The following is a 72,089-nucleotide window of genomic DNA, read 5'->3' as shown; positions in this document are numbered from 1 at the left end:
TGCTCTCCATACCAAAAAGCCATACATCATTTCCAGGAGATTCAGCTGTGGCAGTGGAAAAACATTTCAGCCTGAGACATAGCAGGGGATTTTTCAATAACACAGCAAAAAGCTGCTTCTCTCCCAGTACAGCCGAGAGCATCCCCAAGCACTCCCCATTCCTTTCCCTGTGTATGCTGCTGCTGAAGCTCACACAATAAAAGGCATTAGCTTTCCAAACTCAAGGCAGCCAAAGTGGGAAATCAGGTGAATTGCATTCTGACATATATAGTTGACCCTTGTGCGACTCATTTTTATCTTATTACTCTTGGGAGGCTGAGTTGAAAACGAACAAAAACATACATTGTGGTTTATGTGCCACTGCAGTGTCCTCTCTCAGCTGCTGGAGTGAGGGTAATTTTCTCCTCTAGAGGAAAGGAATGCCAGGAGATAGCAATGACTGGTACCTGTCACTGATAACCAGATGAGAGTAATGCACTATAAACATTCATAGTCCTGCTCTGTGAAGCAGGAACCCAGTACAGAGGACAGATTGGTTCATTAACCCTATTCTGTATTAGCTGTATCATTTCCCAGAGGCCTTGGTTTCCAATTACTAAGGCAACAATAGCATTATCAAAGCCATAAAAACTTCTTTTTTTCATATGATCTCAGAGAGAAAGGACAAAGGTGGGGATTTGAGAGGAGAAACTGAATTCCTTTAGGCTTCATACTCACTACGTATTGCTGTACCAATGATGATTGCTGTACATAAGAGTTCCTGATGCAGACCAAGCTCAGAGATGCTCCAAAATGCTTCTAGGGGCACTGATGCCCCTGGGATATCAAAATAGAGACCAGCACACCAGAGCTCCAGCTCTGTCATTTGGTAAAGGACTAAAGCTCAGGAGAGATCTTCTCACTGTCAGCAGCTCCTTGAAAGGAGGTTGGAGCCAGGTGAGAGTTGGTCTCTTCACCTTAGTAACAAATGATAGCATGAGAGGAAATGGCCTCAGGTTGCTCCAGGGGAGGTTGCATGTTAGAAGAAACTTCTTCACTGAAAGGGTTCTCAGTCACTGGAACAGGCTGCCCAGGGAGTTAGTTGGATCCTCAGCTGTGGAGGTGTTTCAGTGTTGCATTGTGGTGGTGCTGAGGGACATTGTTTAGCACCAGACTTGGTCGAGTTAGAGAATGGTTGGACTCCATGATCTTGAAAGTCTTTTCCAACTGAAATGACTCTATGATTCTATATTTCTATATAAACCAGTTGGAATTGCTCCACGCTTCATTTACATATGCTTAAATATTTTGTGTATTTGCTTTCTTGCCATCTCTTTCCTTTTTTTTCTTTTCTTTTTTTTTCCTTTACCTTCTTTCTCTTTCTCTTCTTCTGAGATCCTTCTAAAAGAGAAGGTTATATTTTTTACAGTATGTTTAAACCTCCTTTCTCAGTTGGAGTCGACGGAGGCAATAATTATAACCAAGGATCTATTCTAAGTTTTGGACAATCTGTTTTTAATGATTATATTCACATGTTAATAGCTGGATCTTTCAAGGTGGTGAGAAAATAATAATGATATTTTCTTTAATAACAGATATTAGAAAAAAAGAGTTGTCTGATATAATTGGGTAATATTAAGGTGGTTTAGAATCTGTGCTGACATTTTCCTGCAATTATGGCACACTCTGGTGTGGGGATAAAGGACACTGAAGAGATTTTCAGTGATTGTGGAGGATATTTTTACACCACTCTTTCAAAGTCAAGATATTGGAATGTCTAATTTGCTGTCCTGATTAGACCAGGATGGAGTTTGATTTCATAGTGATATCAATCTGAGAAAGCCCCCCCCCTTGGTGACACCAGGAATGAACCCATCAAAGACCAAAGGGAGAGCAGAATCAGAGCCTTTTTATTCTTATCTGGTGAAATTTGAGCAAGGGAGCTTCAAGGGCAGTGATGATTTTATCAGTGTTTAAAGGAAAGGGATCTCTCTCTGTGTTTCATTGACTATCCCTTTGCCCAAAGCATCATATGGCAACTTGATGGCTCTGGCTGCTGCCAGGTTCTCCCTTCACCATCTGTGATGATTGCAGTGCACCCAGTATGATTTTATCCTCACTTTTGCAAGTGGCCTCCCACATTAATTGTGAAATGTATTTATTAATAGCTAGGCATGAATGTTAAATAACTTTGGTGACCATCCCAGGGGTAGAACTTGGGTTTCTTTTCATTCCTGCAGCCAGACTTGGCTGTTTATAGTCATTTGTTACACATTTTTTTTTCTCCCGTGTTTCTCACCCACAAGAGAAGAGGATGTGATCATCTCCCATGTTTGGATGTAGGTGGAGCAAAAACTAACAACTATTCAGGGTATTATTTCTTGTGTCATGATTATCATGATCACCTTTTATCACAGCTATTAAATACCAAAAGATTTTCTTTAATCATAAGCCGTTGATTAGTATTTCTTGGATGTTTTCCAGCTTTTTGTTTTCCATAGCAGGAATACTTTAAATTCCATATACACAGCACAGGGTTTTCTTTGCCCTTCCTAGCAGCATGGCTCTAGAGAGTACACAGGAACTCAGTGCCAGTTTTAGGGGCAGCTGCCTAACCCTCAGGAGACCAAACATGTCTCATCACAACTTTGCAGGCAGATGTAAGCTTGTTGTGTCAGTGCTTGGAGCCAACCAAAAGCCATGTGGCTGGGGTTAGTGTGGCAGCAAGCCCATGGAGAGCTGCTGTGTAGTCAGTTGGGTGCTGCTCCACATGGCCATATGGTTCCTGGGCACCATGGAGGATGGGCAGAACCAACCAGCAGCAGATTGGAAAGGGTCCACATCTACCAACAGACTACTCTGCAGCCATTTTCCAGGGAGGATGGAAACACAAAAGGCTCCTGCTCTGCTGGGTGACACTCAGTGCCAGCAGGGAATGACAAATCCATACTGGAAACAAGAATGGACAGCACAGAAATGCCAGCTGTAAAAGCTTTGTCATTTAGAGGTGGTGCTTCCAGCAGTTCTTGAGCCTATGAAATTGTCAGGTAAGCAAAATGCTGGCTCAGAGTGCTGCAGCACTAGGAGTGTTTCCAGATTTGAAGCTTGACACTGTGTCAAGGCTTTTTATTTTCTGACTTTATTTTTCTTTTTTTCCTCACAAAATAAGTGAGAGACAATCTTCTGTGGAAAACCTCTTTCCTAAAGGTCATTGTGAAAAGTCCTTACTCTTGTGGGCAGGCTGTTGGAGTAAGTTTTGTGAGCCTAAGCAGCAGGGTACCACAACAGCCACAGGTGGAGCACAGTCTTGAGCATTATGTTGACAAGGGACCTCTGGAGATCATCCAGTCCAGCCACCCTGCTAAAGCAGAGTCACCCACAGCAGCTTGCTCAGATCTCAATGTCCAGCCAGGTTTGGAACCTCTACAGAGGAGACTCTACAACCTTCTGGACAGCCTGCTCCAGGCCTCCAGCACCCTCACAACAAAGAAGTTTCTCCTCCTGGTCAGGTGGAGCCTCCTGTTTTCCAGTTTGTGCTCCTTGTCTTGTCACAGGGCACCACTGAAAAGAGTCTCTCTCATCCTCTTGACCTGTTTAGTTATTGAGGAGCATTGAGAAGATCCCCTCTGGGTCTTCTTTTCTCCAGGCTCAACAGGCCCAGGTCTCTCAGCCTTTCCTTCTCACAGAGATGCTCCAGACCCCTCAGCATCTTCATAATCATAGACTCATAGAATGCTTTAGGTTAGAAGGGACCTTTAAAGCTTATCCAGTCCAACCCCCCTGCATTCAACAAGGACATCTGCAACTAGAGCAGGTTGCTCAGAGCCCCAGACAACCTGACCTGCAATGGTTCCAGGATGGAGCATCTCCCACCTCTCAGGACAACCTGTACCTGAGCAACAAGTAAGATTATGTTAAAAGACTGCCAGAATTGTCAAAAGGGGCAGCAATGCAGGAACAGAAGCCAGGCAGCACTTCTGCCCATTTGGACCCACACTGAGTAGGACCTGTCTTGGTCAGCAGCATTTTGAAAACCAAGCACCTTCAGCATGAATTTATCTGGGAGGTTTGGTTCTGTTCATGTTACAAATAACAAACACATGACTGTGGTTGCTGTTAGCTGTCATGAACACTAGTGGATCTCAGATGGAATCTGTAGAGATCCCTAGTGGGACACTAGGGAGAAGTTCCAGGTTACTTGTGGAGTAAGGTGAAGGTGCAAATGGAGGTCAGGTCTCTCTAGCTAGGGCTCTGTGCTGTATTTACCAGCTGAAAACAACATGAGAGGCAGCCCAGGAGGAAATCTGTATAAATCAGGATTAACATCCTTCAAAGTGCTGAAATTGCTTGCTTTCTTGTTTTTAATAGAACACTTTTCTGGCAGGAGTTAAAGTAGTTAATAACAGTGAAAGCCCAGAGCCCACCTCACTCCCTCCCAGGCAGCAGATGTAAGTGTGACCGATAAGCTAATTAAGCAAACAACAGCAAAACAGGAAAACCACAACAAAACCCCCAACATTCCTTAATAGGCTTCAGACCAAGTAATAATCTCTGGATTGTCTTACAACTGTGCATTATGGAGAATTCAAAGTGCTTCTGGTCTCTCAATACTTAAAGAAGGTTTGTAAGGAAGATGGGGACAATCATTTTTGCAGGGTTTGTGCAACAGGACAAGGGGTGATGGTGCTGAATTAAAAGAGGGAGATTCAGGCTAGACAGAAGGAAGAAGTTTTCTGTGGTGACGGTGGTGAGACCCTGGCCCAGGCTGCCCAGAGAGGTGGGAGATGCTCCATTCTTGGAACCATGCCAGGTCAGGTTGTTTGGGGCTCTGAGCAACCTGCTCTAATTGCAGATGTCCCTTCTGACTGCAGCAGGGTTGGACTGGATGAACTTTAATGGTCCCTTTCAACCCAAAATATGTGATGACGTGCAGGTTTTTAAAAGCTGTATGCAATGCTGATATCTTCTCACATCAAAGCTGGGTACATATTCCATGTTTCATTGTATCAATGGTGATGACCATCCTGCTTTCTCAGGTCTGACCTTTCCTAAAGGTGGCTCATCCAACCTTGACTGGAAAGGCTGAGAGACCTGGGGCTCTGTAGCCCAGAAAAGAGAAGGCTGAGAGGGGATCTTATAAATAGATAATAGATAAGCAGATAAATATCTAAAGGGTGGAGATCATGAGATGAAGACAGACAGTGGTACCCAGTGACAGGACAAGGGGCACAAACAAGAACACAAAAGGTTTCACTTGAACTTAAGGAAAAATTTTGAGGGTTCTGGAGCACTGGGCCAGGATGCCCAGAGAGATTGGAGAGTCTCCTTCCCTAGAGAGATTCTAAACCCATCATTTGTGGTGGCAGAAGTCACATTTCAGGTGCTTGGCTTCACGTTTCCATACCCAAAGTTATTTGCCTTTTGGCAGTTCGAATTGTTCTAATGAGTTTGGACTTGCTGGGTGAATCTGAAACAAAATCAATATGACTCAGTCATCCTCTGCCATTTTTCTTTTAAGGGCTGGATCAAACCCCAGTGTATATATTTTCATTTATTTAAGAGGATCAAGAACTTAAGCTTTGTTGTGTGCAGAAGGATGGCTGGGGCTGTAATCAAAAGAGTGTTTTACAGGATGTGAAACGTAACTACCAAAAAAAGGTCAAAACGTAGTGGAATCAAAGGATCTCAGCTGTCTGGCCAAGAGGAAGAAATAGCTCATTCTGAAATTTTCAGACTTACTGAACTCCAATAACTGAAGAAAAGTCTGGCATATCTCAGCTATCAATCTTGAGTTAGAGTCATTTTAAAGGTAGTGTTACAGAAGATGTGGAGCTCAGTTTAATTCCGAATTGATATTTACCAAGTGGCATTTTATCAGCAAAACAGGAAGGGGCTTCTGTGAGCCTGGAGACCACCCGAGTTCAAGTCCTATCTGCACAGCAAGAAGACATCCTGGGGACAGAAACAGAGGAATCACAAATAAAGATGATAAATATGTTTGCATATGAAGTGGTGTGTCCAGCTGCTATCTGGCATTCGAAATTATCTGCTACAGGGTTGCCTCACTTACTGCTGCCCTTCATTTACTTTCACCACAACGATGGATGGAGTTGTAGATAGAGAAATTTTTCTCCTTCCAGCTGATAGAACCTTGTGGGAGGTGGGCTGGAAGATCAAGTGGCCTTTGGAAGATGTGGTGCCACCAATGCTGCCAAGTGCCTTAGTGAGTATTTTTTGCCTGAGAAAATCAATACCATTAATATACACTATAATTAAAGAGACTATAGCCAAACTAACTTAAAAGTCAAGCCTGGACAACTGCTTTGTTGTTGCTGCTGAGAAGCATCTCAGCTTGCTGTGAGAAGGACATCACCATCTCTGCAGGGCTGAGGTCTACCAGGCTTGAGGGTTTTGTACTTTTTCATTGAACACTGAATTATTTGTCAGGGTTGGAAGGGACCTCAAGGATCATCCAGTTCCAACCCCCCTGCCATGGGCAGGGACATCTCACACCACAGCAGGTTGCTCAGAGCCACATCCAGCCTGGCTGCAAAAACCTCCAGGGATGAGGCTTCCACCACCTCCCTGGGCAACCTCTGCCAGTCTCTCACCACCCTCATGGGGAAGAATTTCTTCCTAACATCCAATCTGAATCTACCCATTTCTAGTTTTGCTCCATTCGCCCCAGTCCTATCACTCCCTGAGACCCTAAAAAGTCCCTCCCCAGCTTTCCTGTAGCCCCACATGAAGGTCTCCTAGGAGCCTTCTATTCTCTGGATTGAACATCCCCAACTCTCTCAGTCTGTCTCCATAGGAGAGGAGCTCCAGCCCTCTGGTCTTCCTCATGGCCCTTCTCTGGACACATTCCAGCACCTCCAGATCTTTCTTGTAATTCCTGTGGAATTAATTTTATTGCTGGGTTTTGATCTTTCTGCCTTACTCATCATTCACATTTTCTCCACTGCCAGTGCTGCTTACATCTGTAGCTCTCTAGTTAGTACACATAAATACCTGAAATTATCACCCACTTTTCAGGATATTTTGTTTGATCTTTAATGTTTTATTTCTTTTCTCTCTGTGCACACTCTGACAACTTTTTCTACTTAGCCCAGGAGAGTTTTCACAGCACTCTCTTGTTTTCTCTGCTTTCATCTTTGCTGCTAATCTGCTTTATCTTTATTCCTCTTCCATTAGCCTTGTTATTTATGTTTCACAGACTGCATATTTACTTCAGGGATAAGCCATCCCTGTTGTGTTTGTTTGTTTGTTTGTTGATTATTATTATTATTAATAAAAAGAAAAAATCCTGTCCAAGGTTGCAATACCATAAGTCAGAGAAACCAAACTCTTTCCATTCAATATGAAGCTCACATTTTAATGAGATGATCTTTTTCTTTTTTTTTTCTTTTTCTCTTGTCAGAGAATAAAGTTTAAGACAATATTCTTCAATACTTTATGCTTGCAGTAAATAATTTATACCCAAATATAACCTAAATTACACTGGCTGCTTACTTTCCAAGGGCAGAAGGAGAATAGCATCCATAAATATTCTAAAAAGAGAGATTTAATGAAACAAATACAAAAGGAAGCTATTACAAGCAGAACTTTGGAAACTAGAATGCAAAAGCTCTATGATAATTTTGCTCACTGCCAGACTTGAAGTGAATATCTGGGTCGTGTTTACAGCAGCATTTTCTCCTCTGTAGGCTGAAGAGTTTTTAGGAAAACAAAATGTTTGTGAAAACCTGGATTTAGATATAAACACCTGAGAGGGATGAATTTCCCTAACAGATTTCCTCAGAGGCTGCAAAGTGCAAGAGTTGGGCTTGGGTAGAACAATAGAGAAGCTTTTGTACCTGGTCACATCTATCTTAAATTTACCTGCACTTGGAATATTTTAGTTTTTCACAAATTTTAAAAAGGCTTTAAAATAAATAAATAAATAAGTGGCTCTCCCAAACTTGCTAACCTGTGCTGTTAAAGCAGAATTCACTCAGCCCAAAGCTTATGCTTAGTACCAGTGACAACCATTAGAAAGCAGTTAGGAGAAAAGTAATTGGCTGCGGCAGGGATCTACCCTGCTCATGGATTAGTAATTCCCCTTCCTATTTAGATATGCAACAGTTTGAAACAAACATTTTGACCCACTTTATTTTATTTATTATTTTTGCCTAGCACACTGCTTATGCAACCTCTGCAGCTGAGCTAAAATCCTTGTGTTTGATGTTCAGTGGATGAGGTAGCACAACGTTTCCTCTATGAGGTGAGTTTAGCTTGAGGAAAATACTCTTCCATGCTGTTGTAAAAATTCAATATTTAATTGCTTCCCAGAGACACCCTTAATCCCACCTTGTATTTACAATAGTAAACAGTGGATGTTAATAATTTTTTATAAGGCTGGAACATCTTCACCATGCAACTATGGGCACCTGTTACTTTTTTTCCCCTCTTCCAAGACAGTTCTTCTTCAAAGGCTATGCAGATTTGCTGTCTTTTCCCATCACCTTAAGGAGTGTGCTGGTTTCTGGTTGAAATTTGGGATTCAGTAGTTTGTCATAACCAGATGCAATTAGAAGCAAAACAAATCCTTCAGTCTGAACAAAGGCTAGCTGCCTGTGTGCTGATCCGGCAGTGAGGATGACAGCTTTAAGTGGCTAATTGCAGAGGATGGGTGTCATTTGCCTTGGATTTGTACTACAAACCGAAGAGTGACTGGAAATATCATCCAAAAGATAGAGAGAAGGGGCTTTGTGAACCAGGGGAGGGCCTGCCTGTGCCTGAATAGTTTCCTAAGAGATGTTGTGGTCCAAGATTGAAGGTTTTGCACATCATAGAATCAGACTGGTTTGGGTTGGGAAGGACTTTTAAAGGTCATCCAGTCCAACTCCCCTGCAGTCAGCACGGACATCTGCAGCTAAAGCAGTCACCATAAAAACTAATGTTAGCCTGGCCAAAACTCACATGTGGTTGTGTCTATATGTGAATTACTGGTTTGATGAAACAAGATCTAAACATAAATATTTGCTCCCCCAGCCTGTCCTCATAGCAGAGCTGCTCCAGACCTTGGATCTTCTTTGTGGCCCTCCTCTGGACTCTCTCCAACAGCTCTGTGTCCTTTTCATACTGGGGATACCAGAACTGGACCCAGTATTGGAGGTGGGGGTCTCACAATATTAGAAGCATACACTTAAACATCCTGCAATTCCATCACCAATTGAAATCAACCCCAGTCCAAAGCTCTGCAAGACCAATTTTAGGCTGAATAAAATTTACACTCCCATTTTCTTTCCTGAGGTTGGACTCATTAAACAGCAAGACCAACACAACTTCTACACAGAGTAGAGTTATGAGAAGTAAATCACTTCAGTTGTGCCCACTGCTCACCAGCATGGGCTGGTTTTTATTAGTTAAATCACACATTCAGTTAGAGCTTCAGTGAGGGTAGTAGCATGCTATGGGAAGTGATGAAGCCCCATAAAGCAGATGGTTAAGACTCTGGACACAAATAAGAGAAAGAAGATGTTGCACTTTATTTTTAAGTGGCAGTTCTAGTGCACTATAACTAAATGATAAGGTGCTGAGCAGGACGTAACGAATAATCTGGCAAAGGCACTGCAGTGCAAATAAACCCTTATGAGTTACACTTCATTTTAATTAGGCACTCAGTTCATATTCTTCTCCACTTTGAGCAAACCAAACACATAAAAGCATGGCACAGTGCTTTGGATACAGATCAAGTGGTGCTCACTCGGTACCCAGCTCTGTCCCCATGTGGCTTTCTGATAAGTGCATCACAGAATCACAGCAACGTTCAGGTTGGAAAAGAGCCTCAGGATCACCAAGTCCAACCCAGAACCCTACTCTACAAGGTTCACCCCCAAATCATATCCCCAAGCACCACATCCAAACCACCTTTAAACACATCCAGGGTTGGTGACTCCACCACCTCCCTGGGCAGCACATTCCAATGCGTGACTACTCTTGCTGGGAAAAAAAATTTCCTAATGTCCAGTCTAAACCTGCTCAGTCACAGCTTAAGGCCATTCCCTCTTGCTCTGCCACTAATTACCTGTAAGAAGAGACCAGCACCAGGAAGGCAGAGGTGGCAGTTGTGGATCAACACCACGGCTCATTCAACCCAGTTTGTTAGCTCTGCATTCCATGGGCTCAGCTTTTGGTCTGACCTGGTCTCAAATGAAACACTGAGAACATGAGATATGCCAAATGTACTCCGTGCACTGTTGCCAGACAAAGCATTTTCAGTCAGGCTCACACAGCTGCACTGTGGTCTTTATATCCAGCATTCAGGGATTTCAAATGCCTATTGTTAACACCCTGCTTGAAAGCAAAGAACCATGAAGAACATGACAGGCCTGGGAATCAACATTAAGTCTAATGGATGGCCCTTGGCAAAGTGGGTGGGAGGTGTTTGTAAGCAATGAGTTAATCAAACCATCAGAAGGAACAACAAGCTGCTCATTTGACTTCCACTGTGAGGCTGGGCTGCTAGAAAAAGATCACATTCTAGAGACATGCACACAGCTAATTGTCAGATGCAAGTGGTGGTGTGCATGCAGCTCAAATAGTCTGTACATACATGTCTGTAGAGTTATAGAGATCAATATTTAGGTGTCTGCCTCAGAGCTTTCCAGGCAGCAGCCTGTCATTGGCTTGTAGTTATCTATACCCCTCATTAGCACACTACACATTGTACTTTCACCTCACTGGTGGAGATCCACAGTTACACAAGAGATTTGGATTCCCCTCAACTTCAGAGATTCATAGAATTCAGAGATTCATAGAACGGTTTGGGTTGGAAGAGACTTTGAAGATTATCTAGTTCCAACCTCTCTACTATGGGCAGGGACACCTCCCACCAGCCCAAGGTTGCTTAATGCCTTGCCCAACCTGGCCTTGGGTGCCTCTGGGGAGAGAGAATCCCCAACCTCTCTGGGAAACCTGTTCCAGTGTCTCCCCACCCTCACTGTCAAGATTTTCTTCCTAATATCCAGTCTAAATCTACCTTCCTCAAGCTTAAGTCAGTTCCCCCTTGTCCTATCACTACAAGCCCTTACAAAACCTCCCTTCCCTTCCCTTCAGGTGCTTGAAGGCTTCTCTAAAGTCTCCCTGAAGCCTTCTCTTTTTCAGGCTGAAAAACCTCAAATCTAGCAACCTGACCCTGCAAAAGAGGTTCTCTAATTCTCTTCCTCTTTGTGGCTCTCCTGATTAATCTTCCCTGAACCTGATTAAATCTCCCTGAACCTGTGGGCTGAAAGCCTATTTAAGGCAAGTTCATTTGCTCTCTTGACCACTTGGGTGAGGGAAGCAGGAGCTGGTTGTGTCTGACCTGGGAAGGACTTGGAACACAGCAAAGAGGTTTGTACTTAATTTAGATTGGATATTAGGAAAAATGTTATTCCTGTAAGAGTGGTCTGGCTTTGGAACAGGCTGCCCAGGAAGGTGGTGGAGTCACCATCCCTGGTGGTGGTCAAAAAATGTGTGGACAGTACAGCTTGGGAGATGGTTTAATGACCATGGTGGTGCTGGGTTGATGGTTGGGCTTGATGATCTTGGAGGATGTTTCCAACCAAAACAAGTCTGTGATTACATACTGAATGCGTTGGAGACTGGGAGATGGAGCCTATGTCAGGTGTAGTCTTGCTGGAGAATGAAGACTTGAAGATGTTAAGGGTCCAGGTGTACTGTGGAAGAAATGGAAGTGAAGTTGTGTTTTGCCTATTTTCTGCTGTAGTTATGATGGAACACCTTGGGTAAAGACTGCACCAGAGAGCTCTGCCTTCTTCCTTTCCTCTTCCAAAAATCAAACTGGCCACAACAAAAATGTTGATGAATTCCAATATTTCCCCTTTTGGTCTGGGCTACACTTTTAAGCTTGTGACACTAAACCATTTCTTGTGCATTTGCAATGAAGGACAAAGATTTAATTTTTTTTTTCCCAGCTGTGTTTAAGCTTCCAACATTCTTGGAAGCTCTAGAGAAGGCTTGACTGAAAGGATGGGTACATATTTCATATTCTCCTTCCTATTTGAAGGGTCTGCATTATAGGCAGACAACATTGTGGCATCTAAGTACTGTTAATAAATTCCTTAATCTTCATATATTCCAATTCAATTAACCAGTTCATCTTCACTGAGGTGAATGCTGCATGTTTCTCTAATGAGCAGTGAGATGTTGATTTCCCTGTGGCAGTAAAATGGAGTTCACCATAGTATAATTCTTCACCCTAAGAATGGGGTCAAAATAGGACAAATTATAATTGCAAATAACCTTTTCCTCAGACTTGAGGTAAAAAGACATAAATTGCAGAGATCAGGAACTGATTGTGTCTACTGTGAGGAGACTCTGAAAGAATGGTCAGGCACTGAAATAGGTTGCCCAGGGAGGTGCTGGAGTCACCATCCCTGGAGATGTTCAGGAAATGTGTGGCCATGGCAGTTTGGAACATGGTTTAAAGCCCATGGTGATCTCAGGTTGCTGTTTGGACTTGATCTTAAATGTCTTCTCCAAGCAAAGCAAGTCTATGATTCTATAAGATCAAGATGTTTAATAAAAGCCTGTTATCAAAGATCCCTTTTTTACAGATTATATTTTTATTTCATTTTACTGTTCATTGCCTTTGCCAACATGAGGAAGAGAGGGAGACAAAAAAAAAAGTCTCTGTCAGCCTGTTTTACCCCCACATCACTTCCCTGAGCTGCATATGACCAACACAGCAGTGGCTATTTTTTTATGGAAATTGCAGGAATATGTCAATACTTACTGTAATCCCTAAAAGCCATCCAACAATGTTATTTACATCCTTGCAGACAAGGAACATTGACAAAGAAATGCTGCTCTGGTGACTCTTGCTTCCTGCTTGCTACAGGCTTTCAGCCCAGGCCATCTCCCTTCCAGGAGAGGGAGGAGTTCTGAGCTCCTGCAGCACACAAGAAAAACTCTTTTGTCTTGGGGACTTGGTGGAAGGACATCATAAATGTCCTCTGTTGTGAGATGGTCAAACTACTAACACCTGAAACACTGCTTTCAGTCAATTGCCTGCATTTGCAGATCTGCAGGACAGGAAATGTCCAGCAGCTTGGTGTTTTCTAGCAGCAATATATTTGTTGTTCCTCCTGTGAAGCTAGGAATGGGATGAAGAAGGGTAAATAGAAGGTATGCTTGGGTCAGTAGGATGCTAATGCAGTGCCCAGGGAAGCTGGAAGGGGTGTGGAGCATTCTGCTAGTCTGAGCAGTTTCAAATTGGTTGCAAATTACTTGCTATCTGGTCTGACAATTATCGAGTTAAAACTTAATGGTCTTAACCTGTTCTTCACTCACTCGACTAGAGGAGAGCTATTCAGATTCTTCCCAAAGTTAATTAGCAAAGTGTAATCATTGATGACTTAGCTTTTCCTTCATATCACTTGCCTACTGCTTACATCTTCATCGGGGAACTCCAGAGACTTTTAAAATTTGCTCATGTTTTTTTTTCTTGTGTTGGTGGAGAGCTGCTTAAAGTCTCATCTTCCACCTTTAAGCACTTTTCCCTTGGGGCCTGCCTTCAGGCTTTGCCTTGTTTCCATATGTATCACCTGTGGGATACTGAGGATGCTGGTGAGTAGAAGCACCATACTGTTTTGAGCTTTAACTTAAAATTCCTGCTGGTTACACCCAACTGGTAGGAAGGAGAAACACCTACAGCTAATATCACTGTGGTACAACACAGGTTATGAACTTCCAGGTATACTGGAAGTACTGGAAAATCATAGAATCAGTCAGGGTTGGAAGGGACCACAAGGATCATCCAGCTCCAACCCCCCTGCCATGGGCAGGGACACCTCACACTAGAGCAGCCTGGCCAGAGCCTCATCCAGCCTGACCTTAAACACCTCCAGGGATGGAGCCTCAACCACCTCCCTGGACAACCCATTCCAGGCTCTCACCACTCTCATGGGGAAGAACTTCTTCCTCACATCCAGCCTGAGTCTCCCCACTTCCAGCTTTATTCTATTTCCCCCAGTCCTGTAACTACCTGATAGCCTAAAAAGTCCCTCCCCAGCTTTCTTGTAGCCCCCTTCAGGTACTGGAAAGCCACAAGAAGGTCACCTTGGAGCCTTCTTGGTAAAGATCTCTAAAGTCCTCGAGTCCAACCATCAACCTAAGAGCTCCCTGGCCATTAAACCTTGTCCCAAAGTGTCATGTCCACATTTCTTGAACAGTAACCACCTCCCTGGGCAACACATTCCAAATAAATATGAGAGAGACTGCATGGCTCATATGGAATCCTTCACTGAACAAGCAGCAGATTAAAGAAACAGGGAAGAGGTGTGGGAATTGGATGTCCAAAGAGAAGTCAAGAATGATTGCTTCACAAAGTGTAGTGAAAAGAGCTAATAAGTCAGTCAAAGCAAAGGGCTTCCAGCAAATCAAAGACTCAAGAACTGGAACCAGAGAATTTAGCTCAGCTCTCAGAGGCAGGAGGGGGGAAAAAAAAAAAAAAAAGAGAGAGAGAAACTGCTCCCTTTGTGGTCAATCAATTGTCCAGACCTCAAACTACTTATCTAGCTTGTGCAAGATGCTTTAAATCACACTTTGTTGTCTCCCTAAAATCTTCTGCTTTCTTCACCTGTGCTCCTGGCAGTTTTCAAGCACATCTTTACACCAAGCCTTGTTTTTCAAACCAGGGTGGGCTCAGCAACACTCTTCAGCAGCCAGGAAGCTGCTGCTGTATTAATTGGTGTTGATTGGTGAAGTGGCTGCTAATATTGCTGGAGAAATAGGAATGGTTTGAGGTGTTTTGTTGTTGTTTGGTTTTTTTTTTTCCTAGCCCATCAACATAATTTGCTAAGAATTAAATCAGAGGAACCAATTCGTCATTGCCACAGCTTGATGGACTTTTGGAATGTGTGCTGCAAGAAGCTTTTGCAATTTAGTCCACGTAGCTGTTTTCAGCTGGTTAAACCACAGTAGAGCCTTCTTATCACAGTAGGAAGCTTCTCTCTTCCCTCAATAACAATTCTGTGGGGGTAATAATTATTCCAGATGCACTGTACCATGTCAATTAATCTCTTACTTTGGTAGCACTGCTCCAAAAGCAACACTGATGGTGTATGCTCAGAGATGAGCAAATTAATTAGCCAAATTGTGAAATCAAATGTATCTGACCTTTGTGTCACTGAATGAAGAAAGACACTAAGCTGATGCAGAGTGGCTTTAAGCTGGTGCAGAGTGGCTTTACTTGGAGCAAACCCAGAACTTCAAAGAGCTTCATGTTCTCAGTGTTCTGAAAAGTTCTTCCCAGAAAGAGAGGTTGCCCTTGGAATGGGCTGCCCAGGGAGGGGGTGGAGTCGACATCCCTGGAGGTGTTTAAGACTGGATGAGGCACTTAGTGCCATGGTCTAGTTGATTAGTTAGGGTTGGGTGATCAGTTGGACTTGATGGTCTTGGAGGTCTCTTCCACCCTGGTTGATTCTGTGACTTAAAATAGGCATGAATGCTGGGAATGCATTGCTGGCAATAAGAGGCTAATAGTTGATGTCTATTTAGATTTTTCATCTGAATCTGCTGCAAACAGGTAATGCCATAAAGGAGAAAGTTGCTCTGGAGAGCTGCATCAGGGATAAAAATCCAACCCTGTAGATCTCCTATGGTTATCAGCTTGCACTGCACAATCTCTCTGCCACATGCAGCAGTTCAGTGGAGCTGGCATCTCACTTGGTTTTGTGTAGACTTGGCCTCTTGGCTGCTGAACTTGGAAATACCCTTCAGCACTGATGACTTTATCTCATCCTCTCTGGGGGTGAGAGTTTCCAGAGGAGCAGTCATGATTTTGGATAAGAGCAGGATTCTGTTCCCTTCCTCCTTTTTCTGCTAACCCCCAAAATAGAGCCTGATATTTGCAGCTTCTTACATAGCAAAGAAAGAAAGTGTGAGTGCAGTACCAGGGGTGTACAGCAGCATCTGCTCTGCAGGGATGCAGATGTTACCAGGATGGTGTTATCAATATACACTGATGGGACAGGAATTTAGTGCTGTTTTGCAAGAGAATGATTACAGGTAGCTCACAATCTTGTGAGGGTTTTTTATGCTGTCATCTCTAATGGAATTCCTGCAAGTTGAGTAAGTGTTTTTCATCCAAGAGGAAAAAAAATAATTCAATCTTTACTGCTTTTATTTAGAAAAGGTCAGAGTGATGTGTGAGAAAGTTCATTAGGTTATTCCATCTAGAATCTGATGTTCAACAGCCACTGATTGTGTGCAATTTACTGCTGGGGGTTTTGTGAGAGATGCATTGGTGGCAGGAGGACTGCCTCACTGGGAAATCTGCCTCAGGAGAGGAACCTTTGTGGGGTTCAGAGCCAGCAATTCCCTTGGGAGACAATTGCCTTGTAAGGCTTTCAGTTTGCAAAATAGCTCTGAGTTATTGGAGTGTGGTGACAAAAATCATTCTTGCTGGCAGGGTTTTTATGGTAAAGAATTGTGTTGGTTATTCTTTTGCCACCCATTAATTTTTGGCTATGCTCTGGCAATGATCCTGAATCTCCCAAAGCTGTTTTATTAGGTATCTGACTCCACCAATCTCAGTGGAGAATAGCTATTTCCATAGGAATTCAGAGCCTAAAATCTTGGATAATTGAAACAGGTTTTAGTTTTCACCTAAAAAAAAAAAAAAAAAAGAGCCAGAATGTTCCATTCAACTATGGATGTGTTGGTTCTGTGTGGCAAAAGCATTCAAAAATCCCTGCACTGTCACTGAGGAGGAATCAAGAATCAAGAAGGTTGGAAGAGACCTCAAGGATCATCGAGTCCAACCTGTCACCCTACACCTCATGCCTATCTAAACCATGGCACCAAGTGCCATGTCCAATCCCCTCTTGAACACCTCCAGGGATGGTGACTCCACCACCTCCCTGGGCAGCACATTCCAATGGCCAACCACTCTCTCTGTGAAGAACTTTCTCCTCACCTCCAGCCTAAACCTCCCCTGGCACAGCTTGAGACTGTGTCCTCTTGTTCTGCTGCTGGTTGCCTGGGAGAAGAGACCAAACCCCTCCTGGCTACAACCTCCCTTCAGGTAGTTGTAGACAGCAATGAGGTCTGCCCTGAGCCTCCTCTTCTCCAGGCTAAACACCCCCAGCTCCCTCAGCCTCTCCTCATAGGGCTTGTGCTCAAGGCCTCTCCCCAGCCTCGTTGCCCTTCTCTGGACATGCTCCAGCAATTCAACATCTTTCCTAAACTGAGGGGCCCAGAACTGGACACAGTACTCCAGGTGTGGCCTAACCAGTGCTGTGTACAGGGGTACAATGACCTCCCTGCTCCTGATGGCCAGACTATGCCTGATGCAGGCCAGGATGCCATTGGCTCTCTTGGCCACCTGGGCACACTGCTGGCTCATGTTCAGCTGCTGTCAACCAGTACCCCCAGGTCCCTTTCCACCTGGCTGCTCTCCAGCCACTCTGACCCCAGCCTGTAGCTCTGCATGGGGTTTTTGTGGCCAAAGTGCAGCACCTGGCACTTGAACTTGTTGAATGCCATCCTGTTGGACTCTGCCCATCTGTCCAGCCTGGCAAGGTCCCTCTGCAGAGCCCTTCTACCTTCTAACAGATCAACACCTGCTCCCAGCTTGGTGTCATCTGCAAATTTACTGATGGACTCAATCCCCTCATCCAGATCATCAATAAAGATATTGAACAGGATGGGGCCCAGCACTGATCCCTGGGGGACACCACTAGTGACAGGCTGCCAGCTGGATGTGGCACCATTCACCACCACTCTCTGGGCTCGGCCCTCCAGCCAGTTCCTAACCCAGCACAGAGTGCTGCTGTCCAAGCCACAAGCTGCCAGTTTGGCCAAGAGTTTGCTGTGGGGGACAGTGTCAAAGGCCTTGCTGAAGTCCAGGTAGACTACATCCACAGCCTTTCCCATGTCCACCAGGCTGGTCACCTGAGCATAGAAGGAGATCAGGTTGGTGAGGCAGGACCTGCCCTTCCTAAATCCATGTTGGCTGGGCCTGATTCCTTGGCTATCCTTCAGGTATGCAGTGATTGCCCCCAAGACAATCTGCTCCATGATTTTCCCTGGCACTGAGGTCAGGCTGACAGGCCTGGAGTTCCCAGGTTCTTCTGTCCATCCCTTCTTGTGGATGGGTGTCACATTGGCCAGTTTCCAGTCTTCAGGGACCTCTCCAGTGAGCCAGGACTGGTGGAAAATGATGGAGAGAGGCTTGGCCAGCTCATCTGCCAGCTCTTTCAGCACCCTAGGATGAATCCCATCAGGTCCCATGGACTTGTGAATATCCAAGTGACTCAACAAGTCTCGAACTAATTCCACATGGATTTCAGGAGTACAACACTGCTCCTTGACCCCATCGACCAGCTCAGGAGGCCAGTTATCCTGAAGTCCTCCTGCCTTACTGTTGAAAATGGAGGCAAAGAAGGTATTTAGAATCTCAGCCTTCTCCTCATCCTTAGTCACAGTGTTACCCTCCACGTCCAATAAAGAGTGGAGGCTCCTCTTGCCCCTCTTTTTAGCATTAATATATTTATAAAAATGCTTTTTGTTGTCTTTCACAGAAGCAGCCAGTTTAATTTCTAACTGTGCTTTTGCCTCTCTAATTTTTCTTCTACATGATCTAACAACATCCTTAAACATATCACTAGTTGCCTCCCCCCCTTTCCAAAGGCGATAAACCCTCTTTTTTTCCCTTAAATCCTTCAGGAGCTGCTTGCTCATCCAGGCCGGTCGTCTTCCCCGCCGGCTCGTCTTACGGCATGTGGGAACTGCCAGTTCCTGTGCCTTTAGGAGCTCCTGTTTGAAGTAGGTCCAACCATCCTGGACCCCTTTGTTCTTAAGGGCTGTTACCCAGGGAACTTTCTGAATAAGTTGCCTGAACAACCTGAAGTTTGCCCTCTGAAAGTCCAAAGTGAGGGTTCTGTTACTGCTCCTCCCTCTTTCCCTGCATATTGAAAACTCCACTATCTCATGGTCACTGCACCCTAGACAGCCTCCAACCATCACATCTCCCACCAGCCCTTCTCTATTTGAGAACAGCAGATCAAGCAGAGCCTTGCCCCTGGTAGGTTCACCTAAGAGCTGCATCAGGAAGTTGTCATCCATGCACTCTAGGAACCTTCTGGACTGTCTCCTCTCTGCTGAATTAAGTTCCCAGCAGATGTCTGGTAGGTTAAAGTCCCCCACAAGGACAAGGTCTGATGATCTTGAGACAGCTTCCATCTGCTTATAGAATATCTCATCGGCCTCCTCATCCTGGTTGGGTGGTCTATAACAGACTCCAACCAGGATGTCAGTTTTGTGTGGCCTCCCTCTGATTTTAACCCATAAGCATTCAATCCTTTCATCTGCAACCTCGAGTTCTGAGGCATCAAAAGATTCCCTAATATACAGGGCCACCCCTCCTCCTCTTCTCCCTTGCCTGTCTCTCCTAAAGAGCTTATAACCCCCCAGTGCAGTACTCCAATTGTGAGAATCATCCCACCACGTTTCTGTAATGGCAACTAAATCATAGTCTTCCTGGGATGCTGATGCTTGCCAGAGAGGCATGTACTGTATATGAATTGCAATGTGCCTGTCTGAAGTACTCAGTGCTGATCCCTCTGATCAGGACCCATCACAAACTCAATTCCCCTTGTAGTGCTGGCAGTGAGTGCATTTGTCTGACAGTTAATTCTAGCTACCTTGGAAAATACAGGAATAAATGAAACTGGAACAACAATGTGCTCTTGTGGACAAGAGAGTCAATGGGATCCTGGGATGGATCAAGAAAGGTGTCCAGCAGGGCTAGGGAAGTTCTTCTACCTCTCTACTCTGCCCTGGTGAAACCACACCTGCAATCCTGTGTCCAGTTTTGGGCTCCCAGGTTCAAGAGAGACAGAGACCTGCTGGAGAGAGTCCAACAGAGAGACAGGAGGATGCTTAGGGGACTTGAGCATCTCCCCTATGAAGAGAGACTGAGAGCCCTCGGGCTGTTTAGTCTGGAGAAGAGAAGGGATCTGATCAATGTCTATCAATAGCTGAGGAGTGGGTGTCAAGGGGAGGGGGCCAGGCTCTTTTGGGTGGTTCACAGTGATAAGACAAGGAACAATGAGTTCCAACTTGAACATAGAAGATTTCACCTCAACATGAGGAGAAACTTCTTGACAGTGAGGGTGGCAGAGCCCTGGAACAGGCTGCCCAGGGGGTTTGTAGAGTTTCCTTCTCTAGAGACTTTCCAAACCCAGCTGGATGCATTCCTGTGCAGACTACCCTAAGTGATCCTGCTCTGGCAGGGGGGTTGGACCTGATGATCTCTGGAGGTCCCTTCCAATCTCTGATATATGTGAGACTGTGAAACCGATTTTCCTGTTGGAGGTGAGCTGTGAAACTTCATCAGGGTATCCATATGCAAGCAGGATTCCTAAATGTATTTTTTTTTTGAGTAGAGAATAGCTTTTTGGGTTCTCCAGCAGTTGATTAATTGTAAGGATGCAAATGCTATCAAAAATTGGACTTTTAGAAGCAAAGATCCTGGTACCTACAGCTGCTGGTTCCTGCAGTGCTCCAAATAGAAAGCTGGCATTGGGTGTAATTCTGTGCAGGGTTCAGATGAAATGCAGATACAAAGACCAATAGTGAGATCAGTGGGAGAACAGCACTTCATTCTCCATGTCCCATTAGGTTTGTAATATGGATTCCTTAAGCACTGAGGCTTTTTCCATTAAAGGGACAATATTCCTTTTTAAGGAACCTGTTGGTGATAATTTTCCTTCGGAGACTTAATTTGCACCACCATGCTTTCTCTAGGAAACAGCAAACCAACTTTCTTGTTGACCTTCTGTTTAATCCCCTTGAAGGGGATTCTGCCTTGGCTCCAGCTTTGGTTAGCCACAGGTTAGGGTCAGTTATTTGATAAGATGCTCATGGCACAACTCTCCCATACAATATTTATTTGATAAAGCCATTTTGCAGTTTTTCCCTACAGCTGTTCACTTCCACTTGCCTTCCAAACTATTTCCCCAATTCTTGGTTTCAAATGCTCCCATGAGATTCTCTTAAGGTGGCAGCTTTGGGATTCGCTTTTCAGATAAATCCTGTAGGAGGAAGTTAACACAGTTCACAGAATTGTCAGGGTTGGAAAGGACCTCAAAGATCATCCAGTTCCAATCCCTCCACCATGGGCAGGGACACCACACACTAGGTCAGGTTGCCCAGAGCCCCATCCAGCCTGGCCTTAAAAACCTCCAGGGATGGAGCCTCCAGCATAAAGTACCTCTGATCCAATTCTTTTGGCCATGCTAATGTAACTTCACTGAAGAATTCCTGATTTGCATCACTATCACTGAGAGGAAAAGCAAGCTGCAAAAGTTGATGTGACATGTAGGTAAGCAGGAGTATAAAGTGAGAATAAAGTGGTTGGAAACTTGTATGGAAGATTATGATGTGAAAAATAGGGAGGTGGGGTGGAATTCCTCAAAAGGAATTCAGCAGATTCTTTTCTTTCAGCTATACCAAAATCGTCATTTTGGAAGTGGCTAATATTTTATTTAGCATTATTTTGATAAACCTTAGTCTTGCAGAGCTTGAAGTATGTAATGCTGTGCATGCTAAATATATTATCCAGGCCAGTGTTATATAAATGAATTGGAATGAAGCAAAAGAAAAGATTTTTGGTTTATGTTAAGGAACTGTTTTGAAACTGCTACAGCAAATCAAGAAACCAGGCATTTATTGCTTGGAAAAACTTTAAAACTCTGCTTTAATCCAACTGCTGCCAAGTTGCATAGTTCACCCCAAACACAATTCTCCAAAAGCCTGTAGACCAATTGTAATTTTAATGCTTCCTATCCAGAACTAAACTATACTTCAAGTGTCACTCTCAGATAAGATAAATATACTATTGTTTACAGTTATGATAACCTTAAGATCCTGAAAATGCCTTTAAAAAGCTAATTACATGCTTTTATTTGCTGTTAGTAAAAACAGAAGAATAACAACCCAACTCATTTCATCCCTACTGTGATTTCCTCTGGGCTAATTAAAGTGTACTGATCTGTTAACTGCACAGCTATAGGCAATCACCATATTTAAAGGGACCAGCATCACGTTAGTGCTGTGCTGCTAACCAGGACTGAGGCTGCATTTATGGCTTGAGTTGTGTGCCAAGGAGAGAGTCTGCTGGGCTGAGCTGCTAATGCATTTGGGGCTCAAGTCATTAGGTGGGTGTAGTACCAAGGGTAACCTTGATCCAAATGCCTCCAAACCTTTTGCAAGGCCTCATATTCCTCATTCCATACCTTCTTCTTCCAGCACTGGTACTACAAAGTCTTTTTGAAACTGTCTCTCAGGTGTAAACCCTGTGAGGTCAGCCAGCACATGTGCTGTCCTGTCTCCACCAGCAAGCCCAGGCTTGCTTTCTCTTGGGTGTCTGTGGATGCAGAAAGAGAAATAGGTTGCCACATTCCAGATCAGGTTGTCTGGGGCTTTGAGCAACTTGATCTAGTTACAGATGTCTCTGCTGACTGCAGGGATGTTGGTCTAGATGACCTTTAAAGGTCCCTTCTAACCCCAACCATTCTGTGATGAGATATTTGTAAATGCATTGCCCAAAGCTATTGCTGCTCTCCACAGGAGCTTGCAAGACCAGCTAGTGGCACTCTTCATCTTGGAGATGTTTCACTCTTTGCTGTCAAACTCTTCCAAAACAGTCTTGCAGCTGTCTACAGCTATCAATATGCCTAGAGTTTAGGCAAAGGAACCTCCAAATACTTGTATTGAAAAACCTAAATAGGCTTCACACACAGAGTACTAGTATATGTAATAAGTGTTTTGAAGGAAAGAGAGGAGCCATCAAGGTCCAAAAATGGGTGATTAAGCAAACAAACCCAATCACCCTCTTATTCAACAATTCCTTTTCTTACACCTCAGTGCAAAAGAACAGATTTCCATAAGATTCCACTAGCTGTCTGGCTGCAGCATTGTGGTGCTGCTGAAAGAATGAGCACTGGGGAGAAGCTGGTTCTTTACAAGCAACTTCCATTGACTTCTTTGACACTGACATTACCTTTATAAGTGGCAGGAATGGACCATTCCTCACCTTTTAAATGCAAAAGTTGTTTGTCTTCCTTATTTCTCAGCTCTCTGGCACGCTGAAGACTCCTTATTGCCCAAATTCAGAGAGAGAGAGATGCTAGAATGGAAATACAAAGTCTTCAGCCCTTCCTTATCACATCCTTCCATCGTGCTCCAAAGCAATAAATAACACTGATTCATTCCGAGTGCATAAACCTCTCCATTAAAGCACTCAGTAGGCTAAAGAGACCATCAGTGCTCTCCTGTGGCTTTTGTTTTCTTGAAATGTTAATATTTAGCTTGTCTTATTTTTCTATCTCCCCTAAACAGCAGTGCTCTCTGCTACTGCTCCTGAGGTAGAAGCAGGGTATGTGTCTTACTTTTTTGGACATTCAGCCCACAGGGGATGCCTGAAGCCATCAGCAGAAACTGTTTTGTTTGGCTTTACAATCGGAATGCTAATTATGTTCTAACTTCTACTCTGGCTCTTTCTTATTCTTTGCAAAGTAAGATTTCTCCTTCAGTGTGGACTGTGTTTCCTGTGGTTTTTCCTCAAGATCTTTGTTCCCTCCAAAACCAGCACAGCACATGAATTTCTGAGAGAAAACTACCTTTTGGATTAACTGTTTTTTAGTCAACATCTTCAATACTTTTTATTGATCTTGTTAGGGCAAACAAGAACTGAAAACACTCTCTAAATCACAGTACACTAGAGGTTAAAAGCAACCTCCAGAGATCACTGGGTCCTACTCCCCTGCCAAAGCAGGGTCACCCAGGGTGGTCTGCACAGGAATGCATCCAGGTGGGTTTAGAAAGTCTCCAGAGAAGGGGACTCCACAACCCCCCCAGGCAGCCTGTTCCAGTAGTGTCACCCTCACTGTGAAGAAGCTTCTCCTCATGTTGAGGTGAAACCTCCTATGTTCAAGCTTCTCTGTTGTTTCTTGTCTTATTATTGAGCACCACTGAGAAGAGGTTGGCCCTCATCCTCTTGTTTCAAGCTAGGACCTGAAATTGCTGGGAAAAGGAAAGAGTACCATTAGCTGAGGGAAGCTTTGCTATTCTAATGAGGTTTAAGTAGTGTGTGTAAAGTGGTGATCCAACGTTTAAGTGCTTAACTTCTAATAGTTGGTTTTCATCCATCACCCAAAGCATCTGCAGTAGCTTTATTCAAGCATTTAGTGATAGTAATTCCCTCTGTCTTTACCAGAAAGCCCAATCAGTGCCCAGCATGTCAGACAAGGACTGGATGCAACATTACCACCAAGCAGAGCACCAGGGCTTTGTAGTAAAGCAAAATCTTTCCTGAAGGGCCCTATCCCTTTGGAAGTCCTAATTGTAGTGGATTCTGGTGATTATTTCTTTCACTCAATACAAGAATTAATACCCCCTGAAGCTGAGAGATGGTGGGGCTTTATTAAACATCAATAGAAGCAGCAGCATTGGTGTCCAAGAGGTGAACCATTTTGTCACCTGTGTTTTACCAGGTTGTACCTTGAATGCTGAAATTCTGTGAGTCATTTGCCTTGTCCTTGAACTTTCCATGTTTCTTTTTTTTTAAAAAAAAAAAAAAAGAGAGAGACATGCTACTAAGAGAGGAGCCGCACAGAGATAAACAAAAGCATTGGAGGCTATCACATGAAAGGAACCTCCTAGTACCAAAATTCTTTTTCCATTTGGTCTCTTTTGAGGAGAGAGTCTAAATGGAGCTTGCAATGTTGGGCTAGCTCTTTCCTGTCACCAGTTCCACCATATCTAAGCATCTGGAATAAAGGTGATATACAAGCTGCACAGAAAAACACAAAACCATTGGGGCCTATCACAGGAAGGGAACCTCCTAGCACCAAATTTCTTTTCCATTTGGTCTCTTTTGAGGAGAGACTTGAAATGGAGAATCCAATTCTGGGCTAGCTCTTTCCTGTCACCACTTACAACCATGTCTAAGCATGTGGAAAAAAGTTGCTTTACATCCGCACAGAGACAAAGAAAAGCATTGGGGGTCATCACAGATGAAGGGAAACTCCTAGCACCAAATTTCTTTTTCCATTTGCTCTCTTTTGAGGAGAGAGTCTAAATGGAGCTTGCCATTCTGGGCTAGCTGTTTCCTGGCAGCAGTTACAGCCATGCCTAAGCATGTGAAAAAAAAAGTGCTTTACAAGTCACACAGAGACAAACAAAATCATTGGGGGTAACACATGAAGGGAACCTCGTAGCACCACATTTCTTTTTCCATTTGCTCTCTTTTGCGGAGAGAGTCTAAATGGAGCTTGCAATTCTGGCCTAGCTCTTTCCTGTCACCAGTTACAGCCATGTCTAATTATGTGGAAAAATCTTGCTTTACAAGCCACACAGAGACAAAAAAAAGCATTGGGGGCTACCACAGGAAGGGAACCTCGTAGCACCAAATTTCTTTTCCCATTTGCTCTCTTTTGAGGAGAGAATCTAAGTGGAGCTTGCAATTCTGGCCTAGCTCTTTCCTGTCACCACTTACAGCCATGTCTAAGCATATGGAAAAAAGTTGTTTTACAAGCTGCACAGAGACAAAGAAAAGCATTGGGACCTATCACATGAAGGGCACCTCCTAGCACCAAATTTCTTTTTCCTTTTGGTCTCTTTTAAGGAGAGAGTCTAAATGGAGCTTGCAATTCTGGCCTAGCTCTATCCTGTCACCAGTTACAGCCATGTCTAAGCAGGTGGAAAAAAGCTGCTTTACAAGCCGCACAGAGAAAAACAAAAGCATTGGTGGTAACGCATGAAGGGAACCTCCTGGCACCAAATTTCTTTTTCCATTTGCTCTCTTTTGAGGAGAGAGTCTAAATGGAGCTTGCAATTCTGGGCTAGCTCTTTCCTGTCACCAGTTACAGCCATCTCTAAGCAGGTGGAAAAATATTGCCTTACAAGCCGCACAGAGACAAAGAAAAGCATTGGGGGCTAACACATAAAGGGAACCTCCTGGCACCAAATTTCTTTTTTCCATTTGCTCTCTTTTGAGGAGAGAGTCTAAATGCAGCTTGCAATTCTGGGCTAACTCTATCCTCTCACCAGTTACAGTCATGTCTAAGCATGTGGAAAAAAGGTGCTTTACAATCCAAACAGAGAAAAACAAAAGCATTGGGGGCTACCACAGGAAGGGAACCTCATGGCACCAAATTTCTTTTTCCATTTGCTCTCTTTTGAGGAGAGAGTCTAAATGGAGCTTGCAATTCTGGGCTAGCTCTTTCCTGTCACCAGTTGCAGCCATGTCTAATCATGCATGTGATGCAGATACGTAGGGCCCTGGAAGGCTTTGAGGACAACCCTTTTGCAGATGAGAGTAGAGCAGTATAACCTACTACAAGTAAAAAAATTAGAACTGGCTGAAAGAAAAACAATCCTGTGGATTACATTCCATGGAATATCACTGATCTGCTCATCTTTATCTACCATCCCTTTGGATTGCTGAGTGGGGAAAGCACATGAGCTGTAATGCAACACCAGTTCCATGATCTCCATACCTAAGCATCTCTCTCATGTATGTAAGATTCAGCTCTATTTAGAACTGCTTAAAGCTGAATTGTCTCGTTGTAGAGCAGTTTCATCCATTCCCAACACAAGCAAGGAACTGCCATGGAGAAATTCCAGAGGATTTACACCAAGGTAAACAAAAGCAGGTTTACTCCTGCTGAGATGCTAAACGTGCTCATCTAGTGTCAATTAATTTATTTATTAGAAAAGGGAGGAGAATGGGCTGAGGAGATCAAAAATTAGACATTCTTTGTTTTCAAATTACAGTTATCTTCTTGTTTTCTCTGCAGCAGCTCTTTGTGTTTGAGTCTTTGCTGTCTCACTCAGGTTAGAGGATTCCAATTACAGTCAGATCTTGTTCTTAAAATTCCCTGTCGTTGCTCATTGCTGCTGCATATAGTAACTGTTGTTTCTCAGTGTTTTAGCATTTGTTTTGTTGTGAAACCTTTAAAGTAGAACTTGTTATCTCACCTGAATAACAAACACAAGCTTTAAATCAGTGTTCATACTATATTAAGGGTTGTAAGAAGGAAAAACTTATCATAGCTCTGCAACCAGCCTACAAAACTTTATCACTCACACAGAATTAGTTCATTGTTCATATGTGTATTTAAACAGTCTTTAGGCATAACAGAAAAAGGGGTTTAGTTCCAGGTCTCTCTCCTTCCAGCAGAGCAGATTTTGATTCCCCCACTTTGTAATTTTCTGTGTAAAAATCCTATTCAGAGAATCTGAGCCTGGTGGTGAGCCTTGCACCCAAATGGAATTCTTTTCAGTTGGTTGTTTTTTCAAGTTTATCAGCAAGAACTGAAATGTGACCTTCCCCATCCAGTCTTTTCCTCCTGCACATCCAGAACCATGCAAGGGTTTCATCCATGTACCTTTAGAGCCATCAGGTGAGATTGTAGCCCTATGAAATCCCAATTTCCCATTGGCTTCATCTGAACCCCAAAGAGAGTAGCACTCAACTAATGAATGATTTAAATGAAATCAAATATTCAGGGAGTACAATACTTGAGTAAACTCAGGGGAGGAGAAAAAAAAAAAAAAAAGAGCTACTTCAGATTGTGCATGCAACACCCACAATCCCTATGGTGAAGAGGAGAAAGAATAAATAAGTCCCCCAAGAGGGACTTGGGGATGCTGGTGGATGAGAAGCTCAACATGAGCTGTCAGTGTGCACTTGCAGCACAGAAAGCCAACCAGAGCCTGGGCTGCAGCAAGAGAAGTGTGGCCAGCAGGTCAAGGGAGGTGATTCTCCCTCTCTGCTCAGCTCTGGAGAGACCCCATCTGGAGTACTGTGTCCAGTTCTGGAGCCTCTATTACAAGAGGGATCTGGAGATGCTGGAAGGCGTCCAGAGAAGGGCCACCAGGAGGAGCAGAGGGCTGGAGCACCTCTCCTATGAGGACAGACTGAAAGAGTTGGGGCTGTTCAGTCTGGAGAAGAGAAGGCTCTGAGGTGACCTTCTTGTGGCCTTCCAGTACCTGAAGGGTGCTACGAGAAAGCTGGGGAGGGACTTTTTAGGCTATCAGGGAGTGATAGGACTGGAGGGAATGGAATAATGCTGGAAGTGGGGAGATTCAGGCTGGATGTGAGGAAGAAGTTCTTCCCCATGAGAGTGGTGAGAGCCTGGAATGGGTTGTCCAGGGAGGTGGTTGAGGCCCCATCCCTGGAGGTGTTTAAGGTCAGGCTGGATGAGGCTCTGGCCAGGCTGCTCTAGTTTGAGGTGTCCCTGCCCATGGCAGGGGGGTTGGAACTGGATGATCCTTGTGGTCTCTTCCAGCCCTGACAATTCTATTATTCTAACTTAGCCTAAAAAAAAAAAAAAAGTGTCAAAGCTGTCAGCTACTCAAAGTGAATCTCCATTAAGTTTCCTTATGGGCTTCATTTTCAGTTAGAAAAGATTGGTTCAGTTCAATCAAAATAGTTCGCTGGAGGATGACCACTTCTGTGGAGAAAGAATATTCTGATGAATGGGGGGAAAAAAGTCCCTTTAATGTGTTTTTGCATTGAATTAAACATCCCCTTTGGTTCAAGATGACTTGGTTACCAATTCCTGCTCAGATAAACCCAGGAAATGATAGTTTGAAGAGATTTTTTACTTTCAACAATCTTCTTACTTGGGGTGGGAAAGTACCTGCCTAATTTTTAGCTTTCTTGAAACTCTAGGGTTGGATAAAAATGTTTCACGCAGAATTCTGAAAAAAATATATATATATTTTATGATCTATGTAATTAAGATCTTTATTAAAATGCATTTGTAAAACCAAATAGGACTGAAGTGACCTTCAGAGAAGGTGGAATTCAGGTCCCCTCTCCTCTGATGAAAATGCCATCGAAAGCAGTGCTTTACATCTTGGTATTCTCCTGAATCTGAGTTGTTCATACGCTTCCCAGCAATTTATCTCTTCATTTATAAAAATAAAATCATTTTCATGCACACAATACTTGGTTTCCATAGCAGACTTTGTCTTTTTCCAAGTAGATTTTCAGTCTCTGTCAACTACCCAAAGCCAAGCAATAATACAGCCCAAAAACCCACTAGAAAAAAACAAAACAAAACAAAAAAACATATTCCCCTAGGTCCATCAGCAACCAGCTTGCTAAGAATATTTTAGCTATAAGCAAATCAGGAAAAAAAATCTCTGAAGAATATTTGTAGGGAGGTTTTTCTTCCAGTATTTTGGAATTTTTTTATCTGCTGTGAGTGTTTGGGTTCTGGATGGGTCTTTGGATGGGAGTGAGAAGTGGGGTTCTTTTTGAAGATAAAGGAAGACTTCTGAGGAGGGACTGAGGGTACTGAGGTTGTTCAGCATGGAGAAAAGGAGGCTGAGGGGAGACCTTCTTGCTCTCTGCAACCCCCTGGAAGGAGGTTGGAGTGAGGTGGGGCTTGGTCTCTTCTCCCAAGTAACTGGCAATAGGATGAGAGAACATGACCACCAGTTGCACCAGGGGAGGTTTAAGTTGGATATTAGGAAAATTGGAATTTTTTTTTTTTTTTTTTTTTTTTTTTTTTTTTTTTTTTTTTTTTACAGAAAGAGTGGTCAGGAATTGGAACAGGCTGCCCAGGGAGGTGGTAGAGTCCCCATCCCTGGAGGTGTTCTAAAAACATGCAGACATGGCACTTTGGGACATGGTTTAGTGGCCATGGTGGGGTTGGGTTGGCAGCTGGACTTGCCCTTAATTGTTTCTGTTTGAAAAAAACCTTTTTGATTCCATGAAGTGAAGAGTCTGTTAGCCCAGCCATGTGAAGTTCTGTGAATTAATGTCACTGCACTAGTTTTTACTGGCCTATAGAACAGGTCACAAATCCTTCCAAGTGCTGATATATCAATGGGTGGATTCAGGTCTTGGTGCTTCATTGCTCATATTCTGGAACCTGTAAATCCAAGCCTCGAGGCAAAGATTTATGCTGTTCAGTTAGTGACTCATAATCATCCTGATAAAAACCTGTGATGGAGAAGGGAACTGAATCTGAACTAAATTGTGAGAGTCAAGGCCAGCAGCATCATCTGATACCTTCCATTGCTTCCTTGTGAAGCTGCTTCAGCTAATGTAGGACATGAAGGGGCTTCAGATGCTAAGAACTGGGAAACAGATGCAACCCTGGCAGATTATTTACCACTTCAAGCCACGTTCTGAGGAACCAAAGTACAGTAAAACACACAGAAGGGACTCCTCCCCATACAAACCAGCAACTGTCACTGTGCAGATGGTCCTTAGTTACCCCACAGCCCTGCTGGGAGGGCAGAAACTGGTTTGTTCATGTAGTCATCACCAGTTATGGGTCTCCTACATGATTTAGGGGAGAAAAAAAACTATAAAGCCTAGGTAGGATGGAGCATGGCCCTAGCATCATGGCACAGCATCCTGCTCTCAAAGGTTCAGGATTGCAGGAACTTTGCCTCCTGCAAAGTGGAATAGTTAAAAATTGCTTGTTGCCTGTACAGGAGTCTTAAATACAGGAGTGTTTGATTTTTTTTTTTTTTTTTAACAGATCTGTTTCTCCAAGAATATGCTAAATTAAGCCTCTCTTAGAAGGCATTTGAAGGTATCAGGAATTATGTCTTTATTGAAGCTAAGGATGAGTTACTTCTCCCTGCTGAATCCCAGAGACAAGCTGCTATAGGGTTTCTAGGACTTCATAATTATTATTATTTCCATTCCATATGGAACTTAATTGTAAATCTGCCAGTGAATTTACTTGAGCAGTGAATTTTCCTGCCTGGATGGGTTTGGAATTTATTATTTCAATTTTATTCCCTCCACTTTTTGAAGGAAATATTTGGTATTCTTTAGCAAAAGAACTCCTCCTGGATTGAAAGCCCTTTCTTCACCAATAAATTCCCCTCTCCCAATCAAATTATTGTTAGGCATAAACCCCCCAAATGCTACATTATTAAAGTACACTTTGAGACAAGGCATCTTGTTTTATGAGACACAGTTCAGTGGTACTGTGGTGTTAGAGTCTTGTGTATGAGACACTTGGTTATTTGGTTGAAAGATTGGTATGGGAAAGAAGTGATTACTAGTGAAGATTTTTTTTTTCACTGTTATTAATTTTCCTGGATGTTATTTTCAGTGTTTTCAATTTTTTTTTTTTGTTTGTTCTCATTGCAGTGCCTATTGTTAATTAGGATCTGATTTTGAAGGGATTACTCAGGCTGAGTAGTGACTGCATTAAGTAGCCTTGATGTTCTCAGCAAGCTATGTTTTGGGAACTGTCTGACCAATTCTGTTCCAGGAATTGCCCTTCCTGGCAAGGAGGGGAAGGCTTGAGGGTGTGTGGAGTCTACAAGCTCCCCATTTATCCAAAGCCTGCTTAGTCCTCTAAGGTGCAGGTTGGTGGGATTTCTCATTAGGCAAATGGAGAGGATGAATAAAGCATGCTAGATTTATGACTACCATATTCCCCCATCACACCATCAACAGCAATCACACTGCCTTAAGTGCCTTCCCTGGAAGCAAGGACAGAACAGGGCTAAACATGGTGAAAGAAATCACCAGAACTGAGCCATTTAGCATAGCATTTTGTGGGCTTTATGTGATGAAATGAACAGCAGGGTAGAAATCTAAGGTAGGATCACAGGATGTTAGGGGTTGGAAGGGACCTCTGGAGATCACTGAGTCCAACCCCTCTGCCAGAGCAGGACCAGAGAATCTAGTGCAGGTCACAGTGGAACACATTCAGGCAGGGTTTGAAAGTCTCCAGAGGAGACTCCACAACCTCTCTGGGCAGCCTGCTCCAGTGCTCCTTGTCCTTTACAGAAAAGAAGTTCTTCCTCATGTGGAGGTGGAACCTCCTGTGCTGCAGTTTACATCCATTGTCCCTTGTCCTATCCCAGGGCACAAGTGAGCAGAGCCTGTCCCTTCCTTCCTGACACCCAGCCCTCAGATATTTATAAACATCCTCTCAGTCTTCTCCTCTCCAGACTAAACAGCCCCAGGTCTTTCAGCCTCTCTTCATCAGACACTTGCTCCAGTCCCTTAATCATCCTTGTAGATGGATGTAGGCTAAATAAAATCAAAGCAGTAGATGATTTATAATTTGTGGCCTGTAATATCCATCCTATACCACACTAAGACAAAGCTGTAGCTTAGAATGGAGCTGAGTTCTCAGCACAGAGTAACTGCTGCCATTATAAATGTCCTCCAAAGAACATTAGAAGGGTCTACCTCTATTCATTTAGCCATATGTTAACGAAGAGCATATCATGTTGGAGTTTGCATTCCAAGAAAACAAGTGTGGTCAATAGAGCTGTCAACAATTAAAGACAAACCCAAAGTAATGCCATAATTGTCAATATTTAAGGCCAAGATCAAATAATGACAAACTGGGGGGTTAAAAAGTCCAAGTATAAAGCTGAGGTTTAAAAAAAGTACACTGAAAGCTGTTATCTTGTTTGAACCAGAAATGGCTGATTGATTAATTTGAGCTCCATCTGAAGTTTTCCAGCCTGGAGAGTGTTTTATCTATTCATGAAACTCTGCAAAAGGCTCCAGTCCAATATCAATCCTAAGGAGATTAAATGCTTAGGCATTATACTGTCCTCTAAATTAAGGAAGTTGTATAAGCTTAATTTCCAGAGGATTCTAAATGTGATTAAACTGGATATGCTGTGATTAAATATCTTGCTGCTACCTATTTCTGGGTGGATTAACTCTGTTAAAATGAACTCTTCTGTAATATTTATTTCAGATAACTCCCCATGAGATTTCTTTTTTTTTTTTAATTATTATTATTATTATGTGGTTTAAAATCTCACCCATATTTTGGCAGTTTTGCACAGAACATAAAAAAAAGAAAAAAAAGCTTGATAGATATTACAAAAGACTACTGAAAGCTCAGGGGTGCTCAGATTTGTATGCAGGCACCAGCCCTCCCTAGCAGTGATATTAAATTGTAGGGGAATGTGCTTGGTCTGAAGCTTCTCACATTCTACCTTTGGAGATTTCTGCTGCAGGGTTCTCCACTGTCTTCCATGCCTAATTCAATACTTGCCTGAAAAACAAAACAAAACCAACCAACCAACCAACAAAACCAAAAAACCACCACCACCAAAAAACCCAAACCAAACAAAAAAACAAACCAAAACAAAAAAAAAACCCCAACCAAACAAAACCAAACAACAACAAAACCCCAAAACAAACAAAAAAAAAACCCCAAACAAAACTCCACAACCTTTTGAGCACCTTCATAAAGCTTCTCACCAGTCACACCTCTCACAACTGCTTTCTTTTCTTTCTGTGCCTGACACTGCTATGCCCAAACAATCAAAACAGTCCTTTTGTAAGGGTTGAAGAGGCAATTTTTCCTTGCACTGGGATTTGCAAAGAGGTCTGAAAGGTTTGTTGTGGTTGGTTGGTTTGTTTGTTTTCCTGTAGCCTTGCATATTTCTCTACACTTTTACAAAAGTATTGCACCTTACTTTCCCTTGTGAAGCAGTAGACTGGGAAATACTAATTTCATGTAATTCTTTGTCATGACATTGTGAGGGATCACCAAGGACTTGGTTTCCAATATTCCTTAAATGAATGCATAGGATGAAGTTTTTCACTGGCCACAATGATCATTTCAGGGCTATCACACGCTTCCAGAATCTCCCCTTTTAAGAAGATTTTTAGGTGATAGCTGTTTTCTAAAAGAGGGACAAGATGTCCAGTCCTTGTGGAACTTCCCACTCCATCATGCTGTGATTCACTTTGCTTGTGGCTGATCTTTGCATCCATAAAATTGTTTTGGTTGGAAAGGGCCTCTGAGATCAAATCCAACCATCAGCCCAACACCACCATGGCCAGTCAGCCATGTCCCCAAGTGCCATGCCCACACATTTCTTGCACACCTTCAGGGTAACTCCTCCACCTCCCTTGGGCAGCCTGTTCCAATCCCTGACCACTCTTGCAGCAAAGAAATTTTCCCCAATGCTCAATTTCACTTTCACAAGGCGAGAAACATTTTTCAGTTTCCCCTGGCAGACCTTCCTTTTTCTCTTGCATTAGATATGGGATTTGGTTAATGTGAGTGGAGGTGAAAGTGCACTGACCTACTGCTGGCAGCAGTTATGAGAAGTTATGCTTAGGAGGATAGAGGGAGACCTGGAATAAGCTACTTAGAAACTTAGCAAGATACACTTAAATCTGCATCAAGGTAGAGCAGCATCCTTACCTAGAGTTGCACATGACCTGGATCAAACTCATCTCAAACCACCCTACAAATTCAAGACTCCTTTTGTCCTTCTACATGGATCAATAAGGATATGGTTGCAGGGATTCTTATCTGCCTGCTCTGTCCCACCCCTTCTGGGCATGGAGACTTGCAGGAATCACTTACCAATCATTTTTAAGCTGCAAAGGTATAAATGCATGTGATTTTATATACTCATTATCCATTTATCCCGAGGTGAACCACTCTGGGTTCATTAGTATAAGTCGGCTAAACTATCGCTCAGGATGCTGTTGATACTTTAATGTACTTTGTTGAGTTGATCCATTACTCTTCTCCTCAGTGCTGTACACACATGAATTGTTCCCTCTGTAACAGCTGCCTCACTTTCTTCCCTTCTCTGACCTGCTGTCTCTGTGTATGTATTTGTCTGGCTTGCTCTGTCTGCTTTCTGCTGGTCTAATGGATAAATCATACAGAGAGGAAAGGTTTATAAGCCACTAGTTTTGTTCTTCCACTTAAAGCCAGTTCAATTCAAATAAACATCAAAGCTACCTGATTGCATCTGCTTGACAGATAGGAGGATGCCTGAAATCCAGAGCCTGTGTGTACAAACACTTGAGACCTCAAAAGCAGTAGCCTGGTTAACACCCTTTAGAAAAGTTCCCTTGACACAGGGCTTGTTCAACAGAACTCTACAAAACATAGAAAACAAAAGAATTCCAAAGAGTAAGATGCTTTTGTGCTACATAATATCCTTCATCCCCCCAACTCCTCTCTCAGCAGGGGAAGATGGCTCACAGAAATGCCATCCCACTGGAGTGAAAGTAAATCATGTTCTTTTCTGTCAGTTTCTTACCCCAAATGCCACTGATCAGGTCACCACCAGAAAACTGCCCCAAACATCTGTTCACAGTGAGTGAAAGGTCTGTCAACAGCCAAGTTAGTGCTATTCATGATCTGATTTTGGATGAAACACTAGACCTAGCCTGAAGCAGAAGGACCTAGTTTAATGTCACCACTTCAGCTCAGTCCAGGATTACAAGTTTCTCAGTACAGTACAGAACAAGCCCTCCAGAAAAGAAGCAGCAGGAGCAATCTGTCAGCTATTTACTGAGCCTTTCCTTAACTCACTCTCCTCCCCAGCACCTGTCCACAGAGGCATGGACTTGGGGCTCTGTTATGCACAGTGGAGAGAGCAGCCCTCATAGGCTTCCCTGTGTGCTTGTCCTAGAAAAAGAAAGTATTTTCTCAAGCTCACTGCTTTCCTTTGCATACTGACCAGCTACTGATCTCTAAGAGAAATACAAATGTCAAGCTGGGAAAATTAAACTGTGCTTGTTCCTGTGTCTGTATAGAAAAAGACACTTTTCTTACTGCCAAGGGTCATGGCTGGGCTGGCAGATAAATGAGTGCTAGAGGTCCTTTCTGAACCCCTCTGCCTTCCCAAAGGGAAGAGAAAGGAAAGAAGGCAGAGAGACTGATGGGGTGAGGAAGAAACTAAACCAGCTGGGATGGAAAGAACAATCCCATGAAATGGAGAGAAAGAGTTACAAACCAAGAGCCAGCCCAACCCCTGATAGCAATAATGGCACCATTGGCACCACTGATGCTGGGGACAGGCACTGGGCAAGTCCGAGACTGGACTCAGCAGCAGATGGGAACCAAATTCAAGAACAGACAGGACAGAAGGCAGAAAGGACAGAGTCTTTCTAGGACACTGGCCAGGGAAGAATAGGCTTGACCTCTGTTTTGTCCTGAAGATGCCCTCCAGGGGCTGCAATCCCTTGTTGGGCAGTTGAGGCTCACCTGTCCTGGCTGCTCCTCCCCACAGCTGCCACCTCTGCCTTCCTGTCCCCCAAGGTGTGGCACAAGCTGTGGCAGTGCCCTTGGTTTGCCCAGGAGCAAGTCTCAGGCAGAGGCTTTGTGCATCCCAGCCCTTGGCAGGAACTCTGCCATCAGCTTCTCCCTGCTAGAAGCAGCCTCTGGCTGTGCAAAGCTGCCCTGAGCTTCAGCAAGGACCTCACCAAGCGGAGCCTGAGCTGGGAAATCACAGCATGGAACAGAATTAGGTCTGGCCTAACTCAAACCTTGACACTTAAGTGACATTGCAAACTCCTCTGTATGATAACAGGATAACCTGAGCACCTTATCACTCAGCCTTAGTGCTGAAGGTTCAGAAAGCACATAGTCAGAGATGTGCATTTCATGGTAATTCACTTGAAGTTAGAAGCTGAAAATGTTGGAGCTTTTGTGGAATATGAAGAGTCCTAAATAACCAAGGGAGAGTTCAGGCTGCTCTGAGTAAACATGATCTTTCAGCCCTGTCCTGAGACAGCTGTCAAATGGCAAAAGGATCTATTGCCAATATGGCTACTGTTGAGTTAGCTACAATATTCCTCTCTCCCTATAATTTTCCTTTTCACCTGCCAAACCTCTCCATTTCTATGCTTATATCCTGTTATTACACGAAATCAGGATGACAAATTGCACATCTGCAGCCCTCTTTGTTCCCATTCTCCAGACCAGTGAACGTTCCTGGTGTACATCAGTTTTATGTGAATGTAGGATGTTTTGGGGGTTGTGAAAAATGTTGCTCTGCATGATTCATTTTACTGCAGCTAATGCCAAAGAGGGAGAAAAAATAATAAATAATAAACCACCTTCCTTCACCACCTCTATTGAAAATCAGAGCCTGCTTCTTGGGCTTGGCACAGATATTTCTTTTGTCTGTGGTTGTTTTGCTTAAGCCACTCTTCAGGTGGAATAATCAGGTCTCTACAAGCAGAAAGCTATCAAGTCTGGTGTTATGTCTATTATGGTTCCCAAGCATCAGTCACACATGTCACTGTATGAGGTTGGTGCCTTGTTTACTTGTTTTCAGGTTTCTGTACCAATCAGCCAGTGTGGGAAGCAAGGGCAGCAAGGATGCTTGGTGGGCTCCAGACTGCAAACTGAGCATGGCCCCTTTGGCTCCTCTCCCTCAGTGACAAGGCAGATGCTGACACCATCAGAGTGTGCTCCCATCCAGGAGTAAGTGTAAAAAGGCAGAGATGAAATCTTGGTTCCACTCACATCAGGCATAAAACTCTTACTGACTCCGCTGGGGCCAGGATTTTTATTCCTGATATGAATTTGCTCTGTCAGACAATTTAAAGATGCTTTTATGAGGAAAAGGAATCTCACCATCTAAAATACCATGTTTGCAGTTCTGGAAATCTCTGACATATGTTTTAAGAGTGTGTCATATTTCCTACTGGGAAACTTTATGATGCCACGTAGCACTGGGGGAAGGCAGCTCCAAGAAGGCTGCGATAAAGCAGCAGAGATTTTCCACCATGGTGCTGGAGGTCATTTTAAAGTTACAACTTTTTTTTTCTTAATCGACTTCCCTAAGCCTCCCTGTGTTGTTTAAGGAGAAAATAAGACTTGTTGGGTATTTTTCTTTGGGCCTCTCTCATTCAGATCTAACAGTATTTCGTGTACTGCACACACAAATCCAGGCTGGGCAGGCAGTGGCTGGAAAGCAGCCCAGAGAGGGACTTGGGGGTGCTGGTGGGTGAGAAGCTCAACAGGAGCTGTCAGTGTGCACTTGCAGCCCAGAAAGCCAACCAGAGCCTGGACTGCATCAAGAGAAGTGTGGCCAGCAGGTCAAGGGAGGTGATTCTCCCCTTCTGCTCAGCTCTGGAGAGACCCCATCTGGAGTACTGTGTCCAGTTCTGGAGCCTCTATTACAAGAGGGATCTGGAGATGCTTGAAGGTGTCCAGAGAAGGGCCACCAGGATGAGCAGAGGGCTGGAGCACCTCTCCTATGAGGACAGACTGAAAGAGTTGGGGCTGTTCAGTCTGGAGAAGAGAAGGCTCTGAGGTGACCTTCTTGTGGCCTTCCAGTATCTGAAGGGGGCTACAAAAAAGCTGGGGAGGGACTTTTTAGGCTATCAGGGAGTGATAGGACTGGGGGGAATGGAATAAAGATGGAAGTGGGGAGATTGAGGAAGAAGTTCTTCCCCATGAGAGTGGTGAGAGCCTGGAATGGGTTCCCCAGGGAGGTGGTGGAAGCCTCATCCCTGGAGGTGTTTAAGGCCAGGCTGGATGAGGCTCTGGCCAGCCTGATGTAGTGTGAGGTATCCCTGCCCATGGCAGGGGGGTTGGAACTGGATGATCCTTGTGGTCCCTTCCAACCCTGACTGATTCTATGAGTCTATGATTCTACTGCTGAGAGAAGCCATGATGGTCTCTTACTTTTTTTTTTTTTTTTGGTGAGTTTCTTATTTACTTCACTTTATTATTTTTATAGAAGCACAGAATTGTTTCAGTTGGAAAAGACCTTCAAGATCACAGAGTCCAATTATTAACTAACTCTACTGAGTTTGATGCTAAACTGTGTCCCTCAGCACCACATCTCTCTCACACCTCCAGGGCTGGGGATTCAACCACCTCCCTGGGGAGCCTGTTCCAGTGTTTGAGATGACTTCCAGTCAAGAAGTTTCTTCCAACAGCCAACCTAAACCTCTCCTGGAGCAATTTTAGGCCATTTTCTCTCATCCTATCACTTGTAACTTCTCAGAAGAGGACAACTTCTTCCTTGCTCCAACCTCCTCCCCAAGAGTTTTAGAAAGTGACAAGGTTTCACTGAATCACAGAATTATTGAGGCTGGAATAGAGCTCTGAGATCATCAAGTCCAGCCTACAACCTAACACCACCACATTAACCAGACCTTGTCACTAAGTGCCACGTCCAATCCTTCCTTAAACACCTCCAGGGACAACGACTCCACCACCTCCTCCTTCAGCCTCCTTTTGTCCCAGATGAACAACCCTAATTCCCTCAACTGACCCTCACCACACCTGTTCTCCAGACCTTTCCCCAGCTTTTTTCCCTTCTCTGGACATGCTCCAGCACTTCAATATCTTTCTTGTAGCAAGGGGCCCAAAACTAATCCCAGGACTTGAGTTGTGTCCTCTACCAAACAAACTAAAGGCCTGATCCAAAAGCCTTTCAAAGCAGTAGGTGGATGTCCCTCTGCTTTCACTGGAGCTTGAATCATTAATATGTAGAATACCTAGAATCATGGTTTTTTAGATGCTTTTTGCTTTTCAGGAGCCACAAATCCTCCCCTGCTACTGAATCTCCAGGTCTGTAATTGAAAGCAGCCCACTTTACCTTGCCTTTGCTCCTCTGCTTGAAGTTCCCCTGTCCTACAGCAAGTGTGGAGTTATCAGCCAAAGCCCATGCAGCACTTGGAGGTAACAGGGAGTATATCTCCTGTCACTGCTCTATGTGAGTTTAGCACAAAATATAACCCTATTAAAATTACAATGCATTTATCACCCAGCTCAGTTCAAAGAGCTCACGAGCTGCAAAGAATTTAATTAAAACATGATGATTTAATAGGCAGGCTCCAGCTATTGTTTACTCAGGGGGTTGAGATTCTGTTTAAAATTAGGTCCCAAATTTAATTGAGGCTTCCACCAACCTTGTCATAGAGATGAGACTCCGATAGGAAGCAAGGAGTTGCAGGCAGTAAGAGCAGGTCTCTGGCTTTTACACAGCTGTGGATTAGTTGGGGAAGTCGAAGATGATGTCTGTGTTTCTTTTCTTAGAGGGTCAGGAAGGATTTTGAGGTGCTGGAGTGTGTCCAGAGAAGGGCAACCAATCTGGTGAAGAGTCTGGAGCACAGGGCTGGTGAGCAGAGGAACTGAGGATGTTGAGCCTGAAGAAAAGGAGGCTGAAGGGAATCCTTCTGGCTCTCTATGACTCCCTGAAAGGAGGTTGGCACCAGGTGAGGTTTGGTCTCTTCTCCCAAAGAACAAGTGACATGAGAGGAGGAAACAACCTCAGGTTGCACCAGGGGAGGTTTAGTTTGAACAGCAGGAAGAGTTTCTTCCCAGGAAGCATTGTCAATCCCTGGCACAGGCTGCCTAGGGCAGTGTTGGAGTCCCCATCTCTGGAAGGATTGTATAGCCATGTAGAGGTGGTGCTGAGGGACATGGTGTAGAGGTGACCTGGCAGTGCTGGGTTAACAGCTGGACTTGATACTCTTAAAGGTCTCTTCCAACCAAAACAGTTCTGTTATCATGGGTGGGGAAAATAAAATTACATCCAACTCCAGGAGGTTTCAGTGATGCTCTTAAAGTGAAGGGAGAGAGACAAAGCAACTTTGCCTGCAGAGTCCCTGAGGAGAGAAAGCCTCACATGGGCAGCAGCCCTAGAAAAGGTCTCCATTCTTCTTCCCTCACCTTGTTGAGGCTCTGGAGTCCACAGGCAGAATTTGCCATCTAAAATTGCCTTGGTTTGTGTTAATCATCTTTTCTGTTTTCAAATAATGAGCTGCTCCCGGAGGCAAAAGGCTTTTCAGAACTAAAGCTGGTTTTAATTTCTTTCCTGGGCTTATGATACCCAGCTTACAAAAGGATACCACAAAAGGTCCTTAAAGTGCATTTTATCAGAACAGATTCTCATTAAAAAAAATATAACTAGTGAAGAAAAGGTGGTGCAGCAGAGCAGGCCCTGAGAGAAGAGCAAGAGTGTCTGCCACTTTGTACATTCCTAGCACAGGGGAACAGCAGCTCAAGGGAGGTTCTCCTTCCCTTCTGCTCTGCCCTAGGGAGGCTACAGCTGGAGCACTCTGACCAGTTCTGGGCTCCCCAGTTCAGGAGAGACAGGGAACTACTGGAGAAAGTGAATTCAAGTCCACAAAGCTGCTGAGGGGCCTGGAGCATCTCTGTGAGGAGGAAAGAGAGCCTTGGGGTTGTTCAGCCTGGAGAAGAGCAGATCCAGAGGGGATCTGATCAATGCTCAACAAGAGCTAAAGGGTAGGGGGCAAGAGGCTGGGGCCACACTCCTCTCAGTGGTGCCCAGTGACAGGACAAGGAGCAATGAGCACAAACTGGAACCCAGGAGGTTCCATCTGAACAGGAGAAGAAACTTCTTTGGTGTGAGGGTGCTGGAGGCCTGGAGCAGGATGCCCAGAGAGGTTGTGGTGTCTCCATGTGTGGAGAGCTTCTAGCCCCAGCTGGCCATTGTGATCCTGGGCAAGCTGCTGTGGGTGACCCTGCTTTAACAGAGGGGTGAGACAAGATGATGTCCAGAGGTTGCTTCTAACCCCTGGGATTCTGAGATTCCATGACAAGAAAAGGTCTCTCCCTGGTGTCAAGCACTTCCTTGTACCACATAGCCAGAAAGACATCTTCATGCTAGCTCACCAGCATGGCTAAGCTTGGCATGGCCTTAGCCACATTCCAATAATCACATTCCAATAATTTCATCTATCAATTATTCCAAGCAACTGGGAAACCATGCCTGCAGGACCATCCCTCAACAAAGGGGTTGGAGGGACAGTCCATTCACCTCTTTGCAAGGCAGGTGTATCTTTGTACAGCTGGATCTTGCTGTGAATCAGGAAGATCTTGTGTATGACTGCTATAAACAGGAAATTAAGGATAAATAAATAAATCAATTAGATCTATCGAAATCCTTCCATGGACTGCATGATTTAATGTACATATAAGGAAGGGCTCAGGGGCAGCTTCTCAGCTGCTGTCACAGTTTTAATGAGAAGTGATTCTAGCATTTGAGAAAACCTCAGAAGCTGCCCCAGCCAAATGCCACCTTGCTGTATGTTATCTCATGCTGTAAATCAAAGCTTTGGGAGGATTTTACCTACATCACTGGATGAAAGGCACTACTTAATGATTCCTTATTAGGAAATTAATTCTTATTCCTTCCGTGAAATGTTTGTAGGGAAATTTTCTCTGTGTTGCAAAATGATCCATGGGGAGGGGGGAAAAAAAAACAAAATCAACCAACAATAACCCAAAAGATTAATTCAGTTTTTCTGCACAAAGCCTCACTGGTAATGGACTGCAGTCCTGATTCAGTGGATCCAGCAGTCTGCTTGGGTAGTCAGTACCTGTGTTGTCTCATCAGAGAGCCCAGCTTTAACATCCATCCCTTGATTCTTAGCAGAAAATTGAAGCTGAAATGCCTGCTGTGTTTTGCATATCAGTAACCCAGATTGGTGGCATTCACAGCTCTGGAGCCACTCATGGCAAGCTGGCTTTTGCAAATTGAGTATTCTGCTCTTGCCCTCAGTCCAGGGAAGGGTTCTGGTCCAGCACACATGGGCTGTGTCGACTCTGCATGCACTTACAGGAGCTGATCAGGCACAGTGTAAATCCATGGGTTTGGAAATCAAGTATTTACCTGGTTAGCTGGCCTGCATGGGACAGGGATAGCGTGGCTGGTGGTGTCCTCAGTGATGGCTGAAGTGCCCAGGCTGCCTACAGATGTGTTATGGAGAGCTGTTGGTTGAGGGAACATGTCTAGAGAAGGGCAACAAAGCTGGTGAAAGGGTCTGAAGAACAGGGCTGGTGAGGAGCAGATGAGGGAACTGGGGGTGTTCAGTATGGAGAAAAAAAGGCTGAGGGGAGATCTTCTCTCCCTCTGCAGCTCCCTGAGAGGAGGCTGTAGGGATGTGGGTGTTGGTCTGTTCTCACAATCTCAAGTTGTGCCTGGGGAGGGTAGTTTGGACATTAGGAAAAACTTCTGTACTGAGAGGGTGGTCAGGAGTTGGAATAGGCTGCCTAGGGAGGTGGTGGAGTCACCATCCCTGGAGGTGTTCTAAACATATGTAGGCATGGCACTTTGGGCCAAGCTTCAATGGCCATGTTGGTGCTGAGGTGATGGTTGGATTTGATGATCTCAAAGATCTTTTCTGACCACAACAATTCTCTGATTCCATACAATGCCTCAGCAGCCCACACCTCCAGTCCCTGCCACTCTGTCCTTTTAGGCTCTTTTTGATGTAAAAGACTGTTTTAACCTCTGTGATGAAAAAGCACCAATTTTATGTTTATGTTACCCAGAGCTGACCAACCTCTAAGGACACAGCATGATGTAACCTACATGAGGTGGACATGGGGCTCCATCTCCTTCAGGAATAACCTGGAGCAGTGGGATCTGCACCAGGTACTTTCCACACACACAGGCTCAGGTCAGTGATTTGTTTGTTGCCAGTGGTTTTTGCCACTGTCTGTAGGGTTTGATTGTGATTTTAGTGTGCTTTGGCCAGGTGCCTCTTCCCTCACCTAAGTGGGGACCCTGCTCTGCTGAGAACTGCAGAGTCTTGCTGCTGAGCAGAGCCATCAATTATTTACCTCACCTTCATATAGCAACTTATTGACTCCAGCACTGTAAAGCACCCTATTAATGTTTGAAGCATTAACTTTATTTTAATACAAGTAAAGTATTTGGGAAACATTAAAATGCTTGATGCTGTGACTAATGAGAAGGAAAAGTGTGTGCTGCACCTTGTTTTAATTGGCTGCTTACCCTGTCCTGTGGAAATCAGGCATTGATTTGTTTCATGCGTAATTAGCTATGCATACAACCCCTGGTGGATATACCTTCAGGTTTTCCACCTGATCAAGCCTTTGAGAGCCATAAATGTGGAGATGATTTCTACCTGGGAATACCAAATAATTCTGGGTAATTTCAGGTAACTTGGTGACCACAGAAAGAATCAAGGCCTCTGGTACCTGCAGGTTTCTGCATTAGTGCAGTGCTTTAAATTTGGGATGATGTAAATTGATTCAAGTGGTGCAAAACTCAGTCAACCTGAAATGAGTGATGGCTTGGAGTTGCTCTTTTATCTTGGTTAGTGCAGAAATATTCAGCAAGATGATTTTTATTATCTCATAGCTCATTATATTTTTTTTTATGGAATATTGTAGTGTTGTATGAGGACTTCTGGAACATTTGCAGTGTTTCAGCTTTGTCCTGATTAGTCATTTGGATAAAGACACTTTTGTCCTAAACTATTTATTAAATCACAAATAAGACTCACAGAGGTGGGATAAAGTGGCTGGAAGTAAGCTGAATATTGTTTTATCCTCCACCTGACCTGTAGAGCCACGAGGATGCTTAGGGGACTTGAGCATCTCCCCTATGAAGAGAGACTGAGGTCCCTGGGGCTGTTTAGTCTGGAGAAGAGAAGACTGAGAGGGGATCTGATCAATGTCTATCAGTGTCAAGGGGAGGGGGCCAGGATCTTTTGGGTGGTTCACAGTGATAAGCCAAGGAACAATGGGTTCAAACTTGAACAGAGAAGATTGCAGCTCAACATGAGGAGAAACTTCTTTCCAGTGAGGGTGACAGAGCACTGGCTGCCCAGAAGGGTTGTGGAGTCTCCTTCTCTGGAGGCTTTCAAAACCCACCTGGATGCATTCCTGTGCAGACTACCCTGGATGATGCTGCTCTGGCAGTGGGGTTGGACTTGATGATCTCTTGAGGTCCCTTCCAACCTTTGATATACTGTGAGACTGTGAGACTGTGTAGAGGAATAATCTTCTGATTATTGAATTTCATAGGATCACAATGAAACACAGAATCACAGAAGGCCAGGTTGAAGGGACCCTAAGGATCATCTGATCCAACCTCTCTAGGTAATAGTATAGCTGAAAAGAGCTGGCCCAGCGCTCTGGCAAGCTGAGTCTTAGAACTGACCTACACAGGGGAATCCACTGCTTCCTGTGGGAGATGATTCCAGTGTCTAATTGTTCTCACGGGGAAGCATTTTCTTCTGGAGTCCCATTGGAATCCCCCCAGGAGTAACTTGTGACCATTACCCATTTCCGTGTGGTTTCCATTAAGGTTGGACAAAACTTCTTAGATCATAGAGCTGCACCATTTAATTGGTGAAAAGCAGCAGAACAGAGCCTCTAAAAATGCAGTCCAATGCTTCCTTCTGAGGACAGGACAAGTGATGTGCTGCTTCTTGACTTGCAGCAAACCTGGGGTTTAGCTCAATCTGATTATTGCTCTTCTTCCTGTGTTTTAGTGTCATAGATCTGAAACCTGTTGATTACTAAACATCTAAGCTACAATGCCTGATCCTGAGCAGCTGCAATCTGGAAGCCAGGAGCAGTTTGATGCTGAGAGAGTGTTTCAGGCAAAGTCTTTTCTTTGAGAGACAAGTCATGTAATATGCTATAATGTTGTACCAGGGTAGGGGAAAAAAAAAAAAAAAAAGAGTTGGATGATGACTATAGGAAACAAAAAAAAAAAAAAGAGCTATAAAAGCCCAAGCAGCAGATTCTTCCTTATGTATATTTGATCAGCCAGCTGTTGTTGCTGACTATCCTTACAATGGTCATATTTCCTTCTACAGTAAAGAACTCCAGGCTTTAATTTGAGAAGTGGCAGATTAGAATGAGTAAGCTTCTAGCCAAAGGATACATGTTGAGGAAGGGAATTAAAGCAGAGGAAACCTGCAGGCAGCATGGGAAAGGGTTGGTGGTGAGCTACTGAAGAAGCATCAACAGATCATGATAGTGGGGATGGCAGGCAGCTTCCAGAGCCAGCCAGTGCCAGCCCATGCACAGGAGCACTTGGACTGTAGCTCCTGTGGCTTTTGCATTTTTCAGTGTGAGTACTTTCAGAAACACTGTGAGCCACTAAAAACTCACTTCACAGTTACTGACAGCCCTAACTTGGAGAGCCTTCCTCAAGCCTCCCCTGGCAAAAGGGGGTTTGAACACCCAACATTGCTAACAGGGACAAAAGCAGCAGCAATAAAGCAGACTGAGATCTGGTCTGACTTACCAGCTATTAACATCAGAGCATGAACACCATCACATCAGACTGCTTTGTGCTAGGTCCTGACTAGCTGAGGTGACAGTCAAAGAAGGAATAGGACCCTGACCTGTTGCAGAAATTCCACAATGCTGGGTTACACTAATTGAAACAAATTAGTGGTTCCCAGCCTGCAACATCTTAGCAATTTTCTTGAAACCATCCATTTAAAAACTGCTTTCCAAATTACCATGCAGGCTTCATAAAACAATTATAACAGCACAAACAAACCCCATCACACTGATGCACTAATTACTCTCCAGGCTCCTGATCTTTTGGGTTGCCTTCACGTTGAGAAATTGAGGCTTGGAAGTGAGTTGCTGCCTCCACGTGCTCCAGGAAAAGGCCATTTGCAAATGCACACTTTAGAGAGGCACAGAATCATCCAGATGGAAGAGACCTCTGGAAATCAGCCAGTCCAACCCCTCTAGTCAGGCAGGGCACCCACAGCAGCATGCCCAGGATCACAATGTCCAGGGGAGCTTGGAGGATCTCCAGAGAAGGAGACTGCACAATCTCCCTGGGCAGCCTGTTCCAGGCCTCCAGCACCCTCACACCAAAGAATTTTTCTCCTCATGTACAGGTGGAACCTCCTGAGTTCCAGTTTGTGCCCATTGCCCCTTGTCCTTTTGCTGGGCACCACTGAGAAGAGCCTGGCCCCATCCTCTTGCCCCCCACCCTTTATCTCTTGCTGAGCACTGATCAGATCCCCTCTGGGGCTGCTCTTCTCCAGGCTCAACAGCCCCAGGGCTCTCAGACTTTCCTTCTTACAGAGATGCTCCAAGTCCCTCAGCATCTTCATAACCCCCATTGGATTTTCTCCAGTTCTCTCTCCTGAACTAGAGAGCCCAGAACTGTACCCAGTGCTCCAGATGTGGCCTCCCTAGGGCAGAGCAGAGGGACAGGACTACCTCCCTCAGCTTACTGCTCTTAATGCACCCAGGGGTTCAATTTGCCTTTTTTTTGGCCAGGAGGGCACATTGCTGGCTTTGTTGTGTGCCAGTTTCAAATGCAGAGCTTACTTCTCTGTACCAATTCTCTCCTCAATGTAGCTGACTTGTAGAAGTTTCCCAGATACTTCCAAACATTGTCCTTTTTCTTTTTCCCTCTAGGAAGACACACTTCTTCTCAGGAGTCATTATGAAATATGTTGTTAGTCTATATAGCACTGCTGCCAGTTGGACTCCCACTGAGGTTTCATCACAAGTTTGATGGTTTGATGGTTTGAAAGAAGAAGGAATGCATCCCTGTGACAAAGACCAAAATAAAAAGCTGTGTGGAGTGTTTGGCTTGGAACAGGAGAACAGATCTTTCAGTGCTAGTCACCTAGTTAGTCCAAAGGTAAAGCTGAAAGAATCCTGCCAAAAAAAAACCCAACAATGACCAAAAAAAAGAATCTTGACTGTTCATTTCTTACTTTGCAGCAGGCAAAAGGGTGAAGTCTTGATACCTGTTTGATGAGGAGAGACTGAGGGAGCTGAGAGGAGGAGACTAAGGAGGTGACCTCATTCATGTTGATGAAGATGTGCAGGGTGAGTGCCAAGAGGATGGAGTCAGGTTCTTCATGGTGATGCCCAATGACAGCACAAGGGGCAATGGTGAAAGCTGAGGCATAGGAAGTTCATGGAAACAGGAGGAAACATTTTTTGCCTGTGAGGGTGACAGAACACTGGAACAGGCTACTCAGGGGAGTTGTGGAATCTCCCTCTATGGAGGTATTCAAGACCTGCCTGAATGAGTTCCTGTGTGATCTGCTCTAGGTGCTCCTGCTCTGGCAGGGGGGTTGGACTGGATGAAATTTCTAGGTCCCTTCGAGCCCCTAACATTCTGTTATGTTGTGAAAATACACTGATATAAAAATATTCTCAATTAATAATCACAGGATGATAGGGGTTGGAAGACACCTCTGGGGATCTAGTCCAACCCCACTGCCAGATATTTCTGCTGATTTTGTTCACATCCCATTCTCAGGAGTTCTGCTCCCTGTTATCCTCCTGGGTTTCTTGCTTCCCTGTCTGTATGTTCCACATGCAAATTCCCCTGGAAATGCATTAATTGTGCATGAGCCCTTCCTGAGCTCCTGGGTTGTCCCTCTGTTCTCATGTTGTGTGAAAGGCAGAGAGGCTCTTCTGGGTTTCAGTATCATTCATAAATCATTTTTTACTCACTTGTAAACTTGTTGCAGAAGAAAGGCTAACAAGTCTATTACACTGTATTAGCCCATCACCAGCAGCTCCTTCTAACAAGTTTAGATGCTGTAGATATCATGGAAAATGTGCCAAGGGGAAAACTGTTACTTCTTGAGAGATGGAAAGAAATAAGCCATGCTGAGCTCTGCTGAGCTTTTGCTTCCCTGGGTTTGTGCTGTTTGATTTTTCTTTCCCTTCACCACCCCCCAAATCTGCTTTCTGAACCTGTTACAAGACTCAAGCTTCTTCTCTCCTAATTATCAAAGTAATATTCCTGAGTGTAGTAGGAGCTGTGTGTGGCCAGAACTTTTCCTCATCTTACCCAGGCAATTCCTCTAAAAGCTTTCCTACTCTTATTTTCTTCAGAAATGTGGAAAAATTGAGACATAAAGAAAAGCAGATATTAGGTATTTTTATCACTTAAGCCATTTTGGTGTAAACTGACTTTTTAGAGATGAAATCCCAGCAATCTAGATAGAGATGGATAAGGGGAGGGGGGGAAGGCTGTTTCCTACCCCAAAGCTATTCTTTATGTCTTGAGATGTCAACAGCCTTATCATGCCTCTTGGGGATGAAGTGGTGCCCTGAAATAAGAGGGGGAAAAGAGTGTCTCCAAAGAGTCACAGCCTTATGGCTGAGATGCTAAATCAAGATCAGCAGAACTGTAGCACATGCAGGTAGAGGGACCTCAAGAAGCCATTTCTTTCATTTGACCCGGAGACAGGATTAACCACATCACAACTACCCTTAGAAATTTCCAATTATAGGGATTCCACAGATTTAGAAGAGAAATAAATAGATTGAGTGATGGATTTTCCTGCTAAAATGTCTTTTTTCTTTTTCCTGGTGTTCATCCTGCAGCTTTCTCCCAGACATTTTTGTACCAGAGTGAGGAACCAGTTGCCTTTGGTGAAACCTGCCTCAACAAACCTGTGCTTCCCTCTTTACACCACAGAAAATTCAGGTTTGTTATTAGAAATAGCATTTAAGTTTGGCAAAAGGAGTAAAATCCTGAACTGAGGACTTGGTGGTGTTCCTAGTTAGGGAATTCAATGGAAACCCTTCAAGGCAGTTCTTCTCATGATGTTGCAGAGTTTGAGTAGATCTGGAAACCACTTGGTGGAACAGGTGTGGATAAGCACAGGATGAGTTTGTTCTTGGATAGAACAAGAGGGAAGGGCCTCAAGCTGAGACTGGGTAGGTTTAGAATGGGCATTAGCAAAAATATTTTTGCAAGAAAGAGTGAAGAGGCATTGGAATGTGCTGCCCAGGGAGATGGTGGAGTCATCTACCCTGGATGTGTCTAAAGGTCATTTGGATGTGGTGCTTGGGGCTATGGTTTAGGGGTGAAACTTGTAGGGTAGTGTTCTGGGTTGGACTTGGTGATCCTCTGAGGGTCTTTTCCAACCTGAATGCTTCTTTGATTCTGTGGCTCACCACTTCAATTACTGAAATCTCAAGAAAGAGGTAAAGAAAATAAACAAATTCACTATGAAGACCCTGCCTAGGGAGAAGCAAGCTGCTACTGCAGTGGTACCCATTTTGGGAAGTGTTTGGTTTTATTTCCAGCTACAAGATCTGGAGAGAGTGCAACATTTAAGATGCTCTTCTCCACTACTGCCACCATAGAGTATGGCACATTGACCAGCAACCCTCTCCTCTTTCCAGGAAATTCTGGGTTTTCCAGGTGGATTCAGGCAGAGTCTGATACAGAATCATGGAATCAGTCAGGGTTGGAAGGGACCACAAGGATCATCCAGTTCCAACCCCCCTGCCATGGGCAGGGACACCTCACACTAGAGCAGGCTGGCCAGAGCCTCATCCAGCCTGGTCTTAAACACCTTAAACACACATGACATGTGTGACTTGATGTGCTGCTTGCTTTTTCTTAAACATAGGCTCATTCAATCAAATAAAAAAAAAATAGAGGTTTTGGTGCTTGTGACCCTCTGAAGCATATTCCTGTGGGGGCTCTGTACCCTTCTTCTTTGTGAACATGCATGACATGAATTTCTTAATTAGGTCTGGATTTGTATAAGCTTAGATATACATAAACAAAAAAATATTAAGGGGATACACACACACATGTATATAATTGTATATATATAAAATTATATCTCTATATATAATTATATAGATATAATTATATCTCTTTATATAATTATATCTATATAATTATATCTATACACACACACAGACTATACATTACATATATATCATAAATTTATATATATATCTCATATATAGCTATCCATATCCAAAGGTTTCACCATTTCTAACAGTGAAGAGAGCCATTTCTGCTCATTCCAATGTCATCTTTAGGACCTGTTTTCTACATCCAACCATCTGGTGCCGTGCTGGATGGCTGAGCTCTTTTGCCTTGTTCACAGTTTGCCATATATGTGCTGCAGATTTTATGTTTCACATAAAAGGATATGTCTGGGTGGAGGTGGAGGAGAGCTGCTTGCTGGTGCTCTCCTGGGGGGATACATCTGCTGGGAGAGGCAGGGAAGGAAGCCTGGAAGAGGCAGAGGGAAAAATCCCTAGGGAAGTCACTGGGTATGTTGGCAGGAGGGAGCAGGTTCGTGCAGATGTGATGGAAAGAAGATGACTTTTCTACAGTTCAAGCATGTGGGGCTTCATTGGATAGTAGAGGTTGGAAGGGACCTCTGGAGATCAAGTCCAACCCCCCTGTCAAAGCAGGATTACCTAGGGCAGGTCACACAGGATCATATCCAGATGGGTCTTAAAAGTCTCCAGAGAAAGAGAGTCCACAGCAGCTCTGGGCAGCCTGCTCCAGGGCTCCAGCACACTCACAGCAGTTTTTCCTCATGTTGAGGTGGATCTTCCTGTGTGCCAGTTTGTGTACATTGTCCCTTGACTTGTCACAGGGCACCACTGAAAATAGACTGGCCCCTTCTTCTTGACACCCACCCTTCAGACACTTGTGAACAGCATTCTTCAGTCTGCTCCTCTCCAGGCTGAACAGCCCCGGGTCTCTCAGCCTTTCCTCATCAGAGAGATGTCCTAGACCCTTAATCATTCTCATAGCCCTCTGGTGGACTTTCTCTAGTATTTCCCTCTCCATCCTGAACCTGAGAGAGTCCAGAACTGGACACACATAGGCTTCAACCTAGAAGCCATGAAATCTATTAGATGGCAAAGCAAGGCTGGAAGGCATTGAGCTGTCTAGCATGGGGCAGGCTGGCAGGGAGAGGATTCATCCCTCCCCATGGTCTGGATTTTCTCCAGTTAAAGAATTCCTTGCTGTTCTTTGGAGAATAACCACTTTGCTGTGTCTGGCCCCACAGTTCTCCTGTGCATTTATGAAGAGTCACTCAGGAGCTGTGTCCTCTCTCAGCCATCTGATTAATGCCATTGTTTGCTATGGCTTCTGCTGCCCTGAGGTCCCCTCTCTGTGTCCTCCACAAATCACCACGAGTGAGCTCAGAGCCTGCAGTCTGCTCACCTCGGTGCTGACCAGCTCTTGTGTAAGGAATTTCTGGGATCACATGCAAAGCAAATCCTAATCTACCATCTACCAAATTACTGAGGGGTGATGAATAAGTGTTTGCCAGAGCCCTCTGCAGCTGGGAGAGAAGATACTGCCTGCTGTGTCCTGGGAGCTGCTTGCTCCTCACTTCTCTCCCTCTTCAAGATGGCTAATACCTGACAGAACATAAAAGGGACAACCTTTTGGCTTTGAATAATGGACCAGCAGGAAATGTTCTCAGGCAGTACTTGGAGTGCAGGATTGTATGGCATCTTGTCCTGGTCTGAGCTAAAGCAGAATTCATGCTGCTCAGTGCTGTGACTTCCCAGTTCAGGCTCTGCTCAACGAGGCATTTTCTGAAGTTCAGGGCAGGTTTACACAACCAGGGGCTGCTTTTAGGAGGGAGAATCTGGTGGGGAGAGGTCCTGCCAAGGGCTGGGCTGCAGGAAGGCTCTGCCTGAGACTTGCTCCTTGGCAGACCAAGGGCACTGCCACAGCTTATGCCACACCTTGGGGGGCAGGAAGGCAGAGGTGGCAGCTGTGGGGAGGAGCAGCCAGGACAGGTGAGCCTCAACTGCCTACCAAGGGCATCATGTGGAGGGCATCTTCAGGGACAAGCTGAGGGATTCCCAGTGTCAGGGCTCTTCTTCACCAGCTGGTGTTCCAGGAGGACTATGCCTGTTATGTCTTCAGTCCTCATTGCTGTGTTGCTAAATCTAGTTCCCATCTCCTGCTGAGTCCATTCTGGGACTTGTTCAGACTTCTTACTCTTTCCTTGGGTACTACAGAGGCCACAGCTATTGTAGAAGCAGAATGGAAAAGTAAAATGTCCTGCCTGACCAGGTAAGATGAGACATGAGATACTTACAAACTGTGGATCTTAATTTCTCAGCAAAGTTCCTTCCTTGCCATTTTTCTTCCCCTTTGTCCCTTGTCAAGAAGGGGTTGGCTGTAGGCATCACACCAGTATGAAATGATGCCCACAATGGGACCTGCTGGGGTCTAAGCTGCACATCACTCTTAGCAGCATGTGTGGTTGTCCTACCACACCTTCAGCTGAAAGCAGGCATCAGGAGCTCTTTAAACCCTTTAAATCAGCACTGGTGCATCCTTTTTGAACAGGAGAAGTACCTTACAGCATGTTTTACACCCCAGACCCACTCAGCGAGCACAGACAGAGCTCCAGACAAAGGAAATGAGTGCTTTGTTTATGACAGATTTCTGCTTTTACTCCCAAGGTTCAGGAGTAAATTACTCCAAGAGAACACAGGCAGAAACCAGCAATATTTGCCTCAGCATTATTCATCCAGCAACTCGGGAGCTGCAGATCAGCCTGTGAAAGACAGCAGCTAAAATACAGGGCTGCTCCAACCTCTTTTAGGCTGGTGTAAATCAAGAGTAACTCTCAGTGAGAAGCAATGGAGTGTAAAATTGGTGTAAGTGAGAATCAGCACCATCTCCTCACCCTGCACATCAGCAAAACTATTTGTTTAAGGTGTTCGAAGATGCTGCTATCATAAAGAGCTTCTTTGCCTCCACATTAAACAGATCAAAGGTATCCAGAGGAATTTCCTCTCCTGTCTCAAATAAACATGCAAATTTGTTGCCACACATTTGATGGGAGTCACATCTCCCATCCAATCCGAATCCAAAAACAGGGATTGTTTTTTATTTATTATTTTCTTCTCCCCCCCTTTTCCTAGCTTTAATAACAGTGCTCGATGAAAACGTGCCTTCCTTTGCTCTGATTGACAGCTTCAATTTGGGGGGATGTATTCTGACTGATGGAATGAATATTGCAATGCATGAATCAATTATATTTGTTTAGTTGTCAGGTTTGTAAAAGTGGGAGCAGTTTAAATTCTGTATGATCAGGCTGTCTGTATCTTTGGCTGCCTTAACAGCAACGTTACCATCGATGCAGTGGGTTTAATGAGGAGCTTATCAGCCTACACAGCTCATAGCTCATCCACTGCTCCTTATTGAAGCAACAGAGTTTTATCCATGCACCTCAAAATATCATCTTCCCCACTTGAAGATCAGGAGATGAATAAGGCTGATGAAGAACACTGGCTGCTGTAATTAGCAACACTGCTCACATTACTGGAATCACTGGTTTGCAGTCATTGCTATTTAGATTGTCCTAACAGAGTATTTTGCCTTGGAGTTTAGGCAGCATGCTCAAATTGCTCCACTCTTGATGATTAATCCCTTAAATTAACAGTGATTAATTCCTTAAATTCTTTCACTATGGATTTAGAGCACCCAAGAATCATTCTGAGAACAGAATTTAGCAAAGGGTTGGACTCGATGATCTTTGGAGGTGCCTTCCAACCCCTAACATCCTCTGATCCTGTGAAGGGGAGAGGTCTTTGAGGAATCAGTCCAACCCCCTTGCCAAAGCAGGATCACCCAGGGTGGTCTGCACAGGAATGCATCCAGGTGGGTTTGGAAAGTCTCCAGAGAAGGAGACTCCACAACCCCCCTGGGCAGCCTGTTCCAGGGCTCTGTCACCCTCTCTGTAAGGAAGTTTCTTCTCATGCTGAGGTGAAAGCTTCTATGTTCAAGTTTGTATCCATTGGTCCTTGTCTTATTACTGGACAACACCCAAAAGAGATTGGCCCCTTCCACTTGACACCCACCCCTCAGCTATTGATAGACATTGATCAGATCCCTCTCAGCCTTCTCTTCTCCAGACTAAACAGCCCCAGGGCTCTCAGGCTCTCTTCATAGGGGAGATGCTCAAGTCCCCCAATCATCCTTATGGCTCTCCTTTGGACTCTCTCCAGCAGATCCCTGTCTCTCTTGAATCAGGGTGGCCAAAACTGGGCACAATACTCCAGGTGTGGTCTCACCAGGGCAGAGTAGAAACACCAAGAGAAATGCTGAATGAGGGAAGCTAGCTTGATTGAGGTTGGTTTTGTATTTTAAGGGGACTTAAAATACTGTAAGTACTTAAAATACTCCAGGTAGGACTTAAAATACTGTAAGTATTTTAATCCTGTATTTTAATAGTATAATAATAGTATAATAATAAAGTATTTTAATACTGTAAGTATTTTAATAGTATAATAATAATAGTATAACAATAAAGTATTTTAATACTGTAAGTATTTTAAGAGGTTCTAATGAGCCCTCTTCAGTGCACTTAATCCTGTCCCTGAGCTTATTGCATGGAGGTAGAAACCCCCTGAGCATAAAATGCAAGTGGTGATGTCATCTGGCTTATCTGGAAGAATGTGACCTTTATCCTTTGAGACTGAAAAGTCTCTCTCTGGTTATCAGCCCTGGTGCCTGTGCAGCTTGTTGTGTGTCTCAGTTCCCTAACGCTGCTTGGAGCAGAGCTGCTCTGCTCAACTGGGGTCTCCAGATAGGAATGCAGAGAGAGCATTAAGTGATCTAATACCAGAGAAGTGCATAATTTTTTGCTGGGATTCATCCATGTTGGAGCTGACACCACAGAGAGATGTTTTCCTGTACTACACCACAGTGCACTGTGTAACAAGACTGGAGGGAAAGGTTTTCTTTTCTGCTTGGTATTAAGGAATTAGGGCATGCAGGATGTGAGACTTAGGCAGTCTTGGGGAATACAGTATTGTCCTGGTCTCAGCTAAAGCAGAGTTAATTCTGGTCAGTGGTGTAACTTCCCAGCTCAGGCTCTGCTCACTGAGGCATTTTCTGAAGTTCAGGGCAGCTTGGCACAGCCAGAGGCTGCTTCTAGCAGGGAGAAGCTGATGGCAAAGTTCCTGCCAAGGACTGGGCTGCACAAAGCCTCTGCCTGAGACTTGCTCCTGGGCACACCAAGAACACTGCCACAGCTTGTGCCACACCTTGGGGGGCAGGAAGGCAGAGGTGGCAGCTGTGGGGAGGAGCAGCCAGGACAGGTGAGCCTCAACTGCCCAATAAGGGATTGCAGCCCACAGAGGGCATCTTCAGGATCCTGCTGAGAGGTCCCCAGAGCCAAGCCTCTTCCTCACTGGCTAGTGTCCTAGGAGGACACCACCTCTCTGGGCAACTTGTTCCAGTGTCTGACCTCTCTCACAGTAAACAGCTTCTTCCTAATCTCTATTCTAAATCTCCTCTCTTTCAGTTTGAAACCATTGCCCCTCGTATGGAATCCTAGAATGGTTTGATATGTAAGATCTATACAATAGATCTATAGTGTCAGATACACTCTGGGTTCTCTTTTCTACTTATAAACTACTACTTTGCTGAGAACACAGGGCAGGAAGGTCCATGGCACTGTGCCATCATCTGATCTCTTCAACTCTGCTGGAAGTCTAAGCAAATGTGCTGCTCTTAGCACAGGCTGGTGTCTGAATCCAGCCCTGTCTGTGGCCATGAATGTTAATTCACACACATGAGGGAATTATGTGACTGATTTCAAAGCTCTTCCTAGACCTCCAGATGCCTAAGAGAACTGAAGGAGTGTTTGTGGAGGAGAAAAATATTAGAAACAATGCTGAAAATTGCCTTTTTTTTTTTTTTTTGTGATATTGACACATCTTCACATCATTTTTGTGTGCTCACGAGGAGATGAGGAACATAGATCTGCCTTGAGAGGTATTTTGTGTGTGTGTGTGTTTCTTTTTTTGTTTTTCTACTAGTGTGATGTTCCTGACAGTATTCTCAGGATATTAATTTGTTACTTTTAATGATAACTCTTGGTCCACATGAGACCAGACATGCATCACACACACATATACGCCGCCCTGGCTCGCATGAAATATTTATGAATCATTATTGGCATTAGGGATAGCTGAAGCCAAAAAAAAAATGTAGGAGGCAATTTTGTAGAAAATGAAATTATGGAATATTTATTCACCCAGTAAGCTGCCCTGAGTGTATGTCTCCAGCAGAATTAAGGGAGTTATTTATTTATGAGCTGGTCTCTTCTTCTCTTCCTTAAAGAGAAATCACGGCACACGTTGAACAGGATGTTTGTTTACAAATTGGCCAGAGAGAGCATTGTTCTCAGTTTGATTTGCAGGGACTAATGAGCAACATAATTGTTAATCATAGGTTTTCAAGCCTGACAGGCTGACAAGCACGTCCTGCTTCTGCTACAGTCGGCCTGGCATAATGCAGGCAGCTGCGGATGCTGAGGGGAGAACAGAAGCAGTGTGAGAAAGATCAATGTGTCAGGAGAGAGTAGGACTTTTCCAGCAAGTGAGCTGAGATGTAAACATTTTTCACTGTAGGACTTCCTAGGGCATGTTTCTGTGGGCACAGAAAAGCACAGATCCTCAGCTCAGGATGCGGAGGAAAGGGGCGGAAGGGAATCGGTTTGTCTGTGCTAATGAATCAAGGGCCAGCAGACACCAGGGACAAATAGAGCATGAGATCTCAGCATGGGAACTTCTTCAGGATGGCTCCTAAGACACCCCAGACTGGATGTCAGGGAAGGCTGGAAGCAAATTGACGTTGACAAAGCTCTTAAATTTTATCTCCCCACTCACCAGTAGCTCAGCAGGACAGATGCTCATTCATTCTGCCATCTTCTGCAAAATGGACCACATTCATAGCCCAGATTTATCTCCTTCCTCTGCTCCTTTGTGCCAAACCTTCCCAGGGGAGACCCAGGAGCTCCCTTCCTCCTGCAGCCCTGACTGAGGATGGGCCTGATTTTGGCAGCATCCCTAAATGTAACAACCTCAAGGATTTTTCATCCTTGTCTTTCCTTCCCCAGAGTTTGGAAAGAGCAGAAATAACCTCCTTCATCCCCCAAATTCCAGGAAGGATTTTCAAAGGTGAAAAATGGGAGAGGAGAGGGCAGGGTAAGGATTAACCTGGGTATCAAAGCACATCCTCAGCAGGCACAAGTGCCAAATTCAGCAGGTAGCTTTGGCTTCCCACTTTGTGCGTGTGTATCTCATCCTGTCTCCCCTGCCTGGCTCTGCACAAGCTCAGAAGCTCTGCACATGCTGATGGTGATGCTCAAGGTTTTCTTTCCCCTCTAATAACAATATACATCTATCTGTAATATGAATAACAGCTCCTTGATAAACTCTTTTTTAAGTCATCACCTGGCAATGTTGGGTTGATGGTTGGATGTGATAATCTTGAAGGGCACTTCCCAAAACAAACAAACAAACAAACAAAAATTCTATGATTGATTCTGCAGTAAAATTAAGTTCCTTTAATACCCAGTTGTTAGCACAGCCCTTCCAAACAAGTTCTTTTGGCTTGAAAACTGTTTTCATCCACTTTTTTTCCCTCTTTCAAGTGCTGATGACCTTGATAGCACTGGAGTTGCTAACACCTGTTGTTGAGGCAACTTCTTTAAGATTCCTAGAATGCAATTTGAATTACTTGCTTTGTGCTGAGAATGAAGAAAGTGAGGAATGGGGAAGAAAAGCAACCTTCAAGACTTCTTGGTGAGAAGGAAAAAGAGGACTGCTGCATTTTCTGCTTCTGATGTAGGGCTTGAAGATACATTGCATCAGATGATCAGCTTGGTTTGCATTTTAATCTGCATGAATCCCATCAGCATGTGCCAAGTGCTCCCAGAGCCATACTTCTGCACTGCCAGTTTTCTGACCATGTATTTCAGGGAAGCCTGAATGTAACATCATCAAACAAAGGAAAGGGAATAATGGAACAGAATTTAGCCAGGAGCCTTTATAAGACAAAACAAAAGGTGAACCAGCTAAACTATGTGTTTATAAAGGGGCTGGCTTGCCTCTTTTTAGAAGTGCTTGGGTGGCTTTAATGGAGAAGGAGTCTAATGACTTTTGACACGTGTTAATGGTGCGTGTCACCTCCTTTCTGTTTTGCTAATGACATGTCTAATTTCCAATGGCATGTGTCACATTGCATATATTTGTTAAATATAGGTCAGAGGCTAAAAATATGCATGGTGTTAGCAAAATATATACCATAACAATGGCAGAGATCTCCCTCGCTCTGCAGCAAGCTCAGCTGATCAGAAAGCTGCTTCTGGAGGGTTTTGTAAGACTCAGTGGCAAAATGTTGTGTTGTTGTGGGTTTTGGTTGGTTGGTTGGTTGGTTGGTTGGTTGTTTTTTCTAAAGACTTGTCTTAAAAGATGGTGGCAAAAGGTTAGGCTTGGGTGGAGTTGGTATTGATGAGCAGAAGGAATTCTTCTTATTCTTTGAGGTGTGGTGCCTCTTCCTAGGAAAGAAAGCTGAAAAATGCTGATGCACTAATGTGGTAGTCACTGATTTATGTGGTTTGGCAAAAGCTAGGAACAGCATCTCTGGGGAGAAAAGGGCAACAGGAGGGACACATTTCAGGCCAGCACGGAAAAACGGCTGCTCAGCATTGCAGCAGTGACCTTCTGCCACTCAAAGTGTTGGGCTGATAGTATTCTTCTTCAGCAAGGAGCACAGGGGGTAAGTGGCCATTTTCACATAAAATCTTGTGATAAGAAAGTCTTTGGAGAGGTGGCAGCTGACTGTCCTCATGGTGGCTGTTCTCTCACCATTGAATTAGTGCTCCCTGGTCAGTGGATGGTGGTCATGCAGTGAGAAGAGTCTTGCTCAGTGTCTAGTCAAGATGTTTCCAACATTCAGATTCCATGCTTTTGGCTCACAACAGGACATCTTCTTCATCTTGATGAGACTTTTTTCTTTGCAAATAATGCTAATGAATGGAATAAATGGATCTGAGATAGTCACCAGACAGAAGTATCTTAGGTTATGGGTGGATGGTGTCTTTGATGAGGCATTATAGAATGATAGAATCAAAGACTGGTTTGGGTTGGAAGGGACCTTAATGATCACAGTATCACAGTACATTAGAGGTTGGAAGGCACCTCCAGAGATCATCAGGTCCAACCCCCTTGGCCAAAGCAGGATCACCTAGGGTGGTCTGCACAGGAATGCATCCAGGTGGGTTTGGAAAGTCTCCAGAGAAGGAGACTCCACAACCACTCTGGGCAGCCTGTTCCAGGGCTCTGTCACCCTCTCTATAAAGAAGTTTCTCCTCATGTTGAGCTGAAATCTTCTATGTTCAAGCTTGTACCTGTTGTTCCTTGTCTTATTACTGTGCACCACTGAAAAGAGCCTGGCCCCCTCCCCTTGACACCCACCCCTCAGCTATTGATAGACATTGATCAGATCCCCTCTCAGCCTTCTCTTCTCCAGACTAAACAGCCCCAGGGCTCTCAGTCTCTCTTCACAGGGGAGATGCTCAAGTCCCCTTAGCATCCTCATGGATCTCCCTTGGATTCTCTCCAACAGGTCTCTGTCTCTCTTGAACTGGGGAGCCAAAACTGGACAGAGTATTCCAGGGCAGGGCAGAGGGGAAGAAGAACCTCCTTAGACCTGCTGGACACACTTTCTTGATGCATCCCAGGATCCCATTGGCTCTCTTGGCCACAAGGGCACTTTGCTGTCCCATGGAGAACTTGATCACCTAGTTCCAAGCCCCTGCCACAGACAGGGACACCAGGTTGCTGATCTTACTGTATTATTACAGAAAGATTATAGGGACTGTTCTGGGCCAAGTAAAGAAAGAAAACAAGGATGAGAGGTGTTTTCTGTGTTTGAATGTTAGATTTGTTTTTTTTTTTTACAGCAGTTTTTCTTATATATCAATGAAACTCTAAGGACAGTTCTAACACCACCTTCCTCTGGGGTGTAGTACTGGTGTGAGCTGAGTGATGCTGTTTGTGTGTGTGATGTAAAGGGGAGCAAGGTTTGCTTTTGCTAGCTAAGAAAACATAGATATCCTAATGGACTAACAAGGATCTTGTGAAATGAGGGTGAAAAGCAAGTAAAGCAAGCCCTAAAATCCGTATGGTGTAGGTAGGTAGATAAGTAGATAGAGTTGTCCAGTTCAGACAAGGTTTTGTGCTAGTTGGAGCCCATTTAATTGCATCTTAATTTGATGGTCAACACTTTGAAATGAAATGGTGGAATTGTCTCTGTTGCACATATCTGAGATGTCAAAGGGCTTCTAGGCTTCTGCTTTGAATCCACCAGAAATAATGTACCAGGGGAAAAAAAAAAAGAACATCAGCTTTGCCAAGAAACTTCCTCGACTTGGGAACTTTGCTCCAGAAGCATTTGTAAGTCATAAGTCCTTTAAATAACAGCCCTCTGCATATCTGATCTACTTCTGCCTGTGAATGCACCACTACTTCAGCTTTGGCAGACACCTCCTGCTTGCTTCCTTCTGATAACTTTTATGCCTAGCACAGGGATTCAGCTGTGCTCTGCCATCCATCAGCTTCACCGGAGGTGCTCCAGCATTCTCCCCCTCCTCCTGCATCCTCTGCCAGCTCCTCATGTTTGCCCCAGTTGTGAACCTACTGTGGAAAAAGCATTTGTTGTTTTTTTTCCATGAGTGTGTGCCAGGCTCTGAGAGAGAAATTTGATGACCGAGGATTGCTGCAACAAAGGCAATTAGAAGTCTGCTGCATATGCATTAAACAGACTACATAATCCTAAGCCAAAGATGTGGCTAAGAACAGCCCATGAGGATGCTGAGCTAGAGGAAGCATGACAATAGATAATTTCAAATCCAGCCAAGCTTGAAAGAGGTGTGTTTCCCTCCTGCATGAAGTTAAGAAAGAAAGAGTTATAAAATCCTCTCCCTTGAAGCAATTCTCACTTTCTCTTTGTCCTAGTCTTAGCTTTGCTCCACTCATCAGAGATAAGGTCCTTCATCTCTAGGAGATAATAATTATTAACCAGCTAAAAAAAAAAGATGAACTATCTACACTCTGAGGAAACACTAACTGTCCACTTCAGTCCTATTCCTGCAGCAGATAATGTCATGGTGCCACCACAGTAAGAGCAGCAATACTTCACTGACAAGAAATCAGAGTCACATCTTTGAAATGGTTTCACTGCTACTATGAAGTTCTGTTTCATTTGAAGGTATTCACAGCCTTTTCCATTAAAGGCCAGGTGATCTAAAGAGCAAAATAGTGAAGGTAGTGTTTCCATGCATTTGTTTGGCTTTCATAGGAGCTCCCCATTCACAGATGACCTTCCAGAGGCCACCATTCTGGGGTTCTGTGTGATTTCAGAGGAAACCAGAAAGCTTCCTCACTGTGATGTTTTGGGGTTAGTGCAGCCTCAGAGGCAGGCTTCCCAGGCTCCTCTATCTGTTAGGAACCTGGGAAGGTCTGGGGGCCAATTCTGGCTCTCCAAGAGCTGCCTTGTCCCCAAGCTGGGTGTATTGATGTCACCATCACTGGAGGTGTTTAAGAAAAGCTTGGATGTGGCACTTGGTGGCATAGTTTAGCTGATGTGGTGGTGTTAGGTCATAGGCTGGACTTGATGATCACAGAGGTCTTTTCCAGCCTCAGTAATTCTGTGATTCTGTGACTCTGATGACTCACATGTTTATCACATAAAGTTATCCATGATAAAAAAAAAAAAAAACAAAAAAAAAAAAACAGCAAAAAAACCAAACCCCCCCAAAAAAAATCAAAAACATGACACCAAAAACCAAATTTTCTTTTGGATGAAGTTATCACCTACCTTGTACCACCTAGGTCTGCTCATGAGGTTCAGAGAAACATTAGCACTTTCTGTTAGTCAGAACAATATTCACTGCAGAGCCCAAAGGGAGAAGATGAAATTCTGTTTCATCCTACCTTTAACTTCCAGAAATCTTTCTACTGACATCAGAATATGAACTCTACAAAATCCCTGATATTTGTGGCTGGAGAGCTTGGTTCAGATAGGAATAAGTTGATCAAACTCTTTTCAGTGGCCAGCTGGTATCTCTGAACATCATCTCCTGCTACCATGGATGGCTAGAGCATGTATTTCCTGCCCTCATTTCTAAGACTCTCTGAGCATCAGCAAGTGTCAATATGGTCAGGTATTGGAATAGGTTGCCCAGAGAGATGGTGGAGTCATCAGCCCTGGAGGAGTTCAAGAAATGTGTAGACATAGGACTTCAAAGCATGGTTTAATGGCTGGGCTGGCCTCTGGGTTGAGGGTTGGACTCAGTCTTGAAGGTGTCTTCCGACCACAATGATTCTGTGGTTCTATGATTCTAATACCAAATATCCAGAGCTGCTGCTGGATGAGGTGTGAGTCCCAAACAGCAGCCCTGATTCAGCTCAGTTGCACTAAGGTATGAGAGGCATTCCAGTTTTCAGCAATTAGGCATCAGCTTCCACCTTTCTTTTTGCCTACAACCATTGTGCAGTTTTTATTTCAGATAATCTTTGGCTTATGTCAATAGTGCAGAAACAGAGAGTATTGCTTTAAGGAAAGAAAATGCAGCAGCACATTAAATACAAAAAGGAGTGATGCAGACTATAAAAAAGCCTGGAAATCTTGAGGTTCTATTTTACTAGAGAGCTATCAACAGAAACAACAACAAAAAAAATTGAAATTATTTGTAAAGTTCACATATTGAGCTCAGGAAGCAAATCAAAAGTGCTTTCCCTGCTGTTCTTTTCAATATTCACTTCATGTTTTATTTGGAAGTTAGATTCATCTCCACTCTAAAACGTGCTCTGCTTTTATCTTAAGTATTGCTATTTCCATACCAACAAAGAATGTTTCTTATCAGCATCTTCCGGATGGACTTCCTAATGCATTTGATTTCCAGCTATTAACCCAGGAGCCCTGCATTCCCAATCACTTTGTGGTTTTTAAGACCCCACAGGTTTGGAAGTGCATGGGCATTCTTATAAACATTATTGCTTGATTTTGCACTTGACACTGTCTGTCAATATCCTCCTGGCTCATGGCTAAAAGATGATTTAAAGGTCAGCAAGTCAGACCTCTGCACTCCTGTGTGTTCCCCTTGCTCTCAATGCAGCCCACCAAACATGCAGCTTCAATCTAGCTCACACTGGTTTGGGACAGAATTATCACACTGTTGTCTTTTTGCTCTTCAGAAACATTCACATGGAATTAGTATAGAATCACAGAAGGGTGGGGGTTGGAAGGGACCTCTGGAGATCTTATTGCCTATACCCTCTGCTGGAGCAGGGTCACCCACAGCAGGGTGCACAGGATTGTAATAGCCAGGCAGGAATCACTCCAGACAAGGAGGCTCCAAAACCTCTCTGGGCATCCTGCTCCAGGGCTCCAGAACCTTCAAAGCAAAGAATTTTCTCCTGATCTTCAGATGGAACATCCTGGGTACCAGTCTGTGCCCATTATTAAAGCATCCTCATGAAGATCAGAGAATCATAGAATCAGTCAGGGTTGGAAGGGACCACAAGGATCATCCAGTTCCAACCCCCCTGCCATGGGCAGGGACACCTCACACTGGATCAGGCTGGCCAGAGCCTCATCCAGCCTGGCCTTAAACACGCCCAGGGATGGGGCCTCAACCACCTCCCTGGACAACCCATTCCAGGCTCTCACCACTCTCATGGGGAAGAACTTCTTCCTACATCCTGTCTGAATCTCCCCACTTCCAGCTTTGTTCCATTCCCCCCAGTCCTGTCACTACCTGATAGCCTAAAAAGTCCTCCCCCACCTTTCTTATAGGCTTTCTTGTAAGATAATTGCAAGAACCATCACAAATCTTTCTAAAAACTTTTACTCTTTAGAAATAAAACCTCTTAGAATCATAGAATGAATTGGGTTGGAAGGGACCCTTGAAGGTCCTTTTGTCCAAACACCCTGCAGTGAGCAGGGACACCTTTAACTAGACCAGGTTGCTCAGGGCCCCATCAGGCTTGACCTTGAATGCCTCCAAGGATGGGGCATCACCATGGCTCTGAGCAATCTGTTCCAATATTTCACAACCCTCATTGTGAAGAACTTCCTCCTAATGTCCAACCTAAATATACTCTGCTCTAGTTTAAAACTATAAAATCTCTTCTTCCAGGTCATCTTAAAGTAGTTGGCCAGGTTCTGTTGTCACATCTGTAAACTCTTCAAACTAATAATCTTGTTGCAAGGATGCTTGGTGGAAGTGGGATCAGAGCTTTCAGGAAGGAAATGCTGGGCCATAACAAGAGCTGGGTTTTGGGAACACAATCCATGGAGACCCCAGAATAAAATCCCAGCTCCCTGTGCTCTCCATGACAATCCTTCAATGCTGCTGTTAACTTCAGTTAAAATTAGAACATGTCAAGTAAAAGTTGGTAAAGTCTGCTTTCCTATCACAGGCTACAGGGAAGCTGGTGAGGGACTTTTTAGGGGGTCAGGTAGTGATAGGATTGGGGGGAATGGATTCAAGCTAGAGGAGGGGAAATTCAGATTAGACATTAGGAAGAAGTTCTTCACCATGAAGGTGGTGAGACACTGAACAGGTTACCCAGGGAGGTAGTGGAAGCTTCATCCCTGCGAGTTTTTAAGGCCAGGCTGGATGTGGCTCTGGGCAACCTGATCTAGTGGAAAGTGTCCCTGCCCATGGCAGGGGGGTTGGAACTGGATGAGCCTTGAGGTCCCTTCCAACCCTGACAATTCTATGATTTTGCCTCTCATTTCAAATTATTTGCATAGTTTATAATAAACTTTCAAATCATATTGCAATGTTTTCATACAGCTGGTGAGCCACAGGTTGCACACAATGACATTCCTTTGGATTTTTATGACAATTGGGACTAAAATGACAGGAATATTTTACTACCTAAAATCATCAGTGATTCACTAACAATCTGCATTGCAAACCCTGTGGTTTTTTTTTTTTCTTGCTGCATAATTTTAATGAGAGTTCTGCAGATAATCCATTTAACAGGGATGGAGAATGACCATTTGACAAAAGAATCTTCAAACACCAACCTAAAGGTTGCCTGATTCAAGTTTTCTCTTACATTAAATTCCTTCCCAAGTCCTTTTGCTGCAAAGCACTGCACACACACTTGGCTTAAATCACACTTCTAAAACTCTCTGACTTCAGTGGAATTTGAGAGTGTGCTTGAAGGTAAGCCTGGAACTAAATTGCTTCTTGGATTGAGCTACTCACCCACATGCATGAGCAAGAAGATCTCAAAAGAGTAACATAATTTTCCTTGATCCAAGGAAATTAAGGAGAAAAAATAATTCTTCATAGCATCATAGAATGGTTTGGGTTGGAAAGGATCTTCAAAGGTCATCTTTGGACTAGATCTTCATCCTCCACTAGATCAGGTTGCTTAGAGCCTTGTGGAGTCAGCCCTTGAATATCTTTAGGGCTAGAGCCTCAACTACCTCCCTGGGGCAAACTGTTCCATGGTGCAGAACTTGTTCCTGACTTCCAATCTAAATTTGCTCTTCCCATGGTGCAGAACTTGTTCCTAACTTCCAGTCTAAATCTGCTCTTCCCATGGTGCAGAACTTGTTCCTAACTTCCATCTAAATTTGCCCTTCCCTAATCCCAAGCTATTGCCCCTCATCCTATCACTGCAGCCCTTTATGATGTGTTTGATTCAACTCTAAAGTACCTGCAATAAAACACTCTGTATCCATCTCTTTGGGTGTCAGTATCCTCACACTTGAGGCTGGTGGGGCAGCCCCCATGCCCTCAGTGCCCCTCACAGTCCACTTGCCACTGCCACAGGGTGCAGCCCTTCCTGTCTCCTGAACGTGGTGCGGGTCTCAGGAGCAGCTGCCCAGGAAGAGAATCCTTGGACTGATTTTATTTATTTATTTATTTATTTTCATTTCAAGGGAAGAGCATCTGATGTCATCCACCTGGACTGGTGTAAAGCAGTTGCTACTGTCCTGCATGACATCCTGGTCACCAGATTGGAGTATGCACTTGGGGGGTGGATAAGGAATTGGCTGGATGGCTGCACTCAGGAAGTTGCAGTCAATGGCTCAGTGTCCAGATAGAGACCAGTGACAAGTGGTGTCCCTCAGGGGCTGGTACTGGGACCAGTGCTGTTTAACATCTTTGTCAGTGATATGGACAGTGAGACTGAGGCACCCCCAGCAGTTTTGAGGATGACAGCAAGCTGTGGTCCAGCTGACATGCTGGAGGGAAGGAAGCCATCCAGAGGGACTTGGACAGGCTTGAGAGGTGGGCCCAAGCCAACCCCAGGAAGTTCAACAAAGCCAAGTGCAAAGTCCTGCACCAGGGTCAGAGCAATCCCAAGCACAAATCCAGGCTGGGCAAGCAGTGGCTCAAGAGCAGTCTCAAAGAGAAAGACTTGGGGATGTCAGCTGGTGATAAATGCTACATGAGTGCATTTGTGTGCAATGTGTGCTTGCAGCCTAGAAGACAACCATCCTGCTCTGGCAGGGCCTGGACCTGATGATCTCTCGAGGTCCCTTCCAACCTCTGATATACTGTGAGACTGTGAACCATGCCTTGGGCTGCTCCTAAATAAGTGTGACCAGAAGGACAAGGGAGGTGATTCTGCCTCTCTGCTCTGCTGTGCTCTGCTCTTGTGAGACCTCACCTGCACTACTGCATCCAGTTCAGGTGTCTCCAGCATAAGAGGGGCATGGAGCTGCCAGAGTGGGTCCAGAGCAGGGCCACAAAGATGATCAGAGGGCTGGAGCACCTCACTGTGGGGACAGGCTGAGAGAGTTGGGGTTGTTCAGCTTAGAGAAAAGAAGGCTGCAGGTAGACCTTAGAGCAGCCTGCCAGTACCTGAAAGGGACCTGCAAGAAAGGGACTTTTTACAGTGATCTTGAAGTTCTTTTCCAGCCAGAGATATTCTGTGGTTCTGTAATTACTATTGCTAGCATTTATAGCAGTAACAAAACAAACACACTGAAAAAAAAAAGAAAAAGAACAGTAGGAAACAGCTTCCTATCAGCTTCTTTCTTCTACTCCTAAACTCAAACAGCCATGGACTAAAGAAGCTTTGTGTTGTAGAAAGTTATTTATCTTCTAAGGCAAGGACACACAGATCATAGAATCATAGAATCAGTCAGGGTTGGAAGGGACCACAAGGATCATCCAGTTCCAACCCCCCTGCCATGGGCAGGGACACCTCACACTACATCAGGCTGGCCAGAGCCTCATCCAGCTTGGCCTTAAACACCTTCAGGGATGGAGCCTCAACCACCTCCCTGGACAACCCATTCCAGGCTCTCACCACTCTCATGGGGAAGAACTTCTTCCTCACCTCCAGCCTGAATCTCCCCACTTCCAGCTTTATTCCATTCCCCCCACTCCTATCACTACCTGATATCCTAAGAAGTCCCTCCCCAGCTTTCTTGTAGCCCCTTTCAGATACTGGAAAGCCACAAGAAGGTCACCTTGGAGCCTTCTCTTCTCCAGACTGAACCAAATCAGATACTAGACACACAGATCTGTGCTCTCTGTCTCTATTATTTGATACATGGGTTTGGATTAAATTTTGGATTGTTTCCCCCCCCTCCCCCCCCAAATAATCTGAACAATTATTTAGGAAGTCTTGGTCTGGAGGCAAACCTTGAAGAACCTCTAGTGTGAGGTGTCCCTGCCCATGGCAGGGGGGTTGGAACTAGATGATCCTTGTGGTCCCTTCCAACCCTGACTGATTCTATGATTCCAAGTTGGACATCAAGTTGCCCTCAGGCTGAATTTAGAGTGCACATCTTGAGGCAGGCAGTGTTCCAATTAGCTTATTAGTTTTACAGATTTGAGTCCTCTTGGCACGATGTCAGGAATATGTTTCATACCTAACAGCATTTCTGGCTTGATGTAGTCAATCAAACCATCATTTGCATTTGAAACTGGAATGAATCTCTGCATTTTCTCCTTCCTGCTCCCTACCTCAGTGCCTGGTATGCAGACCTTGCCCGAACTGGCAGTGCACAGTCATGTGAAGGTTGAACTGTAAACCAGTGGGGAAAAAAAAAAAAAAAAATATATATATATATAAATATATATATATATATATATATGTGAAACATCTGGAAGTGCTCATATTCCCACCAAAAAAAACACCCCAAAAGCCAAGAAAACTTTCTCTGCACAGCCCATTACGTTGAAACCAGGGGAAGAGTGATTTACTTCCACAGCTAGAAAGTCTGGGTGGTGATAAAACCTTATCAAATAAAAGTGCATTGCCTCGTCTGTGGAGGTTCTGGAAGCAGCCCATAATTATTTATGAGCAGTTACTGTTATTGCCATTTACAATAAAAATAAAATAAAGCATGTTCTGGGTTAATTACATGATGCCTAATTGACTGGTGCTAAATGTAGACTGGTCTATAATTAATGTTGAAGTGAAGGAAGCTAAGATCCACAATGGGGATGGCAGGGGTGGGGAAATTATTACAACACATCTGATTTCTGGTGCTTTTGGCAACATATTTAGCAAGACAGGAACCCTTGGTGACTTCACACACCTCATCTTTCGGTTTGTAGTCAGAAGCTGTGTTTGTTTTGCTGACAGAAACTCCCTTCTTCCTATTCCCCTAAAGCCTACAGTGGTTTCCCCATCCATCCACACACAGGTCATGACCATGGGGTTTGGTCCTTTGGGGTTTTGTGGCTCTCAAGGGGACTCCCAAACCTTCTTGCAGATGGTTGTGAGCCAAGATTTTGTGCTTTTGTTCTAAGTTTCAGCATGTCAGTGTTTCATGTTGAGGCTTCCAACACTTTTCTGCAATACTCTTTGGGATACTTGGCAGGTTCCACACTGAAAACTGCCATTGAAGTCTTTCTCTCCACTCCTGAGCTCCTGAGGAGGACCTAGGTGTGGGGGGAAATCTACCTTCTTTGCTTCACTGCTGGGAATCAATGGCCTCCCACAGGTCTTACTCCTGGACTGTTCCAAGGGGATCTTATAGCAGTATTCCAGTGCTACAGGAAAGATGAGGAGGAGTTTTCATAAGGGCAGGTGATAGGACAAGAGGCAATGACTTTAAACTGAAAGAAGGGAGATTTAGATTAGATACTAAGAAATCCTTCACTGTGAGGGTGGTGAGGCAGTAGAACAGGTTGCCAAGAGGGGCTGTGGATGCCTGATCCCAGTGATTTTGTAAGTATCAAAGAATCAGAAAGTTCTTTTGTTTGGAAAAGAGCTTTAAGATGACTGAGTTCAACCATCAACCTAAGACCACCATGGCCATTAAACCATGTCCCCAGGTGCCATGTCTACATGATTTTTGACTATCTCCAGGGAAGGGGAATCCACCACCTCCCTGGGCAGCCTGTTCCAACACTTGACCTGTCTTTCAGTAAAGATATTTTTCATACTGTCCAAGCTAAACCTCCCCTGGAGCAACTTCAGGCTGTTTCCTCTCTTCCTATCACCTGATACTAGAGAGAACAGACCCCCCTGAAGCATGAGCAAGTGGAGAGCTTCATGTTCTATTTCTGCTTGATTCCCATTAGAAGCCACAGAAAACTCATTTGCCAGAATTTTGGGGTGGGAATAAATCTTCTGCTTTCATCTGTATGTGCAGAAAAACCCTCCCAAATCCCCAGGGCTGGCTCCTCCGTGCAGCTCGTGCCTGGCACTGAGCACCTTCCCCTGTGCCAGCTGCACTGCTGAAAATGCTCTCAGTGTGCTGCTGCAAGATTAGTGGACACTTTACCCAGCCTGTGAACTCCAGATAAATCCCAGAACAGCAGCAGGAAGAAAGCAACATAAGCCCAAGCAGAAGGTCTCCATTTATTGGAGATCTGTGTGCTATGTGCTTGAACAGCTCCAGGGTAACAAACTGCTCTACCTGCCTCTCCAGGCAGGCAAGATCAGAAAAGCAGATGCTGCCCTGACCTCTGCCCGTTGCATTTGTGTTGCTCTACTGCTCAGTAGCTTTTTTGTGCCCCAATTATATTGCTACATTTATTATTCCCGTTTAATTCCATCACTTTGCATGGTGTTTCTAGATGGCTGGGGGGAAAAAAGTAAGAGCTAAGTATTTTAGTCTGGAGGAGAGGAGGCTGAGGGGAGACCTTGTTGCTCTCTATAGCTCTCTGAAAGGAGGTTGGAGTGAAGTGGGGGGTGGTCTCTTCTGCCTAGTATCAAGGGATATAATGAGAGGAATTGGCCTCAAATTGCACCAGGGGAGGTTTAGGTTGGATATCAGGAACAATTCCTTTACTGAAAGAGTGGTCAGGCACAGGAACAGGCTGCCCAGGGAACTGGTGGAGTCACCATCCCTGGAGGTGTTCTTGTGTGGACATGGCACTCTGGGACATGGTTTCATGGCTGTGATGATGTTAGGTCAACAGCTGGACTCAATGATGTTAGAAGTCTTTTCCAAACAAGAAAATTCCCTGATTCTATATGGTGATTTTATATCCTGTCATTCCTCAGGTTTTCCAGTTCCTCTATTCCCATCACAGAAAGCTGAAATTTCTGGTCTTAGGAACTTGAAGGTCAGAACCTGCTTGGCCATGTCACCCATCTGAGACCTGAGACAGAGCAGGGTAAAGACCCAGATCTTCCTAACAGCACTGAAAACAAAACACAGCCTAAGCATGCTGCAGAAGCTCTGTGCTGAGGTAAGAGCTGTGAACCCCCCACCAGAAAGAAAACCACCCTGGCTTGGATGAGGGTGTTTTGCCATCAAGGTTTCTAAGAGAATTGGAGATTCTCTGGTGTCCCAAACACTTTGCATCATTGTGATGCCAGAAGAAATGCTCCAAGCACAGGGAAAAGCTGCAGTGCTGGAACTCCTCCAGCACTGGTGTCTGTCAGGCCCTGGGGACAGCCACCCAACAGGGGCCAGGCATGAGATGAAATCCAAGTGGTCCCAAGAGCATTGACAAAACTGTCCCTAAACATCTTGAGATATCCCTGGGTGGTTTCAGAGCAGTGCTGAGGAAAGCAGTGACAAGCTAAAGCCCCAGAGGGATCCCCCAGCAAAGAAGGAAAGACCAAACACTTCTGTCTTGGAAAAACATCTCATTTGGTCTCTTCTCACAGGTGGCTTCAAGCTGCAACAGGGCAAGGTTAGACTGAACATTAGGGAAAATGTTTTCTCAGCTGGAATGAGCTGCCCAAGGAAGTGGTGGAGTCACCAACCCTGGATGTGTTTAAAGGTGGTTTGGATGTGGTGCTTGGGGGTATGGTTTAGGGGTGAACCTTGTAGAGTAGGATTCTGGGTTGGACTTGATGATCCTGAGGGTCTTCGCCAACCTGAATGTTTCTGTGATCTGTGATCTCAGAGGGAGCCATTGGCCCCTCAGGGGCAGGGATGGAGAAAACCACCACAGTGGACAGCAAGGATATATAGATAGGAAATATTTGACTTCAGCAACAGCTGCCAGTGGTCTGCATAACACAGGCAGGAAAAAAAAACAAGCAGCAGCTTTGAGGAACCTTTCAAACCTTTCTTATAGTGAGGTACCTATTCTAGGTCTACAAGATAGGCAGTGTGGGTTTAGATGGACAACTTTTCTGCTCATCAGATGAATCTTGCAGGTAAAAAGGGTAACTTCTCCTCTTCCCTGCCTGTGTTGGAGGTTGCATGGGAAAGCAAATGTTTTAAAAATGCTTAACTGAGAAAAGAAAGAAATTTGTAACACATTTTGTTTGCTCATTTGTAGTTTTATTCACAGAATCTATTTTAAGCCCAGATACAGTTTGAGGTTTACAGATATTTGTAGACCATGCCTGAAAGAAAAACTCTTTACTACATATATGGAAATTAATTGAGGGGTTTTGGGGCATTTTTTCCTTCCCTTTTTTTTGTTTCTTACTATTTTTAGCTCTAGATGAAACAGCAGACTTAAAAGAAATAGAAGCTCACAAGCAAGGAAGAATACTTTGTAAAAGGACTGGTTCTAGCTAGTG

Source organism: Indicator indicator, chromosome 15 (genome assembly GCF_027791375.1).
Source record: "Indicator indicator isolate 239-I01 chromosome 15, UM_Iind_1.1, whole genome shotgun sequence".
Classification (NCBI taxonomy): domain Eukaryota; kingdom Metazoa; phylum Chordata; class Aves; order Piciformes; family Indicatoridae; genus Indicator; species Indicator indicator.
The sequence above is the reverse complement of the archived record's forward strand: the minus strand, read 5'-3'. Positions refer to the sequence as shown.